At 37.4% G+C, this 72,089-nt stretch overlaps 4 protein-coding genes, 3 long non-coding RNA genes and 1 pseudogene across 8 annotated transcripts in view; 1 reads left to right on the top strand and 7 right to left on the bottom strand.

Annotated features, from left to right (window-relative positions):
- LOC147510186 (uncharacterized) overlaps positions 1-1,728 on the bottom strand; it is an 8,335-nt gene extending 6,607 nt beyond the window's left edge. Inside the window, exons 1-5 of one of the 2 annotated variants that reach the window (XR_015218763.1) lie at positions 1,620-1,728; positions 1,210-1,345; positions 709-754; positions 245-459; positions 45-137 (exon numbers count right to left, since the gene is read on the bottom strand). This is a non-coding gene — a long non-coding RNA (uncharacterized LOC147510186). Of the gene's footprint in view, positions 1-44; positions 138-244; positions 460-708; positions 755-1,209; positions 1,346-1,466 lie in introns of both variants that reach the window. The other variant, XR_015218762.1, reaches the window with a different exon arrangement.
- A 2,094-nt stretch (positions 1,729-3,822) lies between these two features.
- Positions 3,823-4,260, bottom strand: LOC147510185 (ATP-dependent DNA helicase RRM3-like). The gene has a single exon (XM_086598044.1). The coding sequence runs from the start codon at positions 4,258-4,260 to the stop codon at positions 3,823-3,825; it is 438 nt and encodes a 145-aa protein (XP_086454170.1).
- Positions 4,261-4,545: 285 nt separating this feature from the next.
- On the bottom strand, positions 4,546-7,635 carry LOC147510184 (uncharacterized). Its single transcript, XM_086598042.1, has 5 exons — positions 7,300-7,635; positions 6,844-7,147; positions 6,021-6,754; positions 5,157-5,903; positions 4,546-4,929 (listed from the first exon to the last, which is right to left on the bottom strand). Exons 1-5 carry the CDS (start codon positions 7,633-7,635, stop codon positions 4,546-4,548), a joined length of 2,505 nt encoding a protein of 834 aa, XP_086454168.1.
- Positions 7,636-8,990: 1,355 nt separating this feature from the next.
- On the bottom strand, positions 8,991-12,056 carry LOC147510183 (uncharacterized). The gene is made up of 3 exons (XR_015216742.1): positions 11,443-12,056; positions 9,431-9,490; positions 8,991-9,307 (listed from the first exon to the last, which is right to left on the bottom strand). It is a non-coding gene; the product is annotated as an uncharacterized LOC147510183 (long non-coding RNA).
- A 6,273-nt stretch (positions 12,057-18,329) lies between these two features.
- On the bottom strand, positions 18,330-26,092 carry LOC147510182 (uncharacterized). The gene is made up of 4 exons (XR_015216741.1): positions 25,830-26,092; positions 24,691-24,717; positions 19,457-19,510; positions 18,330-18,562 (listed from the first exon to the last, which is right to left on the bottom strand). It is a non-coding gene; the product is annotated as an uncharacterized LOC147510182 (long non-coding RNA).
- Positions 26,093-28,031: 1,939 nt separating this feature from the next.
- Positions 28,032-30,617, bottom strand: LOC147510181 (uncharacterized). The gene is given in 5 exon segments (XM_086598041.1): positions 28,032-28,430; positions 29,140-29,242; positions 29,343-29,514; positions 29,517-29,653; positions 29,744-30,617. Coding segments are annotated over 5 exon segments (1,626 nt in total). The 5' UTR covers positions 30,559-30,617.
- Positions 30,618-30,748: 131 nt separating this feature from the next.
- LOC147510180 (uncharacterized) lies at positions 30,749-32,060 on the bottom strand. The gene is made up of 3 exons (XM_086598040.1): positions 31,595-32,060; positions 30,809-31,475; positions 30,749-30,767 (listed from the first exon to the last, which is right to left on the bottom strand). Exons 1-3 carry the CDS (start codon positions 32,058-32,060, stop codon positions 30,749-30,751), a joined length of 1,152 nt encoding a protein of 383 aa, XP_086454166.1.
- Positions 32,061-42,599: 10,539 nt separating this feature from the next.
- On the top strand, positions 42,600-65,025 carry LOC147510179 (histone acetyltransferase TAP1-like; annotated as a pseudogene).
- The last annotated feature ends 7,064 nt before the right edge of the window (positions 65,026-72,089 follow it).

Below are 72,089 nucleotides of genomic sequence, written 5' to 3'. Positions count from 1 at the left end.
AGAAAACAGGAAACTTCTTGGTTTATTTTACAACTAAGACTAACCTATAAACAAAGGTCATATCTGTTGGTAACTTGGTATGCCTTCAAACTCCACCAATCTCGCGACCTCTATTCCCTTAAGTAAAAGACCAAAACCTAGTATGTAAAAAACAAGAAATTCAGAAACACCAACATACGCGATAAATGAAGAATCCTTTCACAAATCCCCAAGTAGAAAATCAAACTAGTAGTAGGAGCCATACATAATGTCATGTGTCATAAGCTCTCCTTTATACACCGAAGAAAGAGAATCAGTCGAACCTATTATCATTCAAACACTGATCTGGAACTGCATGGGAACTGTGGATACTGTAAGACGATTATAACTCGGTGCCAGCCACTGATCAACAAGCTGTGAATGGAAAAGGATCTTCAAGTGCAGATGCAGTCATTTCTTTATCATTTAACTTCTTATTGACTGCAAGTTATAAACAAAAAAAAAAAAGTTAAATATAACTGAAAGACTCACTTTGGAACGATTTTTAGTGTAGCAAACATCAAATCAGGACGCTAGTTGTATCACAGGTAGCATGCATCAACGACAACAAATTTGTTGGATTTAGAGTTCTAGGTCAGAATTTATAGCAATAAACTAATAAGAAGTTAGAACCCCTATTCACATTGTAGTGTTTATATACATAACGTATGTATAAAGAAGACATAATACCTTCAGCTTCATTTTCATGCGTTCCAGGGGCTACAACAATTTCCACCTAAACAAAGATATAGAGAGGTCATCAGTGTGTTTTTCGAAAAGCTAGAGAAGTTACCAATGGATGCTAATATGATGGCAGCCAATTCAAGCAGCATGATTGTACACATAGAAGCAAATTCAAACCAACAAGTATGAAAGCAAAACTCTAGAATCCCATAAAAAAAATATACACAGGAGCGCTTGCTTCACTTGTTGGCTTGCCGGCTTAGCCAATTAATGAAATGCGAATATATAGTGCTACCCATACCCAGACAAAGAAAAGGCACTCTTCCATATTAAGCACGGTTTCACCATCATAGAGGGAAAGAAAAGAGTCATCACCTAGTGTCCTAGCCGATCCAGAATAGCCCCACAGTTATTTTCTTTTTTAAGCAAGTTGGTAGGGATGCTGGGATAGGAAGAAATGCTATTCGTGCCGGTTAATCGAGAGGTTGAGTTAGCTTTCAGCCTTACCTTTCAGGTAAGTGAAGTGGAAGGTGCCTCTTTTCTCAATATCCCACCATTTCATGGTTTGTTTGGCAGCCTTGTCCCGGAATAGAACATATGATTGAATGAAGGAAAAATAACAGCAGGCAGAGCAAAAGAAGACCTAACCAAAAGCAATCCATTTCATAAAAAAAATAATAATAAATAAATAAATAAAACCAAGATCAATTTTCAATTCACAATTTAAAGAACCCTAGAAAGCAAAATCATCTAAGGTAACTTACCATCAAACCCCTTCACGAAAATTGAAGGATGCTGCTGCTTTAATTCGGGATTAGAAAACGAAAGACTTATTAACGAATTGAGGCATACAAAGAATGAGAGAGAGAATGATCGAACATCCACTACGCTGTTGAATTAAAGTTTGAGATATATACCTGTTTCTTTCGGAGAGAGTGGTGAACTGGTGATCGTGGGAAAGCAACTTCACTAATTTTCATGGGCCTTGGTCGTGAGCCCGTGAAGACCAATTGTTACTAGTATACTGCAATGCGTAGTATATTATTTATTTGGCTCTCTTTTTTAATATATAACAATAATTATATTTATTTATTTATTTCTAGGACTTGCCCCTCGATTTCTATCTATCTCGCACTAATAAGAGGAGTTGTATTCTTATATATATTCCCACATCAGCCTCACTAACAATTTCTTGACATTTTAATCCCAAGATAAAAAAATTGTTTTTTTCCCAAACAAGTTAATATGTGAAACAGCACTGTGGGTTGTGTGTGATTTCATTTTTACTTGTGCAAGATTAATATAGTTTCCTACGACTTCCAGAAAATGGTAATAAAATGTTACAACTGAAGATGCTCTTATGAAATAACAAGTTTTAAAACCATAGAATGACTAATGCACAATTCCAGCTAAGCAATAGGGTCTGCAGTCTATGCCCACAAAGACATATCAAGCACCTCTAGCTAGTACATAGTTGCAAAGGAAAAAAAACATGTTGCAAGTACAACCATTTCTACAAATTGAAGAAGAAAGTTCAATCAAAGGTTTACTTCAGAGTGCACATACGCATGAATGTTTATGGATCATAATCAATATCAAGGCCGAAAACCAAACACAATATTGAGACAATTTTATTGATAGATAAAGCTTTGTCAAAGAAATCCATGATCAACAACTTCTGAAGATCCAATAATACATCAAAGACAATTAAAACACTCAACATTGAACTACAAATATAAATGTCATACAAAATTGAGCATCAAAGAGGCCAAACGATCTTGCCGACGCTAACTAAGTTTGACATTACAACTTAAGGAAAACAAACTCTTCAATGAAAATTTCGACATAACCTCCTTTGTATTTTCAATATTAAATCATAAAAACTCATCATGTCTAGAAATCATTAAACTGTCATATTACCGGAAGAACCAAAATAACAATATCCCAAAGGTTCTAAACTACTACACATATAACAAGTTGCACAGTTATTTACTTTACAAACTGCTCAACTCAACTCAAAAGACACAGAGAGGGGGGCTAGCAAAAGTCCAAACAACTATAATATAAAAGGCAGTAGTTGAAGTGACAAAATCCATCTGCAACAACCATCAAAAAATGTCCTCCTATACATTACTTGTGGAAGAACCTGCATATATCCAAACAACAAAATTAAGCATGATAACGATAGTAGATATTCATTTATGAGAAATATATAATATATTGATGAAGTGAATTTGCAAACAATATAAATAGAAATAAAGGTAGAAAGGTGAATACTACATACCGAGATAAAAACAAGAAAATAACATTTAAACTATAAGATTTTCCTAGAACATCAAATGGTTGAAGCGCATAAGTCTGACAAACGATTCTCCTCTTGCAATCGGCCTCTAAGACCAACACATTTTCCAATCTTTTGAAGTCTTTCCAAAGAGAACATAGGGCAAAATGTCAGATCACACAACTTTCTTGTGCGAGACAAAGCAACAAAAGTCAAACCAAGGCTTTCCCTTTCACCAATATCTACCACTGCCCGATCAAGAGTGAGGCCTTGACTTTTGTGAATTGTTATCGCCTAACATAGTACTAGGGGAACCTGAATCTTGGCATGAAGCATTACGACTTCCAATTTGATGTCCGTGGAGTAATAGGTATTGTATTAGAATCGATCTTAACCTAGCACCCACGATAGTGGTCGAAGTCAACCATAACGATAAAGAGGTATATCTTACGGTGATTTGCGCCTTTTCGGTAAACAATATCTACAACGATTGCCTATTGCACCATTAACCGACCCATTTGTGGTGGCAATGTTTGAACGAAGCATAACACGTGCACCAAGTGATAGACACGAAACTTTCTCCAAGCCTTTTGCATCATCGGCGAAGCCTTGGTAGCGGTCTCACAATTATTTAGTGATACAATTCGAGCAACCGGTTTACCAAGCTCAATAAGTCGGGTGAGATTATAATCATGTGCGGTGTTTTGGTAGGAAAAAGACGCAAAAGCATCTTTGAAGGTGTTAACCTCATCCATATTGAGCGAGAAAATATCCCGAGTTAGAAATAATTGCCAATCACTGACAGTTGAAGTTCCATTACTTAGTCTGAACGGTGTTTCTCAAAATGATGCTTGGTCATCCCCGCAGCATCGAAATATATGTGATAACCGAACACATTTATCGAAACTAGAATACACAATTCCACCATGTTGTTTTTGAATAGGCCCACCTTGGACATATAATGCACTGTCACATACAGGAGGTAATTGACGCATATCACCAACGAGGATAATAGATGCACCACCAAATGGCTCGTTCTTTGCGAAAATATCTTGACAACGTCGGTCAATATTTGCAAGCATACTTTTTCCAACCATGCTGTACTCATCGATAATGATAAGTTTGGTGTCTTTAAAGTTTTCTTGCATACGTCGACATTGATCACCTTTAATATTTTTGGAAGTTTGTTTCACACCTTTCTGTTCTACAGTGAAAGATAGTTCATGATGGATGGTTGCACCTCCAATATTAAAAGCGGCAACTCCAGTAGGAGCCATGACACGCACTGCTTTGTTTGTTCTGAAGATTGCAGTAACTTAATACACAATTGCATTTATGAGTGTGGACTTGCCTGTGCCTGCTCCCCCATAAACAATTAACCGAATACATGCTCCAGCTTGTAGGGCTCTAACTACCATATCATGAGCCAGTCTTTGTTCATTAGATAAATCATGATCTGGTACAATTGTTTAAGGTTCATGATTTAGTTCATTGCCACCACGAAGAGCATGGATAAATTTTCTATCAATTTCTATATTTGGATATCGATGTAAACCTTCAGCCTAATTGTGTGAAATGTCGAAGTCTCTTCTTCCTAATTCCACAGTTTCCCCAGGGACAAACATGGGCCCCATTGCTGCAGCCATCATCCACTCATCCCGAAGTAAGTCTTCAGTACCAAGCTCTACCTCAATACCATTTTCAAGCTCTTCATCTATCGGTTCTGGAAGAATAATCCTATAAGTGATTTCGAAACCCAAGTCATAGTATCTTTCATACCACAACGAAAATTCTCCCCGAGCTTCTTCAAGAGTTCGATAATGGTGATAAATTAAGACTTGTTGACGACAAAATGATTTCCATTTTTCAGTGTTTGGTAGGATGTCACCGTCTAGCTCCGGAACCAAACTCACAACTGCATCAACTCGAGAAGTGTGCCAAACATGCTGCTTGAAATAATGTTTTTTGCCATATTCAGGAGGGAAATATTTTCATAACAAAAAGGTCGTTGCAGATATCTTCCTACAAAGGTTGGATCTGTTCCAACAATTTCATCCTCGTCGCCCTTTGTTATGCATACAATTGATGCTAGCATGCTCTTTTCGCTAACATTTAAGAGTACAAATTTTCTGGATGATCGGGTCAATGGGTACCCCATTAGCAAGTGACATACTTCCTGGGCAGAAATATCTCTTTCAGAGACACTTTTCATAAGTAGGCGCTTGAAAGCAGATCTTGCATTTTGACAGGGCCGATGAAAATCTTCAACAATATCTTGAAGAGTATCTATGAAACTTTTTGAAGCTGGTTTAGATTTAGCGGCATATTTAGCAATGTAATTGACAACAGATTGCACTGAAAGGACTGGCGACCAATCAATGTTTGCACGCCAGGTCTGCAAAATCTTACGATTGTGGGAACAAACTAGTTCATCATTTCGGCGGCCGAGGAAACGATACATGTTATTGTTGGGAGGCTCTTCTACAATCTTTGACTGACCAATTACATCAAATGGGTATCTAAAGCGACATACCATTTGTTTGGTTGCTTTGTGTAAGCGCAAACAATGACTCCCACATATAGAGTGTCGCATGACCCAATTGACCAACGAAACATAGTCATCTTCGTTTGTATCAAGTTGTAAATCGAGTGGCAAAATGCGTGCACAAGGATGTTCTTGGAGATTTCTAGACATGCTTGGGTCTGGGTTAATAGTGCAAACAAGTCTATCAAAATAATCAATAACATTAGATCTATCGATAGCACTTGTAGCAATCTTAGTAACATCTGGAGCATCTGCTAGCCAAAGAAATCCATGAACATGACCACTACCATGATTTTGCCACTCAAACCGGTACCAATGATCAACCACAGAGAACTCATATCGTAAGTAATCCCGAAAGAAGAATTCCACTCTTGCCTGAAATAACCAAGCGACAACATTTGGGTTATCATTAATTAACTTTTATGTCCCCTTCTTTTTTATCTAAAGGAGACATCCTTTCAAGATCATTAGAAGGATCTAAAATCTGAAAACAGTTAAGCCATTGCATGTCGCCAATGAGTGTGAAAGAAGATGGTTGGTGCACCTAAGCTGTTTAACCATGGCGGTCGACTCTTTCAATCTTGTATACCAATAAGACCGGGTACCACGAATGTTGTTAGCAAAGTAAGAGACACGATTAGCTAATTGCTTGTCACCGGACGAAATCATATTTTGAATTTCCTCAATTGACAACTCAGCATCCCCTGGATTCTTCCTCACAAAAACATCACCTAAAGAAAGTGCATGCCTCCTTGAAAGAGAGTTCCAAGCAAAGTAGCGGAATCTCGTATCTCTAGCAAATCGGCCATCATGATATTTCATCAAAAACTGGAAGTACGGCAATGGATTGACTTTCCGCTGGCGAGCTTGTCGTAGATCAGCATCACCATAAGGAAACAAAGTTGGAAATGCCATAACAATATATCCTGGGGTTGAAAACTCATCAATGATGTGAGTTGTTAAAGGCATATGAACATTTGTTTGATCTACATTTGGTACCATAAATGCCCTCCGGAGACGTGCTTGTTGATTGGGTTGTGCCGCAATAGAAATAGTTCCAACAGCATGAAACTCATCAATGTGCAAATCCTGGTTATACAAGTCAAGTGGCCCGTCATCGTCATCGTCATCGGCTTCCCTAGGTATGGCAGAAACTTCGTTGTCGATATCTTCCACAGGTCGGGACATATGTGGTAGGTCATCAGGTTGTCCATCTAGAGGTAGTCCTTCGATAGTTCCATCATCAATAATTATATCATTATAGTACCAATGATAAGTTTTCAACCAAACCAAGGCTGTGTGTACAAATTCTCACCAAACACGAATTCCTTGCTTGCATGTGGCCGCCCTCTATTAACGACAAGAATTGTAGACAAATCAGCGGGCTTGAATGGAAGAACAGTGGCAATCAGATTGACATCTTGGGAGAAATTTATCACATTACCACTGTACTTGTATTGTTGACCCCTAACACGATACACAGACATCATGGGGTGCACCCTGGCAATGAGAATTCTTTCTAGATTGGACAAACGAGACAGTTCTAGAGGTACAATGCCCGGATCCATTGAATTGTTAACACTGAACATGCCAGCATTAGTGTTGTCCCATTTTTCCAACTTGCAAGAGGTACAAATACCTCCATCAATTCTTGTTATAAGCGAGGTTTTTACTTAGTACAAACATATTCCCAGAAAATATACAAAGAAAAGCAATTACCTGCAGAAATCTTTAGATCGGGAAATTTTCTTTTGCATAGAGGACAACTGACCCATGAAATATCATTGCAGGATTTTCTAAATACTTTTGCGTTGGAGAGTGGTATGTAGTCGTCTGTAGTAGGTGGCAGATCAGTGTTTTCATGGATATTATCTTCACACACCATAAGTTGAACACTAGGAAGTCTTTGATGAAGAACGTTCTGTGAAATAACTCTTTGACGAGCAATAACAACTCTTTGACGGGCAATTGTTTGACGTGCAAGTCTTTGCCCAACAACTCTGCTACGAAACGCGTTAAGGGCGTTTTGAACAACCCTTTCAACAGGGTTTTGCCTTACAAATGCTAATCTTCTACGAGCTTGTCTGGAATTTTGTACTCCATCCATGTGCAATCCACGAGCCAAACCTTTACGAGCAATGTCTAGGCGACGATTAGCATCTCGGTGCTTGGAGGTTGTGAACTTGTCTGTTTTGCACGAGTTCTCTTCTTTTTTGCAGTATTTGTAGACCTACCATGCTCTACACTTTGCCTTATGAGGGAATGTCGTACTACATCCATTTGCAATCCATGAGCCAAACCTCTATGAGCAGTGTCTAGGCGACGATGAGCTTCTCTTTGCTCGGAGGTTTGGCAAATGCGTGCAGCTTTTCTTCTAGCACTATTAATTGACTGCGTCGATGCATGATGCTCACTTGTCTGTTTTGCACGGGCTCTCTTCTTTTTTGTAGTATTTTTTGCCCTTTTCTACTCCACCCGTTGCATTTTGTGGGAAATGTTGTTATTATCAACTGGGCATGCAACCTTCAGATTACGTAGCCACTGAATAAGCGGGCAATTGTCTGCTAAATCAAAATCAGATACACTATCTAGTTGCAAAGATTTATCTCCTTGACTTCCAACCCTGTCATAACCTCTTGAAGTCTCTGTTGGATATGGTAGATTGTCAACCTTTTGAATACGGGGTACATTTTCTGGTAAATCAGATATAGTCTCCCTTACCAAAGAATTTGGTGCAGGAATTCCCATTGTACGAACCCAATCAATGAGCGGGCAATTTTCATCTAGATCATCGACCCTCTCCCTTGCTGAAAATATTTCTGCATAATTTCTAACCATGTGATTACTAATAGAGGATTCTGGGTGATCAAGTCTCCTATGAATATGCATTGAACTCTCAGGTTGAGATGCCACCGCCGTCATAATCCAAGAAGAAGTATGTCTGGAAATAATTGTACGTCTTCGAGTAGTTGGATATGCAATTTTTGGTAGGTAGTCTAATCTCCTGATGTATGATGAAATTTGGGCGAAAGAGTTACGGGGCCGACGATTATGAAGACGCGGCCGAGTAGTAGTTGGTAGGGTAGTATGTTGATTCCGACGACTATAAAATCTACCAAAGAACCTATCAATTTGGTGTAGTGCTACTGGTAAACCTTCCACAGCTGCATCCATTGTGCATTAAAACACTGAGAATGGAAAAGTAGGGACGAGAGAGAAGTCTTCTTATGTCGTGTCAATTGAAATTCCTACATGGTTGGCAAACTGGAGCATTAAATAGTTGAAAGTTTTGCTTAGGAAAGTTGTTTCTTTTCTCTAACGGGAAGTTAAGCCAAGAAAAGTTTAATAAACGGATAAAACTATAAAGTCCAACTACTTCAAACTTATTATTTCAACCGTGGTTGTCATAAATGTGAAAAACTTGCAATATATATGAAACATAAATATGACCACTTACTTTGTTATATATATGAAATAATGAAATTTGGGCCATTATTACTCAATACTCACCTATTAAATGCACCCAAAATAACTAATGTATTAGGAGATATTAAGAATATTAAGCGCAAGAGAAATGCATGAATATTAACGAGGATTGCACGACTTATATGAGACCGTCTCCACCAATTGCATTACTATGTAAATCGTAGTTTCAAGGTGAAAACAAATTAAAACAAAGAGTAAAGCAAATGCGAATGAATACATACCAATTTGTTTGACAAAAATATCTCCAAGAAACATAAATACTCGGAACGAAAACAAAACCAAAAGAACTGGACCTGCAGGGACAAAACAAATAGTGGTTAGCTTTCGAAATATATTGTAATGAAAACGGGTAGTTAGAGGCCAAGAAAATATTAGTTATAGGATTAGGAATACCACAAATCTGAATGAAAACATACCGCTTCCTTTTTTCAATATTTTCCACAATAACAGAAATACCTAGAACCAAAAATGTGTAGCTGTAAAAACAGAAGAAAATGGTTAGCTACATGGGAATATAGATATTCAATAAAGTAAATCTACATAACGATTTGGTTGCTTTTATATGTTGAATTGTTTGAAAATGCTAATGTAAAGTTGTATCTTATTTCTTGTTATTCCTTTTGGATAATATTTCTAACAAAATTAAAGCATAAATACACTTTCAAATTTAAAATTGAACTTACATGCAGTTGACATAAACAAACAAAAATTCTCAATCATGATTTAAACATATAGATAATTGGTTTATTCATCTAATAAGGCTTGGTTCCACATCTTCAAACCTCCCCAAAAGTGTAAACGCTAATGGATCTTAAGTTGGTGATGTGGTTGGGGCTTTCGACACCAACACCAGTGGTTTAACCCACTAGTCGTAAGCCTACTTGCATCCCTTCTATTGGGTTATTGGGACATGACATGGTAGAATATGCATGAATGATATATATAAAGAAATACACATGGAAAATAGCGCAAAGGAAGTACCATTAATAAATGTGTTGTTCTAGGATAGAAGCATACAACTAATCATATTTGGCAAGAGTAAAGGGTAACACCGAATACGTCAAATATTGCACAGTGAGTAAAGGGTAATAAATCTTGTTTTTTTTTCTTGGAATTGTTTGAAAATGATAGAGTAAAGTTGTATCTAATTTATTGTTATTTGTTTTGGATAAATTTGTTCACTAATTTAAAGTTAAAATACATTTCCAAATAAATAAAATACATTGCCAAATAAATAAAACAATATAATTTAAAATATTGGACTTACATGCATTGGTGGAGGTTGGTGTATAATGCGATCATGACAAAGATTAAATCCCCTCTCTTCTTGCATTATTACACGTGGACATCTTGTTATTTGGGTTTTCTTGATCTCCATCAAATTCTCTGCTACGCTTTGGAGCAAGGTGATTTACTTCACTTATGGTAGAGGTATTGTTTTGAAGAAATGAAAAAACAGATTGACGACTATGGTCCCATGTCTTGACATATATAATTTCTTTTTTCATGGAGTAAGAAGTAAAATCAACATGGTCATTTTCAAGATAAGGGGTGGTTGGATTGAATGGAACACAACCAAACTGGCATAGTACTCGAAGTGGCACATACAGAGTGGAACCATGAAGGCCGACAAGTACAATACTTTGTCGACCTGGAATATGTAGATAAATATCTCTATGACACAAGAGCCAATCACATTTCCACTTGTTGTCCTCCGTCTTCAAAGAATTTAAGCTGGTGTACCATGCGTTAGCATCCTTAGGAATTGTACAAGGACGCTTGCTAATGCTTGTTTTGACAAGATTATATCTGCTATCTCCAACACTTTTCATTTTCACCAAGGAATTTGATAAGTGCTCATATGCCCAAACTTGAAGAAGTGGAATGCATCCTAAAAGCTTGGTATGTCTATTTATGACACAATTGGTCAAACCTATAAGAAGTTCTGCTAATATCATTGGTACGATAGTAACGCTCCCAGTTCTAACTTCTTGAATAATTTTGCATAAAGAGGCATCAATTTTGTTTGTGTTATTCGGAAGAAGAACATGTCCCACAATTGCTAAGTCTATTGAATTTGCATGCCCTAACGAATTTTTTTTATCGTTTGGATCACCAACATTCAAGTGTCTAGCGATAAGAAAATCAAGAGAGCAAGTTTTCACTTGACCATTTGTTTCTTTTTCAAGAGTTTTTTTTTTTTACACAGAAATCGACAAGTTCCTTTATATAGCTATCTTTTAGGTGGGGAAAAGCAGGGCTTCCTTCAAGATACATGCCAAGAAGATGAGAACATTCTTCTAGTGTAGGACAAAGTTGATGAGGGCCAAATTTGAAAACCATGTCATTTGGCTCCCAACATCTAACAAGTGCTTCTATGAACGCCAATTGATTTTGAGTTTAGCTAAAGTTTGTGTGTTTCCCATACCACTCTTTTGCCTCCAATTGATCCAATCACCACTATTCCAATCATTGTTAATGATTTCCAATAGGCTTTTATTAGGCACTTTGGTATTCATTATCAAGTTCTCCACTCCCTCCTATAGAAATAAAATAGTTCAATTAGAATATGAGAAAAATTTATCTGTCTATGTAGATTATATTGAATGCATCTAGTAAGGCTTGGTTCCACATCTTCAAACCTCCCCGTAAGTGTAAACGCTAATGGATCTCTAGTTGGTGATGTGGTTGGGGCTTTCGACACCGATAGTAAGTCTACTTACATCCCCGTAAGTCTACTTACATCCCTTCTATTGGGTTATTGGGACATGACATGGTAGAACATGCATGAATGATATATATAAAGAAATACACTTGGAAAATAGGCAGAGGAAGTACACATAATAAATGTGATGTTCAAGTAAATTTGATTGAGAAGCTAATTAGCAACAACATTCATCAATAACCCAAACAAGAAGCTAATAGAACATATATATAGGGACTCCAAAGCTTGTACAATTGATATTTTTATTATGCCTTATTTTGTTTAACAAAACACATTTAAATCATGCCAAGTACAAGTGAATATCAAAGTTAAATTGGATCATGACAATAAATTTCTAGAAGTTAGTTAAATTGAACCCCCAAACAAAAGTAGCCCAAAATCCCAAAACAGTATAACAAAAAGAAACCTACCCAGAAATAAAATAGCTGTAATATATACAATATGGGTTGCGGATCAAACAAGGTGATGAATCCAAGTCAATGAGATAAGTAAACAAAGCATACCACCGATCTATCTATTTGGATCATGAATTGAACTAAACAAAGCAAGTTAATTTAATGTTGTGTAATCTACAATTGGCTTACAAGCAAGACTGCAAGACAATGCCATAAGTATGAGTCTGTCACATTCCCCAACTCTAAATCTTTCCCACTAAAAATAAGAAAACCTTCAATATAGTATAGTACTTGGAGGAAAATAAAATTGTGTCTCAGATGTTCATAGAAAGGCTTGAAAAGAGACCTCAGACGCTGTTTAGTACAGGCTATATGTTCTAATATGACTGGGACGCGGGATAAATGAAAGATAAGAGATTTAACTTTTTTTTTTTTTAACTGAAAACCTTAATAGACAGATACCAGTTGCGAGGCGGTTTTATGTTCGTTACCATGAGGGATGTTTTACTCTAATGTGTGGCATACTTGTATAGGGTATAAAGAAGCTTACATGTTAGGATTGACCTTTTGTTTGATACCGGTAGCTCGGTGGTTTGAAGATCGTTACCATTTAAAAGATCAGTGTACGTAGATGATCACCATTTTAAAGCGTACAAATGGTTACACTGGGGACCGGCTCAACACAATGATTTTTTGGGGCTTTGAATGTAAATAATAATTACTGGAAAATAGAGAGAACAAATATACTGAAATCTCTGACCTACTGACAATAATCTGATTTAAAAGTTGTTTAGCATTAAGGAAAACATTGAAAACAGACAATAGATTAAGGTTCGAGATGGAGCTAGGTAAGTACACAAAGGTATTAGGAACAACATGCTCTTGGTTGGTATTAACAGAACACAAGAAACATAGTACTTCCTGCATCATAATAATAATTAGGCTAGAGACCGGTCAAAGACAAATTATATCGGGAACATTTATAACTTTAAACCTTAGTGCAAATTGGAGGATTGAATACCTGCATCACACCATCTGTAAAGCCATTTCCGACTTGCAGATTTTTAACAGCAGCGGCGAAAGCACTTGCAAATTTCTCACAAATGCCTGCACATAAAGGATTTATAAGAAAGGACAATAGAGGAGGTAAAGTAGGACTTCAAGAGATCTCAAAATAAATAAATACATGAAAAATAGACAACCAGTTTGGACACAAAAAATACAAAAGCGTGGAAAATATTCATTTCATTGCCTATACCTTCTTGCACTAGTATTCTATTTGCACATACACATGAATATCAAAGCTACCTAATACTGGGATTGGATGAAAAAACTTAAACGAAAAAAGTAAAAAAGAAGTAGATATTTTATAAAAATTAAAAGGAGTATATGAATATCTTTTCAGAAAACAAACACACCCTCAGTTAGACACAGGAAATTAAACTACTTTAAGCTTTGAAATGGTTCATGTTCCCTAGATCAATGAGACTCGACCAATGTATGTGACCTTATGCTAGTGTTGCAAAGGTCTCATTGTTAAAATAAATCAATTACAAAAGCCCCCGCAAATTAAAATATCAATGACTAAAAATTGGAGGAGAGCTGAGAGTACCATTTTTTCTCAAATATATTTTCTGTGCATTGACAGTGACATCGTTCTCTTAGAAGTGAAATTGTTATTCCTTGATTTATGATGAAGTCATAAAAGATGATGTGCGTCGAACTATGTTAAAATCAGCATGATACTTTTGTAGGTTTGTCTTTCTGAAGTTTACGCCTCTCACTTTCACTTTAATACTGTATGGTTGGTTAAAGGTTGTTTTCAAGCTGCCTTCTCCTATATTGTGCCCGTATATATCTAACCGTACCAATTTCGGTGGATAAGTTCACAAACAAATTGAGGAACCGTAACATCTACATCCATAGTATTACAAATTCATATTTTTAACAGCAGAGAGAGTATTACAAATTCATATTTTTAACAGCACCGTGACCCGAATATAATCGAAATCTCTTACCTACTGACAATAATCTGATTTGAGTTCTTTAGCAGATCAGATATTTCCAACTTGCAGATTTTAAATAGCAACGGATATTCCGAGAGCGAGAATAGAGAGATGATTGGGAGAGTTAGATCCAATGAGGTAGATTGTGAGAATAGGTTTGATGGAGGAGAGATTGGAGGTGAAGATAGAGGAAGATGAGAAAAGAGGGGGGGGGGGGGTACGGTCAGACAAAAAAGAAGTGTTATTTGGGGGTACGGTCAGACACAGGAGAGGGTGACACGAAGCAAGTTGTTTTTTGGGTGACTTTAGAAAAGCGACCTCAAGAATTCGCTATGCTCACGGACTAATTTGGTTAGGCAGTGACAAATAATGGCCCGGGTATACAATTGTGCTTAAGCAGAAAACAAAAACTACTTGCCACGTTTTTTACTATGCGGTTAACAAAACACCTTCTAGAAACAGTCACAAAAACCCTTTTATGTCATTAGTGACCGTTTCAAACACGACAGTCACAAATAACCTTTTAAAATAGTCACAAAACCCCCTTTTTGTACTAGTAGTAGGCCTTCTCGTGGAGTGATGCATCTTAAGTGAGGTCCCCCAGCTGATTTTCAGAACAACCTTCCATTGATGATTGTGTATCTGCGAGCTCAAAATTGTATAACACGAGCTGTTTTTATGTCTATTGGAAGGTCGCCATGCAGAATGAATTTAAGGAATGGACCTTTCCAAGAGTGTATCATCTCTTCTTTTGGTGCAGGTTGAAGATCTGTAAGGTTGTTGATGCTTTCATGTTGGTAGGCGGGCTGCTCCATTACATCGATGTAGATTGTTTTAGGGCATGCACCTTAGGTTTTGGAGGCTAAAAAGGCTAGACTGTCTGCGTGTCTGTTGTCATCCCTTGGGATTTGTTCCAATGAGAATGTCTCGAATGATCTAACCAGATTGTCGACGACCTAAAGATATTTGAATAGGTTTGCACCATATGTGACATAGTCTTTGGCTACCTATTTGACGATCAATTGAGAGTCGCTATGAGCCTTGAGCTTGTGTACTTGTAACTATTTTTCCATGTGGAGCCCTGTGATCAATGCTTTGTATTCCGCTTCATTGTTGGACGTTGCGAAATCGATTTTTATGAATTTTTGTAACTGGGCTCCTTCAGGTGAGGTTAATGCAGCCCCAGTCCGCTGCCATTGTTATTGAAAGACCCATAGACGTGTAGTCTCCAAGTGTCTGGTGTGGTAGGTTGGTGGAATGTAGTGGCTGGCTCAGGTTCCCAGTTTACATCTTCAACAGGGAAGTCGACTAGAAAGTCGGCTACGACCTGACCTTTCCTAGACGTTATGGAAACAAATTCGATGTGATGTTCACCGAGTTCTTCAGCCCACTTAGCTGTGTGAGATGTTTTATTGTTGGAGCTGAGAACTTGTTTGATGGGCACCTTAGTGAGAACTTTAATTGCGTGTGCTTGGAAGTATGGACGAAATTTACTGGCAGAGTATAACAAAGCTAGCATCGTTTTCTTAATTGTGGAGTAGTGTTTCTTTGAATCTGACAACGTCTTGCTTTCGAAGTATACGGGATTTTCAACCCCTTCGCTTTCACGAAAAAGAACTGAGTTGATGGTGAAGTCGGAGGCTGCTAGGTAAAGCCCTAGTGTTTCTCCTTCATTTGGTTTAGACAGAACGAGTGGTGTTGACAAGTAGGTCTTTAGGTCGTGAAAAACTTTGTGGAATTCTTCTGTCCATGTGAATGGGCGCCCTTCTTTAGGATTTGGAGGAACGGCCTGCATTTGTCAGATGCTCGTGAGATGAATCTATTGATGCCTGAGACCATGCCAGATAATTTGTGGATTTGTTATTTGGATGTTAGCTCTGACATGTCAAGGAGAGCTCGTATTTGCTCTGGATTCGCTTCAATGCGGCGTTGTGAGACGAGGTATCCTAAGAATTTTCTTGAGGCTACTCCAAATATGCACTTTTCTGGATTGAGCTTCATCTTGTTTTGTAGTAATCGTGCAAATGCGTCCTGTAGGTAAGAAATGTGGTCGCTTGTTTTGGTTCTTTTGACTACCATGTCGTCTATGTACACTTTTATAGTGTCTCCTAGCATGTCTTTGAACATCTTTGTGATAAGTCTTTGATAGGTTGCGCCAACGTTCTTCAATCCGAATGGCAGAAAGTTGTAGCAGAACGTTCCTTGCTCGGTGATGAAAGCGGTCTTTTCTTGGTCTTCTTCTGCTAGCAGTATTTGGTTGTATCCACTGTACGCGTCCATGAAGGATAGAAGCTTGTGACCGCATGTCTGGTCTACAAGTCGGTGGATTCGGGATAGTGGGAAACTATCATTTGGGCAGTGCTTGTTGACGTTAATGAAGTCGTTGCAAAATCGTACTTGCCCATTTTTCTTAGGGATAACAACAATGTTAGCCAACCAGGTCGGGTATTCGACCTCTCTAATGAAACCAACCATTTTAAGATTTTTGATTTCTTCGTTGATTGCTTTTTAAAATTTGAGTGTTAGTTTCCTAGGTCGTTGTTGATTGGTTTGACTGTTGGATCTACTTTTAGTTTGTGACAAGCAACCTGAGGGTTGATTCTAGGCATACCAATATACAACCAAGCAAAAACATCTTTATTGAGAGATAAAAAATTGACAAGCTACTCCTTGAGCTTGGGGTCTAAGTCTACCCCTACATAGACAAATTTTGGATCGTCAGTTGTGCCTAAATTGATTTTTCTCCAGGTTCTACTTTCCTTGGCGCAGCTTCTGGTTTGGCTAGTTCTGTTGTTATTTTACTGATAGCTTTGGAGTCCTGGGGTTCTGGGTATCCTTTGACTTTGCGACCTGAGAGGTGATGTTGGTGGTTGTGCCGACGTGGTTGCATCTATGAGCTTCCAGTTGGTTGCTTTTGAGTTCCATTATGCCTCATGGTCCTAGAAAATAGACGACTTGGTGAAGAGTTGATGGAACTCCTTGAATTTTATGGATCCATCTGCGTCCTAAAATGGCAGTGTAGGACAACTTGACATCAATGATACTGGAACGAGTTGAGACCTTCACCATATCCTCATTTTCTCCAATGGAAACAGATAGAACCACGTCTCCTACTGCGTCCGTATGGTTTCCACTGAATCCATAAAGTGGTGCATGTGAATCTATCATTACTAAGTCTGGTACCTCATGTCTTTGTATGTCTGATAGAAAAGGATGTCGCATGAGCTTCCAGGATCGATCAAAATGCGCTTGACTGTTCATCCATTGATTTTCAAATGGACCACCAATGCATCGTTGTGTGGCAGGCATACTTTTTTGAGGTCGTCCTTAGTGAATGATACTGTTGTATCGGATCAAGAGGTCGCCGGGGCTATCATCTCTGCCTTGTGGGAAAGGTGATAGATTTCTTGTAGTGCTCCTACGCGTCTGCACTTCTCATGACTGGAGATGTCGTTAATAATATATAATTGAAATATATAGATTTACATTTGTTTAGAAATGCGTGAACAATATATATATGATGGAAAAACAGTAAATATACACTCAATATCGTAGAAATAAAGAAGAGTAGTCATGTTCGCACCACTCTAGTTGTACACTACTTGGATGCAAGTCTAGATTAGAAATATGCTTTACTAGTGAAAGTCAAAATAATATATTTGATGGTGAAAGCAGTGAATTTAAATGACAAGCACTACTAAAAATATGATTTTTCGCCGCGGCCAGATCTTGTGGCAAAATGTCTAAAATTCGTGGCAAAATGTCTTTTGCCGCGGGAAAACTTTTTGCAACGGTGGTGGCAGTATTTTAGTGGAAAGAAGTTTTTGGCCACCAGTTTTGCCACCGCGGCAAAAGATGATACATTTAGCCGCGGCCATGCCGTGGCAAGAAGTTGTTTTATATTTGAATTGATTTTGTTTTTAAAATAAAGTAATTTCTTTTTGTCGCGGGTTGGGCCGCTGCAAGATGTATTTTATTGACACAACAGAAATGATTGTTGGGCCTGGCTTTTGGTTATTCTTCTTGCCACAAATGGCCGCGGCAAAAAGTGTGTGCGTTTTTTTTTTTTTTTTTTTTTTTTTTTTTTTTTGTTTTTTTTCTAAAACTATCATGAAACTATGAAAAAGAATCTAAACATGAAGCTATAAAGAAGAATCTAAATTGAAATTTCATTTCAAATGGTAGATAACCCAATTACAATCAGTACCAAGAGAAACATTCCATTTTTTTGGAGTATTTCAATCTCACAAAACAAAGTCTCAAAATATCCACACTAAAAATCCTTATGATGGAAATTCAAAATCAACCAGCACGCATGCATAGCACACTACTATTTTTTTTATCCAATCTACACCAAAATCTCAAAAACCATGAAGTTCGGAATCGACCATGTACAAGAAGTCATCAATGCGTACTCATTTTCTGCAAAAACAAACAACATTATTTGACACAAATTTAGAATATGCAAGAACTCATGTCATTTGAGTATAATAAAGTGACTTTTAAAAGTTCATAACACATTTGATTAAAAGTTAAAACACATGCATATGATTGCTATTTAAAGCCAAGCAAATGGTTAGGTTCAGTATGGCTTGTGAAAGAGAGCAACATAGAACAAAAACAGTGTGTACAAAACTAGAAATTTACTTAGCTGATAAGAATATCAGACAATGAGAAGAAATGTTGTTAGGACAACCTTTCAACTTGTATCGAGCCAAGATGACCATGAGAAATAAACTATGCCATCCTTATACGGTAAGTGGTGGAAATAGAAGATCAAATAGTATTCTTTCTTTATAGGTCGCTTCAGTGAATAATTCTAAAGGAAGAAGTTGAAAAGAAGGCACTCCCACATAACACTAGTTAAGCTTCAAACAACAAATTCCGCTCATCGTAAAACATACAATTAAGGGTGGGGAATAAGAGGGACAAGTGTTCATGACTTCACATTCACTACCATATGTAAGTTTGAGTACGTAGTTTTTTAACAACAAGATGAAGAGTGCAACACATTGTCTTAATTAAGCTTTTACGAGGCGATTGTCATAAGCAGCACCTAAAAGATAAATTTCATATTACTGCAACACACCTAGCTACCACCAAATAATGCCTAACCAAGTTGTCTTGAGAGAAAAGTTCACATTCTATATATTTCACAAGCGCCACCTATTGCAAAGTCCTTAAGACATCTTGAAGTTCCAGAAAAATAAAATCAACATACCCCATTAAATACTACGTACCAAGATAAAGTGCTGCCCAACATATGGAAAGTGAATCATCATATGAATATATATCATATACTGCATGTTTACATACCTGCCTGTACCACCTTTGCAAAATTAGCCATCTGTTATCATATATCTTCCAAGCCTACACATATGAATCAATGATTAGACTGCATCCATATATGTTTAGTGTTTTAATAGAATGCTGATTTTACTAGTGCGCACACACAGACATAAAAATAGCTTTAAACTACAAGAAGATAGTTAAAGGATCCATTAAAATAAGGGTTACATGCGTATCTATTTTTTTAATACAACTTATCTACTCTCTTGGGGGGTATCTTTCTTTTGGCTTTCTTGCATTTCCTTTGGACGGTTCCGGCACAACCAAATAGATGTAAGTGAGTGCCCAACATCTGGTACCTTCTTGTGTAGCATATCATATCTTGTTGGAAATTTCTGAAGATAGAGTTTTGTTATGCAAAAGGTCAGAGTCCTAATGCATTAAGCCCAAGAAATCTTGAACTCCCTTGGCCTAGCAGCAGCCCATCTAATACATTCTAACCTGTCTTTATCTTCTAGAGCTATCACTTGAGAGAGATTATTTGATAGAATACATCCTAGCTTGCTCTAAACCGAAAAGAGAGACTATCCAGAGAGGGATTGAGCTAATGGCTTATAATGCATTATGTATTCCTATAACCCTCTATAAACATAAAGGGAAGAAAGATACAAACTCATCTATTATAATCTATCTTAGCTTGATCTAACCTTCAAGTAAGAATAAGGAAATAACAATCAATCTAATCCATACCAACCATATATAGGATATCGCTACTGCCATGCTTTAATCCCGTTTGATACGGTAGAATGTTCTCTTCCAACAAATGAAAGGAAATGCATTGCGGATCTCATATCATAAATAAAATGGTAGAAGCCCTAGGTAATTAAGCAGTCCTTTTTCATATTCCTCTTTGAATTTTCTACTATGCCTATGCCTACAATGCCTACATTTACTCCTATGCCGGAAATTCCAACTCTGCCTACAATGACATTGCCACCATTGCCAACAAGCCAAATGCATTCTCTCCCAAGCATTCCGTCACCCTTTCCGATTCACTTGAGCGATTGCCTACAACTCCTGGTTATTACCGCCCTCACCCTTTCCAGCGATCCCTAATGTACCCAACTTTCGTTCAGAAATAGAATTCAATATCAAATAAAGATGCAAGCCGAGGAAGGAACTATAGATATATACCTTACCTCCTTGTGCCCATATCATAGCTTGACCTCCGCCTTTGAACTACCTGCACTCAAGAAGAACACTAATCCAGAACCCGACGGTATGGAATAAGACTAAGCCCAACAACCCGACTTGGCCAACCCATGAATAGGAATGGCATGTTTAAGCTTCTCGTAGTTTACTTTCATAAGGCTGTTCCCACTCTCCCCTGAAATGAGATCTCCCCTACGAAATTGGTGCCCCACCGGCCGACCGATGAAAAGAGGCACTGCGAGCCAGCCCTTTATAAGAGTCGGTGTCGGCAACTCTCATTCCGAGTAGGGTAGGCGGAGACCAAACCACCATTCCACTGCCGGGCCCCTCATTCATACCTTCCTTTTCTTTTCAGCCTTTGCTTGCTTCATTCTCATTATCCGAATATTCTTTCTAGATAGAAAGCTTTCGCTGTGCTTGCTTGCTTCATTGGTATTATGCTATTGTCACACATAATCTTACAGATTAAGAAAGCTAATTAAGCTGGTTATGCAAAGTTTGTTAATTTGTTCACATAGGCAGCGTGATTGGGGGGCATATTTGTTGCTTCCCAAGGTAGTTAGTTCACCACACAGGCATGTTAGTACTCAACTGCAGAAAACTAGTAAGAATTATGCCTGTCATCAAATTCATGCCGCATTGCGAGATTACTTGACACTATCTCTATAAAAAGGCTCATAAGAGCCTTTGTGCTCTACAAGACAAAAAGAAAATAAAAGCAATTTTTTTGTGTAGTGCGGGTGATATGGCTATTCCAGAAAGACTTTTTCAAGTCGGAGAAGAGATAGAACGCGTGGAAAACGAATTGCGCCAACGCCGGGGAGTCTTAGAAGCTTTTGGGGAACCTTCACCCAAGATGTCAACCGAAGTTCTTGCCTTTGGATTCAATCCTTGGTAAAGTGTTCGATCTTGTGGAGAGGTACACCTCTAAAAGAAAAGAGAGTAGATATAGGCTCGAGAATAGGCTTGATGAACAAACCGCCGATCTGAATCGAGCCTTCAAGCCAATCCCTTGAACTTCACTCCTAGGCCATTCAACAAATCGGCACCGAAAAGTAAATCCGATTTCGGTCAAATGCTAGCTGAAGTGCTAGCTTCGGAGCTTCCTCTTTGTTAGGTTAGTTAGGCCTGGCGAAGGTTGAAAGAATGATTCGGGTCGAGGAAGGGGGTAGCATCAACCTTTCCTCTATCTATGATTGGGAATTCCTCCAGTTAGTAGAAGTCCCCAGTGAGGGTAGGGTTGGCCTTTTGGGAGTAAGTCTTCCCCGGAGCTTCGCTTGTGGGTGGGAATAAGCGGGATCCCCTAACTGTGCTCCTATCTCAATAAGTGAGTTTGCTTCCCCGCCCGCATTCCAAAGTCATGGGAGGACACCGCCCGGCAGATCGGGAAAAAGGGGTCACTCTGCAAAGATTTCCCTCGGCTTTCTTCTTAATTAATGGAAAAGTCTCCGGTCTTCCCTCTCCTCGTCTTTGAGGAATTCCACGTGCAAGAGGGTCTACTCTCATTGAGGTACCCCCCGAGGCCATTCCACGAGGTAAGCCCGCTTAACCCCAAAAGGCATTGTCTCCCCGGGTTCGTTCTTCCCGTGGATTCCCTACCCATCTAAGTAAATAAGGGTTATCGAACCCCGTCTCTCCCGCCATTGAGGTAAGCACGGCTATCCCGATCTGGCTTTTTGGGCTAACCATTCAAAGATTTCCCTCGGGTTTCCGCTTCATTCAAGTCTTAATTCAAGTAAGGACAAGTCCTTATCATACCGATTGAGATTTCGCCCGCCTCATTCACTGGTGGTCAAGCACCTCGGGCTCTCTTTGCAGCTTGAGGTCTCCTATTTCACTTTCACCAGCCATTGGGAACTCTAATCCACTTTCATTTAACAGCAGGCGAGAAAGGATAGCAAGAAAGGTAGAAGCGGGGTTTGCTCCTGCTTCGGGTTATCTTGTGGATCGGCCGTTGACCGCCTTTGCCTTGTCGTTGGAGTTAAGCGGGATTAGAGGTTGGAGAAAACCGGTGCTTTTAGCTTAAACGGATTTTAACAGTGAGTGAGATCGAGCAATCCAACTTTAGGAATTCCTCCGTTTTTGGCTTCACTTGAGCGATTGACGAATCCAAGAGGAAGTAAAATTGTGATTGGTGACAAGCCGCTTCATAACATAGATTGCCCGATGGAGGTGATGAAAGCTTCAAGGAAGAGTTGAGCAAGCAAAGCCATAGCTATCGGAGGTCCAGCCCTCAAGGAAGAAAAAGCACTCAAAAAGAAGGTCTCGACTTGATAGCCAGCCTTACCATTCATCGAATATTTAAATAACGGAGCGACCGGCAGACACCTTTCATCCCTTGAAGACGACTCCTCTCGATGTGCTCGCAAATCGCACTATAAACACCTACCTAACTCCCAACCTTCCTAGTGAAAAACCCTCATGTAGGTAGGATTTGAACACCTTCTTTATGCTCTTTCACTAGACTTGCTCGCGACTCGCCTATATAAAGAAGACTTCGTAAAGAATTCGATTTCGACGTGTCAACTCCAAGCTCACTTAGTAAGGTTTTCAGCCAAATAAGCTCACAAGCGGTGTGAGCCATTGCTCTATACTCTGCTTCTTCGCACTTTCGACCGTCGCGACAACCGCTTGCTTCTTACTCTTCCACGCCACAAGATTTCCACCTAAAATTAGCAAGATTCGATCGTAGACCTCCTATCTGTCGGTCTGCATTTTGCTCGGGCGCATGTGTATGAAATCAGATAGGTGTTTGTTGCATTGGTCTTCAATTAGTCAATGGCTTAGTTGTTCGCGTATCCCTAGCCTTCGTAGCGAGGGGGGTTGTTGTCGTTGCCCCCGAACTACATAATGAATTCCATCTGCCTCCTTCGATCTTTCAGATTCTAAGGGTTGTTACCCGGCCGTTCTTCCCCAGAGGTCGAAAGCAACTAAAGTTCCTAGATATGGGTTCTTTCCCGGTAAGCTCGATATCTAGTCAATCATCGCGGGGAAGCTATTGCACTCACCAACCATATGAGGCGCCCCATAGCACGAGAAATTCAGCCAATAAGTGAATGACTTTCAGCCCTTCCTTCGCCCGGTAGTGAGCCGCTAGATCTGAATCAACTTCATATGGGACTGGATATGCTCCTGTTCTCGGCGATATATCTTTGGCGATATAGCGAAAAAGGGAAACTTCGATAAGATACACTACTACTACGTCTTTGGTTCTTCATCCGGATATGATGGATCTACCACCCCGGCTTCTATTGCCTATGCTAGTTGAGGGTATGAACCCCCGGATCTAGGCGGGGTGATGGCTTTTCATCTATAGGCTATGGAACTCCCACAGGGACTTTTGGCTTTAGACCTCCCCCGAAAGAGAGTCTCCTGCACAAGAGAGGGGGTATCTTTCTTTTGGCTTTCTTGCATTTCCTTTGGACGGTTCAGGCACAACCAAATAGATGCAAGTGAGTGCCCAACATCTGGTACCTTCTTGTGTAGCATATCATATCTTGTTGGAAATTTCTGAAGATAGAGTTTTGTTATGCAAAAAGGCTGCAGTCCTAATGCATTCGCCCCAAGAAATCTTCGGAACTCCCTTGGCCTAGCAGCAGCCCATCTAATACATTCTAACCTGTCTTTACCTTCTAGAACTATCACTTGAGAGAGATTATTTGATAGAATACATCCTAGCTTGCTCTAAACCGAAAGGAGAGACTATCCAGATCTCATATCATAAATAAAATGGTAGAAGCCCTAGGTAATTAAGCAGTCCTTTTTCATATTCCTCTTTGAATTTTCTACTATGCCTATGCCTACAATGCCTACATTTACTCCTATGCCGGAAATTCCAACTTTGCCTACAATGACATTGCCACCATTGCCAACAAGCCAAATGCATTCTCTCCCAAGCATTCCGTCTCTACCGAAGCTTACAATGCCACCATTGCCTAGTACTAACTTTTTTATATATAAATTTATCCATTTATATAAATTTCTCATTATTCAAAGGTTCTGACAAAAGAAAAATATAAATATGCTAGAAGTGGAAGGAAGTAACTCACAAAGGATATACAAGAGTTATAATAGGCCTGCAATCAAATACATATAGAAGCAGAAGAGAGCAGATTCAAGACAAATACTTAAAGTCGTAAATAACCAAAACAAAAGCTACTGCTACATACCCAAGAAGAAGATGAATTGTTGTACTTTCAATCATCATGTCTACTAAAGATGTTTTAGTCACATTCCCATATTTGAGTTTTAGTTGTTATTTCAAGAAAAGTTTCTGCCTTTTTCATTATGCAGTAAATAGAACGGTCCTAAATAGAACAAGAACCTAAACAAGAGTTAAAAAAAAAGTCAGAGGATATGAGTTCCTAGATTTTTTTAGTATGACTGTATGACTGTTGTCTGTTTGTTTCACTGTTTGTTTTTGTTTTTTTTTTATTTTTTATTTTATTTTATTTTATTTCCTTGCTTACTAATTAAGGAAGGTCAGAGGAGGTCAACAAGCAACAAGTAATACTAGAGTTGTATGGGTGCAACTCAAGTAAGACAATTTTGTGAAGAAAATGTTACTAAATATACTAGTGTAATCGGCATGCACGATGCACTTGCACAGCTCGAAGAAGAAGTCTTGAGGAGGAGGAGGGTGGTAGTCTTCTTGAATTGGATTAGGAGAAGTGACGGTGAATAATTGATGGTGTTGAAATGGGGATAAAAAGAGAGAAATTTTGGGTAGAAACTGCGTGGAAATGTCACCATTGCCTTCTCTCCCAAGCATTTCGTCTCTATCGAAGCTTACAATGCCACCATTGCCTAGTACTAACTTGCCTACACTGCCTTCAATCCCTACAATCCCTACGATGCCCACTATTCCAAAGGTCGCATTGCCACCATTGTCTATGGTACTATTGCCCACTATCCCAACAACAATCCCCTCAATCCTTAATCTGCCCACAACAATTCCCTCGTTCCCATTTTTATCCCAGGTTCCATTTAATTCCTATTACAGAATATGTCACTCAAAACAACCATGAGTGATGAAATATCTAAATTAGGAACTAAGGCAGAACAAACGTCGTCTAATCCTAGGTTCCATTTAGACAAGGACGGAGAAAAGGAGGGGTGCAAACATATAAACAACAAAACAAGCAAGGGACAGAAGATAGGATAGATGACAAGGTAAGGACTGACTTACTTAATCAGAAAAAGGATGTGAACAAGTTGCAGTCATCTCCAAGAGCTTTTGCATAAGTCGCGCTTCCATGTCCGCATCTCGTGCATTTAACTGTCTCTTCATCTCATCCATTTCACGTTGCCTTTGCTCATCTTTTTCTTGTGCTTGCCTCCTAATCTCTTCAATCTCACGCTGTCTTTCCTCTTCCTTCTCTTGCGCTAGTCTTTGCATTTCAGCCACCAGGTTTTCCAAGTCATTCACGCGATTGTCTGAAGATAACCGGGAGCCAAAATAGCTGGTTGGTGTTACACCTCGTCCCTTCAACCTCACACGTCCATGCCGCTCTGGAGGCATCACTTGCCTATAAATCTCATTTGTGAGAGGTTGTTGTGTCCTTGCTTCATCTCTACCTGCTAGTTCTTTCATTTTGTCCTTCATATTCCAAAAAAAAAAAAAAAAAAAATACATGATATTACATACAACCGAGTAAGATATTCAAACTGAAGCTATTACCAAGATCAAACTCATACATACAATGTAATCTCTTGATTGATCATCAAGAGCGTCATGCATTTTTATACTTGTGTGAGTCCTCACAAAAAGATCTCCTAGGGAAGGGGGTGCTCCAAAAATCTTCACTCTAACCAAACATAAAGAAATTTGCTAATTGTTACTAGTCAAATTCAATACCGCAGAGAAAATAAAAATAATAAGCATATGTACCATTATCTCTTCAAACCGGGGAAAGCTTATTCTTCCAAAGCGATTATTGCTTTCGCTATTTGCTTAGCACGGTTAGCCTTGTTACGATTAGAAATTGCCTACACATACATAATACATACAAATTGATCTTGGTCAATATAGTACCATGTAAAAATATTTAAGTTAAATGTTACACTACTTTTTCTTACTTGATGCTCTGGAGTATCCCAAAACTCCACAAGCTGAACCCACTCTTCTGGCGATAGTTGTGGTGGCCTATGGCTTAGACGCTCTTCATATGTGGTATAGCGGGTATAAAAGTTCCTTTTCCATTTACTCTTTTTGTTTCTGAATTCGTCCCCGGAAATTGGACCCAAAGTTGGATCCTTCCAGGTCTCCTCAAGTTCCCATGACTCCTAAAACGAGAGATTAAAAGCTTAAACAATGCTATGCATATATGTTAATGATGAATCATAGTTCTACTAAGAAACGAAACAAACAATGTTTTTCTATTAGCAAGTGTGTGCAGCTCCAAATGTCCATACCTTAATGGTATCCCATAACCATTGTTTGTGGCCTCCATCTTGGAGATCCCAATTTTTTGTCCAGTCAAATCGACGTGTTGTTGCTATTAATACTCCAATAGATTCAGAGAACAAACTTGGATGTTTCCGAGGTCCCACCGGTTGTTTATCTTTCCATATCAATTCCAACTTTGAGCCTTTTGGCTGGTCAAATACCTTAGGAAGGGTAGAAGTGCCTCTAACCCACTTTCCAAATTTGTACACATACCCAAAGCTACATTAATTAAACATCGACAATAATGAAATTTAATGCTTAGTTAAACGTGCAGCTCTCATCACCATTAGGATCCTCTCTCGGGCGTTTTTTACCATTGCACCCGCCTAAATCGTCGAAAAAAATAATTCATTGAAGTAAAACAATTGAATACACTAGAAACAAATATATTACAATCTTGTTAAGTGATACTACCTTAAATCATTAGTAAACTGTTATAAAAAAAGTCATTAGTGAAAAATATATGTTTATATATAACATTAAAGGATGCATGAAATAAAGCAAACTAAAATCAGATAATAACCACTCCCAAAACAAAAAACAGCACAAAAAAAGTCAAACTACATCTAATATTCATCACTGAAATCAATGTCGTCTTCATCTTCATCACTGAAATCAATGATGTCTTCCTCACAATCACTATCACTGATGAAGTCTTCATCACATTCGACAACGTCAACCATATCTTCATCAACAATATCTGCATCAACTTCTACTCCATCAATCTCACTCCTAGTCCAACCATCAATGCCGTGTGTGTTGTTAGCTATGTCGTTATCCACATCTTGGTGCATGCAAGACGTGTTATCTTCAATCGACTCAACTACTGAACCCATATCGTACAAGTCCCTTGGAAGCGTCTTCAACACAACTCGCCAATTATCGTCCAAATTATCCTGGACATAAAAACACGTTTCAGCTTGAGATGCTAGAATGAATGGTTCATTTGTAGCTAAGGATCGTGTAATGTTCACGAGAGAACCCATATTCATCTATTTTCATTCCCTTGCGAGTCATAACATCCCACCAATCACATTTGAATAGAAACACTCTATTCTCCTTACAATAACGCAACTCAACTATGTCATTTAGCACACCATAATAACCAACACTACCAATCACTGGGTTCATGTCTTTTGCGCTTGCAAAGCTCGATGTTTCTGCCGATACAAAAACTCCATCGTTTCGGGTTTTCCTTCGTGACTCCACGCGAACTTTTGTGTGAAATCTAAATCCATTTGCAACACAGCCCATGAAACAAGAAGCAAATCGACTTGGACCATATGCTAAACTCTGAAGTTGCTCGTTGACCAACTCCCCATCCTTTTTCATTTGCTGGACCTATTAAGATAAGAAGAAAAAAAAAATTAATATATACATGGATACATCTTAGTTTAATATCCATGCAGACAAGAACACGACTTAGATGCCTGCAAAGGCAAGGGAGATGTCTAGCACTGAAGAATCTTAGTTTAATCACATTTCAGAAGCACTAATCTTTGTGACCTGAGTTTTTATGGATGATGATGCTGCTAGAATTAAGATGGATATCCCTTCTTCAGTCAACCAACTAAAATACATACAGATTATCAACCTTAACTTGCCTGAAGCGAGGCATATGATTGCTTCACATCTAGTTGATCACCCTTGGATTTGATCTAGATTCTAGAGAGATATATATAAAGAGGTGCCAAATGGTAACAACAAACCTAGGCATTCAACTAGGGATGACATAACAATAATCTTTCTTTTTCTACTAGTTAGGGAGTTTTCTTTTAATCTAAACTAAAATTGTAGTCTAGGAATAGGTAAGAAAGTCTACATAGGCCTACATTAACAAAAGGAAGAAACAAATAATATACATCTTAGCTTCATGCATCCTACACAAATAATGTGTCAGGGGAGAGTAAAGGTAGTTTTTCCTTGTTCTTTGTGTTAGACAGACTAATTACCAGTCCTCTAAATCCTATAGATACGCACAAATTGTAATTTACAGATATATTCACAAATTGATAAAAACATTATCTAACTGCATCCATGTAACACTTACATGGTTTTCAAACCATTTACCAAAACGTTCATTATGAATACGGTCCACAGTCCTAGCACTTGCCCGCCGCCCGAGCTCATCCCTAATCACTTGTTTGTGCCTCCTGTATGAAAAATTGTTTAAATTATAATGAGTATATATGACACGTGTTTATAAATAATATCTCTGTTAACAAAGGCACAATTTCAATAAGGTGTACTTACTCAACAAACGGTACCACTTCCTCACAATTGATTAGCACATACAAATGAGCTAGTTCCCACTCATCGTCTGTTAGAGTCCGAAACGTCCCCTTCCCTAAAGCACGTCTGTTTCCACAAAAAATAGAAAACTTTCCATCTGATCCAACGACTTGGAACTCTTCATTCCTCCCGGCCGGTTGAACTTAGTCTCAATCCCATCATTTAAGTATCTTGAGCAGAAATTCAAACATTCATCGGCAAGATACCCTTCGGCAATAGATCCCTCTGGTCTACTCTTATTACGAACATACTTCTTCAAGGTGTTCAAGTACCTGAATAAATATAAAATAAGACAAAATTTAAGTTCAAATTTTAACAACAAAACATACAAGTAACCATTACTATTATCTTTACATACTGACCTTTCGATTGGGTACATCCATCGATAGTACACGGGTCCAGCAAGCTTAGCTTGACCAGCTAAATGAATAGGCAAGTGCACCATAACATCAAAAAAGGATGGAGGAAAGATCATTTCCATTTTACATAGTGTGACAGCAATCTGGTACTCAAGACGCTCCAACTCTGCAACCCATAATACTTTCGAACATAACTGCTTGTAGAAATTAGAGAGCTCAACGAGAACTAACGTAACTTCCTTAGGTAAGATTCCACGTATTGCAACTGGAAGTAGCTGCTGAACTAGAACATGCCAATCATGGCTTTTCAGGCCAGGTATTTTGCATTCTTTCACCTGAACACGACGCGATATATTAGATGAAAAATTATCGGGAACTTTAATACCTTTCAAGAATTGACAAAGCTTCCTCTTCTCAGTCAAGGACAAGGTATAGGGGGCGCGGGGGAGATAGTATTTGTTACCCTCTTTAGCTATCTGATGAAGTGACTTTCGCATACCCATTAACACCAAATCTTGCCTTGCCTTTAAGTTATCCTTTGATTTCTTCTCTAAATTCAGCAATGTCCCAAGCCAACTCTCACCGTTGTTCTTTTCAATGTGCATGACATCTAGATTATGGAGTACACGAAGGTATTTCCAATACGGGAGATCAAAAAATACACTGATCTTCTTCCAATTGTGTGGCAGATAATTATCATCTCTTTTTCTCTTCTGTCCAACCTTATCACACTCCGCCTTACCAAATGTGATTTGGTCGTACCCATGTAATTGAGCAAGTACATCACTTCCGCTAAAGGGACTTGGGGCAACTCCCATTTCAGTATTGTTATCAAAAGAACTCTTATTCTTTCGATATCTATGATTAAGTGGCGTGAATTTACTTCCCATATAACAGAACTTTTTCCCATTTTGCAACCATTTTGAGCATGTCTTCTCATGGCAAGAGGGACATGCAAGTTGACCTTTAGTGCTCCATCCAGACAAATTAGCAAATGCTGGGAAGTTGTTAATAGTCCACAAAACAGCTGCATGCATTTTAAAATTCTGTTTTGAAGATGCATCGTACGTCTCAACTCCCTTTTCCCATAACTCCTGTAACTCATCAATCAATGGCTGCAAGTACACGTCAATGTTATTTCCAGGACTGCTAGGGCCAGGAATTAACAATGACATGATGAGAAAAGGTTGCTTCATACACATCCATGGCGGCAGATTATACGGAACTAGAACAACAGGCCAAGTGCTATGAATAGAACTATGACTACCAAAAGGATTGAAGCCATCACTAGCCATACCGAGTCTGACATTGCGAGATTCTAAACCAAATGAAGGATATCTTTGGTAAAAAATTTTCCATTCCTCGGAGTCAGCTGGATGCCTCAAAGCACCATCTTTCGTACGATCTTCAGCATGCCATCTCATATCTTTAGAAGTTTTTGAGCACATAAATAATCTTTTGAGTCTTGGCTTTACGGGAAAGTATCGCAAAACCTTAGCAGCCTTTTTCTTAGGTTTTGCAGATGAACTAACTCCGTTCTCTGTACACTCCAATGAAGTCGTAATCCATCTTGACTCACCACATATATCACAATTATCCTTGTCCATGACCGGTTTATTATACTTCCAATGCAGCATACAATCATTTGGACATGCATCTATCTTAATGCACTCCATCCCAAGATCCCGCAGTTGTTTTTTTGATTCATAGTGATTCTTGGGCATATTGATGTCATCTGGAAGTGAATCATTCAATACCTCAAGCAACATGTCAAACGAATGATTACTCCAAAATAGTTAAGACACTTTACATGAAGCAAGCGTATTAGGAAAGACAATTTTGAAGTCTTAGTACAGCTTGGGTACAAGGGTGTTTCTGCTTCCTTCAACAACTTGTAAAACTTCTGTGCTTCCTCGTTTGGCTCATCCGTACGCGGGTCGCTAGAACTAGACTCATTTGAGTTCTGATCAGCTGGTATGTCATTGTCTATACCAACTATGTTCTGAAATCCTAAAGCATCTTGCAACATTCTATGCATATCATCACCCTCATTGGACTCGTGACTAGTATTCACCTCCCCACTCTCTCCATGCTTTGTCCAACGGACATAACTCCGTAATATACCACGATTTCGTATATGATGTTCCACTACATTTTTAGGCCATCGCATTATATTAATGCATCTAACACATGGGCAGTACATCTCGTCACCGAGTTCCACATTTCGATTATTCCAAGCAAACTCTATAAATTGTTGACAACCTAGTATATACTTGCGACTACATTTCCCCACAAATGGATCCATCCAACTTTTATCCATTAAGATATTGAACTACAAATGCTACTACACAAGAAAAAAACAATAAATATGACAATCTTGTTTAGTAAAAATATCATATCCTATAACAAGTTTAAAAATTAAATATTTAGTATAACAAAGACAAGAAAATGATCATTACACTAATAAGATTAACATCGTCAAACACATCGTTAATCCGACAACATTACACTTCGTGGCATGGTCCACACTATTTGTTGATCCTTTTAAGATTTTATTTTTTGTGTTTTTTGCTTTCTTTCTTCACTACAAGACCAGCTACTACACTAGAAATATTTCCTTCATGGCGATTGAGATTTCAAGAGACTCCCATAGTACTTGATTATCTCCTCTTGTATTTTAAATAAGTTTAAACTGTCAACTATCTACTCTACACGCCTTGGTTCTGGACTTGGAGTAGAGTTGTAGACGATGCAAGAAAATATTATGCTTTTATTTTATTTTTGTCATTCATTAATCGTTGGTTTAGGTGCTGTGAGTTGATTCTTATATTCCCACTTGAATTTCTAACTTCAACCACAAAAAACTTTGAGCGTACAAGAAAATAAGTTTTCTTTTCTTTTGTTCAGGGAAGTTCAAAATCAGGAGAGTACAGATTCGGGATCTGCCCAGAATATTATTTCCTATAAAGCTGATGCTCAGTTAGAACCAGACTCTCCTAGCAGCAAGAAGACATCAAAGGAGCATCTTGACCAGAAGCAGCAGTAACAACAACTGATAAAGACGGCATGTGATGTGTCTAGAATAGGACCACTACAACAAGCTAGTATAATAATATAAATGCACAAGTTATGAACTTTACCTCTTAATAAGAAAATAAAAGGCTAAAGCTTTAAACTTAAAAAAGCATATTTTTTAACTACAAATAATATATAAAGGATTAGAAACTCATACATCAGTTATGAATTGTTAACAAGCTAGTTAGAAGGAAGAAATAGTGAAGAATGAATTATTATACCTGAGAAGCGCGATGAATGAAGAGAGGAGCCTGAAGGTGAAGGACCTCAGGAGAAGGTGAAGGACCTCCGGAAGCAGTGAAGAAGGTGAAGGAGGAGCCAGTGAAGTGAAGAAGGTGAAGGAGGAGCTGGAAGCAGTGAAGAAAGTGGCTGAAATGGTGGAAGTTTGGGGGTTCAATTATGATTTCTATTTTGTTATATTTCCATTTGTTCTTTAAAAAGTTTCGGGTTCGATTGTTTCACCAAAATAAACGGAGGGAAAGAATAAAACAGACCGCGGGAATGGGTTTTCTTCACCTTTATTTTTTTGGGCCAACTTAAGAACCTTCTTGCCACCATCGATGCAAAATACCCACTTGTAGCCACGGCCAGAAACCAAGCGTGGCAAACGGTATGACTTAACGCCACGGCCAAGTCGAACTGGTTGCAAGAAATAAGCCTTTTGTCACGGAAAGCCACAGGCGAGGCAACATGAAACGTCTTGCCACCAATTCTATGTGTCGTCGCAAAAAGTGGGAACTAGCCACCAATTACAGTGGCCGCGGCAAAATGTTCGACGCTAGAAGTCACTTTTTTAGTAGTGAAGAGAAGATATTAGAAAGGGTGTAATCCACCACGCGATTCGATTGACTATTAGTTAGTATCGAATTGCTTGTGTTAATCCCTAGTGAAGACCAAGTCCTCTCGGATCGAGGTTTTAGTAGCATGAGATTTTAGCTCCACCACAAATCTCTTTGGTGGTGGCTCTATACTCTAGTTCTCCGTTATGAGCTATATCTCTAGACACTCATAACGAAGAACTTGATGTTCTTGATGCAAAACAATAATACTAATAGCTACTAATCCTCACATGGCTTTATAAACCTCCTCTAATGGAGGTTTAGCCTTGTGTCATAGGAATCATTACACAAAAGAAATAATAAGAAGACTTAATTGAAAAGACAATTGAATTGAAATTAACTAAAGCTTTTATTTATGGGAATTAATGGCAGCTACAAACTAAATTATGTTAACCCTAAACTAAAGAAAAGTAAACCTAATTAAAACTAAACTAAACTAATTATTAACTAAGGAGGGGAAAGAGAATCTTGAGTGTTTAGCCTTAACCCTCTTTATATAGGAGAATGTTAGGGTTAGATTTTCGTGCATGGGTCAAAAAGGGGGAATTTGGGCCTCTAAAGTGAGCTCAAAATCCATTAGGTTAAGTTTAAAAAGGCCTCAATTGCTGGATTTTACTTCTGTGCCCTTTTTATCTACTTTTCCAGCTCTGATTGGGGCAAGGCAGGGTCCATTGGAAATCTGGTTCCGAGCCAGTCGTTATGACATAAAGTAAGCCCAATTCTGAGGCCCAAGTCCAAAGATACGGCCTATTGAAGTTCTGTTGATTTTTCTGTTCTCTTTCTACCCAGATTGACTTTGACTTCCTAGCTTTGACTGGGCTTGAAAAAGGTTTTTCTTCATGAATCTTGGGCTTTAAACGTAGAACTTCATCAGCAATCATCTTGACTCGTTTTCCATGCAAAAGTGGTGTCTTTAGTCACCTAATCAGCTTCAAGTCCTAAAATGCACAAAAACACGTAAACAGTATTAACTCTTATTTATTATAAACATAATTGGCCTAAGTAGAATACTATTAAGGGGTTTAAAATATACTTTTGGGTGCTTATCACACCACCCCAAACAACATTTTGCTTGTCCTCAAGCAAAGATGAGAAATAAAAACAAATAAGTAACAAAAAATGTGGTCTTAACTAATCTTGTTTCGTAGAGTGCGATTGCATTGACCATATGCAATAAGGCGTTAAACCATTAGAAATTTTCTAGTAGATGAGTTATAACGTCGTGAGAGTTTTCCAGAGAAAGTACTCATAAACTTCATTCATACTACAACGACTAAGAGATAAAAATAAAATTTCCTAATTAATTTCAGATATCTATACATCTCAATAACAATATAATAAGAACAATGCTTTTGAAATCTAAGCTAATACACGCATAATAATCAAATCATCTAAAGATACACATGCATGTTATGAACTATGTTATGAAATACAATGGCAGATCCATTTCTGAAACTTTTGGAATATCGTCCTTAAATAGGTCCTCACAATTTGTCTAGAAAAAAATACTCTGATTTTCTACTCAAGTTTCGCTCACTCCAGTGTGCAGTGGGCACACATTTCCTCACAATCTCAATGACATCCAAAGGAGCCGAGGTCGATCAATCATATCTACCACTTATTATCACACCAAATTAATCCAAATTGAGCTAGAGGTCTTTATTAGGTGATACGGGGCTGAGGTGATGGTTTAAGAAGAAACGGAATGGATATTCAAATAAACAAGTTTGAGATAATAGGGTCTTCAATTACATGTAACTAAAGAAAACCTTGGTCTTACTTTGCTTCAACACTTAGTTTCCATCCTTAGCCATTTTATTTTGGCTTTTTCACTCCTTTTATTCTATTTTTAGAGTTTTTGTTTGATTTTGATTTTGATTTTGATTTTCTTTTCTTTGGATGGAAACTTCTTTTCTTTTCCTTTTCTGAAGCAACTAACTAAATTTTTGGTTTTCCACAAGTCTTTCTCTTTATTCTCTTTACTCATCCTATTCTCCGATTCATTCAAGATGGGTAGGCTTTATTTTATTTTCATTTTTATTGGTTTAAAAGATGGGTAAAGAATTTGTGGTTGTGAAAAGGCTAATTGAAAGGCTCATAGGGGAGACTAGAGGATGATTACTTATAGGTATAAATTTTTAGTTATATTGATCCAAAAAGGGCCTAAATTCTCGCTTAGGATATGGTATGTTGATAAAGCAAGTGGATGTGTGATTTCTTTACTCATATTATATGTCTCCTTTGTGTCATCAATCAGATACTCATTCATATGAGGCTTTTAGGCTAGAATCTCATAGGATATGTAAAATTAAGTAGTCTAACCTAGGTCTCAGAAAAATACTGCCAAGTACACTTATACATGCTCATGCAAGATGTTAATGAAAATACACAATGACTATTACCTACGTATTAACCTAAGTTTCTAAGAACTACACTTAATTATATTGCTACTTGAGATTTTTAGACTAATATCATCATGGAAAAGAAAATAATATCATTATCCTAAGTGCTTAGTATAAGCTATTTTTATACGACAAATAATACATAATATACAACCTAATATGTGCTTAAACATTTACAGCGTGTTTCTATACCACCCCCAAACAGAATCATGTTTTGTCCACAAAGTATGAAATGAAAATAAAGGATATATAGTACCATAGAAACTTTCTTAGAAATATGAGCACCTGTAAAAGAAAGTTAAACAATACAAATGTAAAGAAATAAAATGCAGACGCAACTCGTATATGAGTTCCATCAATTATGGAGATAATAGGAAATAAAAAGTCGTTTGGGACTTAAGCGGACACTAACAAGAAATTATAAATATTACCATATATAGTTGGGGTAATCATGCGTTATCCTCCGTTTGCTCCTCACTTGTGGAATGAGGCTCCTTTAAGTCTTGACTATCTATGACAACTTTCCATGCCTTCATTCTATTTTCATCTACCCTAGCCAACCTATTTAGTGCAATTTGCTCGGACGGGGTATAAGGGGCTACTAGGTGAGGTTGTAGGCGCCAGCCAGGCCAAACCATAGCACGTAAATAACGGACTATGATATTGGTTGTGCGCTGATAAGAGCCCAAAACTGTAGTTTAAACCCTTTAATAGTATTTGTATTTAGCCAATTATATTATTAATAATATAAGTTTATTACTAATTAGGTGCTTTTGAATTTGCAGGCTTCGGAGTTAAATAAATGTAAATTCGTTACTAATTAAGCGCTAAAAGGAGCTAAAATGATTGCTATGAAAGTTCTATGAAGAAAGCCCAAGTTTCATGGAGAAAAAGCCCTTAAAAAGCCCAAGTTTAATGGAGAAAAAACCCTTAAAAAGCCCAAGTCAACACTGTTAAGTGAAAGTTTAATCAGATTAGAGAGTTGAAGAAAAGTCAACAGAATTTCAAAAGGCTATATCTTTGGACTAAAACCTCGGAATTGGGGCCATTTTATATCAAAAGGACCGGCTCAGAAAGCTCTTTCCAATGGTCCTAACTCCTAACCTTGTCTCCATCAATGCAGTATAAGTTGGTGAAAATTCACGCCACAGTAACACGACCAGAATTGGAAGTCTTGGATTCAACAAATTGGGTTTTGGACTTGATTTATGGGTCCATAACCTAGCCTAAAAGCCCATGCACGAAAGTGTAAACCTAACCCTCTCCTATATAAAGAGGGTTAAGGAAAAACAAAACTTGGCTACCCCCTTCCATTAGTTTAGTTTTAAATTAGGGTTCTCTCTCTCTCCCTTGTTAGTTTTAGTTTATGAGTTTAGTTTGTAGCTTCCATTAGAATCTTTTAATAAAAAACTTAGTATTCAATTCAATAATTACTTCTTCTTTACATTATGTCATCCTTTCATTATTTTAGTTTAATTAATCCAATGATATTAGGCTAATCCTCCCATTAGAGGGAGTGATTATGAAACCTAATGAGAAATAGATTGCTTAGTAGAATTATTTCATTATGTATATATTTCAATGAGTTTAGTTTATTGTATGACTTCCAAAATAAGTATATAATAAATTAAACTAGGGATTGTTGTAATTAAGTCGAGAGACTTGGTTGTAATAATTCTACATGCTAGTAATAATGACTATAGAGATGTAGGTTGTTGCTAGGGATGATAAAAGTTGAGGCTTTATGTTGAATCGTTGCATGAAAACCTAAATATGATTTTTTTTTCAATGAATAATTCGATTCTTGCATTAAACTAGTTATTAGGTGGATTGATTACTCTTCTCTATAACTTTCTCTTCCATCAAAACCCTATTTTTATTAGTTTAGTTAATTTATATTTATTTGAATCCATAGTATAATCGTAGAATAGAAATCTCTCGACATAACATTACTCTCACCAATGTTTCTTTGTGTTTGATTAGTTGAATTTCTTTATGTCTTTGTAGTTTAGGAGTGGAACGATTCTGTACTCTATATACTTCATGATTATTTGAGAGTAGGAATATTGATCTAAGCACTTGTTTATGTGATTGGTTATTTGTGTTTACGCATAAATAGTTAGTCTCAATAAATTGTCTTTATCATGCGCATTGTATCAACCTTGACCCAATCGGTGAAACGTGTACAGAATTCCAGGAAAAAGAAGGTCATTATACGTGTGACTATGACTGGCATAAGAAGGTACTGATGCCTTACAGTCTGTGCTCTGGCAAGACCAACCACTATGGTTTTGGATATATCATAATACCGACGCCCCTCTGCTAAAGCAATGAAGGCGTTGCATGCGTGGGAATCCACAGATTTGAAGTGCCAATCCCCTAGGACATTAAGCTTAAGGAAAAGCATAGCAAGGCCCATATTAAGGGCCATGCTTCCTAAAGATACGTTATGTTGGCCTTGGTGTACTACTTGAAATATACCCGCACCATAGGTCTCGTGGAAGTTTACCCAATCATAAGTGTTGTCATTATCAGCTATATAATCAATATGGGTGTCTTGCGCAGCTGTTGGAATTCCTAATGAAAAAGCAATTAAGTACTTAGTCAATTCAAAGGGTTCATTATCTAACATGACTCTGAGGGTTTGTTCTCCATGGGAGCGTGTAAAGAATTCAACATGCTCATAAAAATATTTAGTAAGGGTAGGAGAATAGGTTTGATCAGATCTTACCAGTAGGGTTTCCCATTCGTGCTCCATTACCATATCCTCAAAGTATGCACCGTACTTCTCATTAAGAAATAGATCCTCAAAAGACTGTTCTGGTATAATTTTTGGAGTAGACATAGTAAACAAGTAATGAATTGAAGTATTGGAACTGTTAGAAGAAGAACCTGAAAATCCGAGCCTGGAAGCTTGCGATGGGGGGGGGGGGGGGTGCGTGCTTGGAATAACCCTTCGAAAAGCGGTGCACGAGTAAGAATGTTGATACCAAATTTATACAAGCGCGGGGCGCGATAAGTTTGTTCGTGTCTAAGGCGTGTGTGTGCTCTGAGATGCAGCGATATGTTTAGGGTTTTCAGTTATGAAACTACATGCTTAGATATTGTTTTTATAGTGTTTGGTTGCTAAGTCTAAGGGCAGATGGTTGCTAAATAAAAAGATGTGAAAAAAATATATCTTTAGAATAGTTTCCTATGCATGAATTCTATTTCACTTTTTGGAATTTCTATATATGATTAGCTTCCGAAATTCCCTGAAATTTTGACATTCCACAAAATTTTAGGTTCCTAATTACATTATGGATCCCAATTGATGTAAACAAGGCCCATGGGTTGCATATAATGGGTTTTTTCTATTAGATTAGTTTCTGAAATTCTGCAAAACTTTGAAATTATTCGAAATATCAGGTACCTAACATTGTGGATCCCAATTAAATTAAACAAGGCCCAATGGTTGTTATATTTTGACCCAAAACTTATAAAAATTTGATTTAAGGCATGCAATTTCATACGTGCACATATATTAAAATATACCACCCCAAACAATTTGAGAGGGGGGTTCATGACATTGATCAATTAAATTACCTAAACATGCGGAATATCAACATAAAAACTATATGGTAAAGAATATGTGCTTAATCATGCATTAAATTTAACAATACATGCATAGATAAATAATCACATAAACAAAATATATTAACTACTTAACTACAGAAGCAATAAACAAATAATAAAACTAAAGTTACTGAAATTAAAACAAATACAAAAATTAAATAGTTATTACAAAACAAAAATCAATTTAAATCAATTTCATCACAACAAATCAAATAGAAAGAAGCTATCCCTGAGAAGAAGATGGTCCAGAACCATCATAAGGATGACGATGATGACGCTCACTTCTAGAGTCAGAAGAAGAAGGTGAACCGCTTGATTGGGCCAAACATCTCAAGACTTCGCCCTGAAAAGCTGCCTGCGCCTCTTCCATATTCTCTATAGAATTAAGCATGTTAGCATGGTTATCAGCTATGGTTCGAATGTTCTGCTCTAAGCTGCGGTGATCACGTTGAATTGAACATTGGCGCCTCTGTATCAATTCACAGAGCGTAGATAGGGTTCGCTGATGATCAAAAAGCGTACACATCCTGCTATGGAATAGTGAAAAACATGCAAAATTAGAAGTAGCATGATCCATAGCATTCTCAGCAAAACAAATAGGATATTCATTCTCATCCTGATCTATACCATCAACTCTCTCTTCAGGCAATGTCCAATGCCTTTGAACATAGTCACTATACACCTTTGCGTTTGAGTGAAGCTTAATATGAGTCCTAGATGACTCAGGCATGCAACCGCAAGATAACATAATCTTAGTAACTAAAACAGGTAGGGGTGTAGTGCTCAGGCCTACAGCCATAAGCTTTTCACGCAGAAAGTCAATGAGGCAAAAACCATAACTGCTATTTTGCAAAACCCAAAGGACGTGCAAGAATGACAAGCTGATGTCACTTGGCTTTGAAGTGCTACACAGAGGTTCTTTCCTAGCCACTGTGTCACAGCCAGCTGCTTAATCCTAAGCGACTGCTGCCTGGCCTAGTGAGAACAATCGTTGTAACGACCCTCAAGCAGCGTCTCTAGTATCAACTGATGCACACCGTGGTGACCTGTTTAGCGGGTATCCCAGTGATGGATGTGAGCGAATCGTGTGTCACATCCCGCTGAACTCCGTCTAAATCCACAAACATCCTCCCTGAAAGGAGTATCCTCTTATTCTGATAAAATCGCAACACCAAATCCTCATGGTAGTACTCATCAGTAGAGTGTCACATTCTATCCCACCCTTTAGCATGCATCTCTGTACTGTAGAATGGCTGGAAAATCTCCACGATGAATGCAAATTTCGGCATGATTTTTGCTGGTCTGCCATTGGTAGGTTAAAATTTGAATATGGGTAGGGGTTTAAGTAGGGGATGATAGGGGAAAGGTGCTGTAAAAAGTTGGAGGAGGTCTGTTTCAAACGAGGCGCATGGCGAGCTTGTATTTAGGTTTTGGTAGGCGCGATGCGCGCTGGGATCGATTTAGGTTAGGTATAATTTTGTTTGGGAAGATGAAGTGAATAGGTCGGTGTGTGTGGTTAAATGGGATGGTCATTAGGGTGTAAATATCTTGGGTTTGGTGGAAAAATGAATTTTGGCCCAAACCCAAATCTTTTTTGAAATACCCATCATGTTTTGCTTGCTGCTTCCTAAAACTTAAAACTAAGATACCCGATTCGTTAACGATCCAATTTTTGCGAATAAGCTATGGAAATTATCAGCATGAAGAATTCTATCTAATGATCTAGGAAAAACTCAAATCTAACCATAGGTGACATATAAAATGGTAGAATAACACCTCAAAATGCGTAAATGCATAAGTTATGAGTACGAAGGAAAATCTAGAAGACTAGATTGCATCACACGAATCTATACGACTAAAAGGCAGCATAAACAAAGATATGAAATTAAGAGAACAAGGTGGGGTAATTGCCCACCCCCAAATAAAATTTTGGAATAGGATGAAAAAAATTTGCTGTGGTGAAAAAGAAGGTCTTTTAAAATCAGATACCCTAGACTTTCTAATCTATATAATATTTATGGGTTTTATATTTTCTAATTTTTATGAAAAGGATTTTTGAAAAGTAGAAAACAAAGCAAATAAAAATATAAATCACTCCATAGAGAAACACTACTCAAAAGAAACGAGAAAAAAAGTGCAAGAAAGAAATGTGTGAATTACATGAACGTGGACTAAGGATCCGGCACTTACAACCACACACTCCAAATGGAGGGTCCGGTTATCTTAATGGAGTACTCCCAAAATATAGAATTAATATAGGACGTACACCAAACATAGAGGGTCAGTCCTAAAAAACAGGGTCTTGTAAAAGGTTTCTTCCACAGCGGGCAAACGTAATTCATGCAAATGTTTTAAGTGTTGGCCATTTACTTGAAAGGTACTGTTGTCCTTTGGTTTTACCAAGGTAATTACCCCTTGAGGGGTGACATCAGTAACCAGAAAAGGTCCAGACCAACGTGTTTTTAATTTACTAAATTTTTTTTGCAAACATGAGTTATATAGCAAAACTTTTTGACCAAGATCAAACTCTTTACACAAAATATGTTATCATGAATATATTTCATGTTAGCTTTATAATGGCGTATTTAGGTTTTAGTCCTACTTATAATACCGATATTAGGCTTTGATACATTTATACGTGAAAATTAGACTTTAGTTCAACTTTTGCCTTGTATTTGGCTTAATACCTTACACATACCTCTCACATGTTTGATTAATTTTAGGACCAAAGCCTAATATCGCTACTATAAATAGGACCAAAGCCTAAATACCCCTAATTTTAGGCAGAAAACACGTGTTGTGAGAGGATTAGTTGAATTAGTTAAAGAAGGACCAACTAGTTCAAAAAGAGATGCAATTGTGGCAATTTTAAATTTGGCGGGAGATAGAGAATCAGTTGGGAGGCTAATTGAATGGGGAGTTATGGAAATGGTTGTAGGGGCAGCCAAGGAATTTCCAGAGGAAGTAATGACAATTCTTGCCGGGGTGGCAAAGCGCGGTGGAGTCATGAAGGTGGCAATGGCATTTCGTGCCATTCGAACAATAGTTGTAGTATTGAGAGATGGGCTGGAGAATGCTCGAGAGAATTTTTGCGTCCGGTTTGTCGAAGAGGCGTTAATGGCCGTGGGTAGAATTGGCTTCATTGGCGAGGATTGAAAGGGATATTTGGGAATTAATGGCAACCGGGACAAAGAAGAGCGAGAAAGGAAGTCAAAATTCTTAGAAGGGCTGCTGGAATGGAAGATCACCCGGTGGGTTTTGTTACACATACATCAAGAACATTTTTTTTTTTTTTTTTTTTTTTTTTTTAAAAGTTGAAAGTGAAATTGTAATTGTACATAGGCTAAGCGAACCTAGAAAGCAAGATTCTTTTATTTGGCTTTTTTTTTTTTTTTTTTCTAAGATGATTCTAGGCCATTTGCCAACAAGCTGACAACACAATGGGAAAACAATGATTTTAAGCATGGAAACTAATAACCATGCAACCACAACACCATGGAGTTTGAAGTTGAGAATGGCTGTGAAACGCATGGTATAGGGAAGACAATAATTTCTGAATTTGTGGGAGATTGAATTTAGATTGCCCCAAATCCAAACATGTAGAAATGTAATCTAGACTTGCCTTTATAAATGGGTCGAACTAGCATTTAATTTCGGGTTTGATGTGCTCACTTTATCCTTATTCCTCACTTTAACAATGTTTTACAGATATAGATAAGGGAAGAATCAGAATTAATCCCTTTTGTGTTAATCGCTTTTGTCTGTTTGAAATTATGGGTATTTAGGCTTTGGTCATATTTATAGTAGCGATATTAAGCTTTGGTCCTAAAATTAATCAAACATGTGAGACGCACGTGTAAGGGTATTCTAGGTATTAAGCAAAGTACAAGGCAAAAGTTGGACTAATGTCTAATTTTCAAGTATAAATGTATCAAAGCCTAATATCGCTATTATAAGTAGGACTAAAACCTAAATACCCCCTTTATAATCCTTCACTAAATCGTAAGAATCACTATTGATTTCTTCAAGCTCATTTAATTATAATTTGTGTTTAACACTAGCGGCGTTAATGTTGAAATTAAGACTTTTAATAGCCCACAGGGTGCGGTATTCCAACTCAACAGGCAAATGACAAGGTTTAACAAAAACTAAGCGGTAAGGTGACATACCAGTAGGTGTTTTAAAAGTCGTTCTATATGCCCATAAAGCATCTGTTAGGCATTTAGACCAGTCTTTCCTATCAGGATTAACTGTCGTTTCTAAAATCTTTTTTATTTCTCTATTGGACACCTATACTTGACCACTAGTTTGAGGATGATACGGAGTCGCCACTTTATAGGTAACTCCATATTTCTTGACTAATGCTTCAATAACTCTATTACAAAAATGTTTTTCTCCATCACTAATGATGGCCTTAGGTACGCCGAAATGTGAGAAGATATACTTCTTCATAAACAAAACTACAGTTTTATGGTCATTACTACGACAAGCCATGACTTCAATCCATTTAGAAACGTAGTCCCCAGCTACAAGAATATAAATGAAACCATGCAAAATAGCAAACAGGCTCATGAAATCAATACCCCAGACATAAAAAATATCCACTATAAGAATAGGATTTAAGGGCATCATATTACGTTGAGTAATACGGCCAAGTTGTTGACATCTAATACACGCTTTGCAGTGTGCATAGGCATCTAGAAACAGGGTAGGCCAATAAAAACTGCATTGAGGAACTTTGGCAGCAGTTTTCTTTTCACTAAAATGACTGATAAGAGCCAAAAACTGTAGTTTTAACCCCTTAATAATCATACTTTTAGACCAATTATGTGAGTAATAATTAAGAGTTAACACTGATTACGTGTTTTTATGCATTTCAGGCTTCAAAGTCCATTATGTGCAGAAATGTGCCACTTTAGCGAGATAAAGGAGCAAAGGTCGGTTACTAAGGAGTTCCGTGATTAAAGGCCAAGATTCAAGAAGATAAAGCCTTTCTAAAAGCCCGGTCAAAAGCTGAAAAGTCGACGCGGGCAGAAACAGCACACAAGTCAGCAGAACTTCCGAAGGCTGTATCTTTGGACTCAGACCTCGGAATAGGGCCTACCTTATGTCAAAACGACCGGATCGGAAAGAGCTTTCCAATGGTCCAAGCCTTGACCCAATCAGAGGAGCAGAAGTGGACGAAAAGTCTGTTGAAACCAACTGCAGCTGAAGAGGCCTTTTTGGACTGAAAGAATTGGGTTTTGGGCCTGATTCTCTGGCCCAAAACATGGCTCCAAGCCCATGCACGATTTTTGGAACTGAATGTATAAAAACCAAAGCTTCACTCTTTGTTAATGGTAGATAGTTAGACCTAGATTAGAAATTAGATTAGTAGCCTCCATTAATTAGTTTTAGATCTTAGTTTTTAGAATTTCATTCCCTGTTTTAGATTAAAACTTTAAATCATTGTTCTTTATTGATTAGATAAATAAAATAGTTATTCTTGTCAATTTCAATTTTTGTCATTTACAATTTATTAGATCTAATTTCAATTCTTGTTATCATTCAATTCTTAGTTATTAATTAGATTTCGATTATTGTTTAGTTAAATTTCATAAAGTTAGAATCTTTGTAATATGTTGTATTCAATTTCAATGGGAAATGATGGTTTGATTAATCAAGGCTAAAACCTCCATTAGAGGGGTTGATGAAGCCTTGATGAAAACTTAGTTGTATAGTGTAGAAGTGTTGTAGAGTCTATTCCATTCTAGAAGGCCGTGTTTCGCCATGAGAATGGGTGGATGACCTCACATGCTAGTTATAATTGGTAGAAATGCCATGTTAATTAGGGATTAGAACGAGCAATTCTTACCGTAATAACGTAAGAATTGGATTACAACAGTCTATTCTAGGTGATTAAGTTGGATTCGAGGTGGATTCAATTCCCCTCTAATTCTTTATCTAGATTCAAGAACATTAGTATTTCCATATATTTCGTAGTGACATTCAACATATTGCTTTTCATATTGCATCGTAGTATAATTCCCCTTCGTAAAGCTCTTATTAGACTTAACCCCGATTAATTAGACTAGAAAACATTCCATGCTAGAGAACTAGGAGTGGAACGAATTTGTTACTCCACTCTATTTCGATAGAATTGAGAGTAGAAACTTTGATAAATATAGACACGGTTCAAGTTTTAGTTTACTTACGTTTTGAGTTCATCGCTCATTTCGTAGGTAGACTATTCAATCAATTTTATGTTTATCAAATGGCGCCGCTGCCATCTTAGTTGCACTTTAGTATTGTTTTCATAGTAGAATTAGTCATTTTTAAAGTCCCATTAAACCCACCCACCCTTGTTTGATTCATACTGTGGTTATCCGTTTCAGCGAAAAAAGTTTTCGACAAATTTACACTGAGCGACGACCAAGCTGTAAGTGAGCGCACTCCGCGCTCTATAGTCGGAACACGAAGCGACCATACCATCAGACCGAAGCCCGACCGCCCTATTTTACTAAACCACGAAGCGCGACCAGCCCCACACCGAAAGCGACCGCTAAGTCATCAACAAGGAGGCGACCACCGCCTATCCGAAAGCACTTTGTTCTAAGCCAAAAATCCCGGATTTCAACAGGTTTGTTTCAAACTTCGATTTTTAAGTTTTTCAGTGTTCTAACTTGTTATTTACACTGAACACGCGTAAACAAGACGCTATTCATAAGCGAAGCAAGGACGCTATCAGGTATTCCTTTCTTCCATACCTCGCATCTCCAGTTAGAGGCTCATACTAATATATCAAGATTGTTTGGATTGTTTTCGTGTTTAGACTTAGACTTGCATGAGATTAAGGTCTGGTCGGAGAAAAACACCGAACGTAATTAACCGTCAACAAACAAACATATCGAGTATACCAATCACTACACCTCTAACTACTATCCCACCAACCATACCTGACATAATGGCTGAAGAAAGAGAGACTCCTCTCTCCGACTTCTACAAAGCTTTAAGCGATAGCCCTAAATCTTGCATCGTTCTAGCGGACCGATGGGGATTTTCGAATCCCCAAACATATTTAATTTGTTACCCGTTTTCCATGGTTTAGGCCATGAAAAACCCGTACCAACACACGCGTAGGATTGAACAAGTTCTTACAACATTCCATCATCCTACGGTTGGTGCGGAACAAATTAAACCGAGGGTATTTCCCTTCACCTTAGCCGATAAAGGCGTCTTTGTTAACTACCCAAAGCGCTAACTCTCATGGACTCGTGGGCTAAACTTGTTCACTATTTATGGAACACTTTTACCCACCCCTAAAGACGGATGAGATGCTTTCCAAGATTCATTTTTTCCGGCTGAATCCTCACTTAATCATTTTCTCGAGGCTTGGAATCGCTTCACCGATCTGCTTATAGAGTGTCCACACCATAACCTAGCAAAAGACACGTTAGTTCGTTGCCTTTTTCAAAGGACTTCAACATCACCATAAAGAAGTCCTTGACATAATGAATGGGGTAGTTTCCTAAGTAAAGGAGCCTCGGAGGCTTACAAATTTTTAGAAGAACAAAAACTAAAAGCAATAACAATTGGGGGAGTGATGATATCCCCGCCTCGCTAGTTCCTCTTCAACAGCTTAAGGCACCGGTATGTTTGAGATGAAACCCGATCCGAACTTAAAAATTTAATCGAATCTCTAACTAAAATGGTATAGGCTATTTCTATTCAACAAAAGCCTATCCCCGTCATGAATGTTAACTCCAACCCATGTAATTTCTGTTTGAGTCCTGAGCACCCTGACTCCTATTGTCCTCTCGCCTATGAACAACAACAATTAGAGCAAGATAATATTTGCTCCATTAATAACTATCCTATTCCTAATGCCCCATGGAGACAACATCCCAACTTTAGTTGGCGAAACAATCAACAAGTTACACCTCCAGGGTTTAATAACCAAAATGTTAGGCAAGCAAACAACTATAATCAAGCTCCACCTAGGCAAGGACGGGGGACAAGGTCAAGGAAATTATAATAATTATAACAACCAAAGCGCAACCACGACAAGGTGTAGCACAAGGTCGAGTAATTATAATAGTTATAATACCAATAGAGGTATCGTTCCAGTTAACAATAGTAACTATCAAAACCCACCCATAAATAATCAACGTGAGATAGTTCGGTCGCACCACACTGACTACTACACCTACACAATCGGATCGTGATCGACGCTTTATACAGGTTACCCAACAACTTTTCCAATCAATGACTCAATCAAATCAACGGATCTTACAATCCATAAATCGGGGCATACAACAATTAGCCCAAGAGAAAGCCCAACCAAAAAGGCGTGTTTCGGGACAAGCTATACCAAACCCTAAAACAACAAACACATCCTTTGAGGTAAACGGTAATACTAGTACGGAAACGACAATAGTAGGTGACTGAATGCCATCACCACTCTCCCGAAGAAGAGTGGTTGATAACAAAGTAACTATGCCTATAGTTACCCCATCAAGATTCTCTACACCGGATATCGAACTAGATACCGAAATAGAAACCCAAGAGCCTACCATAGTAGAGGTACCCGGTTAAACCACAACCTAAGAAACAGAAAGTCAAGGTAACAAATCAAGTCGAGCCATACGCTAAATATAGAGCAAAACCACCATTCCCTCGGTTAGCCATGCTAACCGGGATACAAACTTTGAGGAGATTAGGAACGTTTTCAAAATCTAACGATAAACCTTCCTTTTCTCGAAGCTATTAAAAAGCTACCTAATCATGCTAAGTTTCTTAAAGAGTTGTGCACTACTAGGCGTAAGACCAACATACCTAAAGACGCCTTTCTAACTGAACAATTCCCAACTTTATCCGAAAATAATGGAATTGTTAAGTACAAGGACCCCGGTCAGTCCTATCAAAATGCACCCTAGGAGATTCCCACACGACGACCGCGTTATTAGACCTCGGGGCGAGTGTTAACTTACTCCCATATTATTTGTATAAACAAATAGGTCTACAAGAAATGCAACCTACAAAAATAACGTTGCAATTAGCGGACATGTCAATTAAGTATCCTAAGGGTGTAGTGGAAAATGTGCTTGTTAAGGTTCAAGATTTTTACTATCCTGCTGATTTTGTTATCCTCGATACAGAAGTCGCCAACGACTTTGTACCGATCATCTTAGGGTGTCCCTTCTTGGCTACTGCCAACGCCCTCATAAACTGCCGCGATGGTTCGATGTCCTTGTCCTTTAGCCATCTTTCTGTTGAGGTAAATGTTTTGAAAACGAGGACACAATATCCCGATTCATCTACAAATGGAGAGCTTAGCATGATCGAGAGCTTAGCTCAAGATTACTTCAAAAACATGTTTCCGGAGAAACAAATTAACAAATTCCTTTCGCCGAAAATTCGACTTTAACAATGACTCCTTGGTAGTAGACGAAATCGAACAAGAATTCCTGCAACTCTTTTGCACCGCTTCTTTACCATTTCTCGAGTCCCCCTTTGCCAACAACCATTCATCCCTTGATGCTATGACGGAAGATGAATTTTTCAATCTCTATCCCAGTGATCCTTTTGATCCACCTATTGAGGAATGTCTTGCATATATCAAGATTTCTAATGATATGGACTTGAGAGCTTTAGCTGAGAATCATTCACCTTCCATCACCAATATTCCCCACCCTCCACCTTTTTAAAGGAACCTCGAGTTTGCACTCGATCCTTTAGTTTCTCCTTTGCTTCATGATTTTTTAAATCCACCTAATAAACAAATACTTTCCAAGGATAAACCACTTGACACCTTCATTTTCAGACTTGAGACAGTCCCTAACTACACCATGAATGAGTTTTGTGCTAAACCCACATCCTCATTTTTTCCATGCTTTCCCTCTAAAACTTATCCCAATCCACCATATTTTCCACAACCATTCACTTTTCCACACTTATTCACTAGGACACCCTCTCGCTCAAAGATGAAACATAAGGTGCTTGCTTTCGGTTATGTTATAGGTCTATCCGACTTCGCTTTCATTCCACTAGGTCAGGCGTGTGTAGGGAAATCTTGGTGCTTGATTGTGTTTGGATATGTTTTCTATGATATTTATTTATGGAACGATCCACAACTATTTCGGTTGTTGATATATGATAAACCTGCATATTCATACATATGTTTAGATAAGTCTAGGGAATCGACTTTAAAAGACCCAAGTTTTAAATTACAATACCAACTTTACGAGAGTATAGGCCAAACAAAATTTTCAAACTTAAAAAGAGTTTTCCAATTTTGTTTGGGGTGGCGATTTTTGGTATCCATTTCAAATCATGTTGCCACCCTAAGCCTGTCATGTTTACTCCAAGAGAGTTTGTGTTAGTTAGTACGCACTGTTTAATTGTGCTTCATATTATCATATCATCTTTACAATATTTCTATTATTGTCACTGCGCAATTTTGGACACGTTTCTATGGTAAATTCTTTTCTTATCTCTTTACACTTTGAGGACAAAATTTCTATTGTTTGGGGTGGGATAGAAACATTTGCAAAAATTAGACACTTTTAGGATGTAAATTACGACTTTTATTTATAAAATTTTAAAAATTATAAAAATTAGTTAGTTACATAATTTAATTGTGCTATTGAATTATTTCATGAACCCCTTCTCCCAAATTGTTTGGGGGTGGTATAGAAACATGATGTAAATGTTAAGCACATATTAGGTTGTATATTACGTATTATTTGTCTTAAAAAAATAAAAAAAAAAAAAAAAAAAGTTTATGCTATACACTTAGGAATATTGGTATTGTTTCTTTCTCTATGCTCTTAATAATTTAGAAGTCTCAATGAGCTTTTGCATTAGAATAGTTTTTAGAAACTTAGGTTAATATATAGGTAATAATCTTTGCATCTATCTATAAATATATTACATGAGTATCTATAATTGTTTGGCAAGATAAGTTTATGAAATCTAGGCTAGAGTACTTATTCTACAAATCCTGTGAGAATATAGCCTAAAAGCCTTATATGAGTGAAAACATTTGAGAAATGACACAAGGGAGAAGTATATTCGAATAGATAAATCACACGTCCACTTGCTTGACCACTATACCATGTCCTAAGAGAGAATTTAGGCCCTTTTGGATCGATATAGCTAGAAATTCCGACCTAAGTATATTTTCCGCTAATTAGCCCCTAATCGAGCCTTTTATTAGCCCTTTCATAAACCACAAATCCTTTACCCTCATTAAACAAACAAAACAAAAAAAAAAAAAAAAAACCTACCTAATTTAGATAAGTCCGAGAATAGAATAAGGAAGAAAGAATAAGAGAAAAACACATGTAAACAAAAAAAGTTAGTTAATTGCTTGGAAAATAAAGAAAAGAAGTTTCTATCCAAAGAAAAGAAAAATAAAAATAGAAATAAAATAAAAACTCAAAAAAAAATAGAATAAAAGGAGTCAAAAGCCAAAGAAAAAGGAAAAAAAATATGGCTAAGGATGGAAACAAATTGTAGAAGCAAAAGTAAATAACAAGGTTTTCTCTAGTTACATAATATGAAGACTCTATTATCTCAGACTTGTCCCTTTTGAATATCCATTTTCCTTCCTTCTTAAACCATCTCCTAATCCCCCATGAACACCTAATAAAGACCTCTAGCTCAATTAGGAATAGGTTAGTGGGATAGTAAGTGGCAGATGTGTTTGATCAACTTCGGCTTCCTTGTGTGTCATTGAGATTGTAAGGTAAAGTATGCCCACATGCAATGGGAGTAGCAAAACTTGAGTGGAAAAATCGAGTGATTTTTGTCTTGACTTTTATGTGAGAACCTACTTAAGAACGCTTATTCCAAAGTTTCATAAACGGACCTATTACTGCATTTCATAGCATTACTCATTGTATATATGTTTATTAAGTAGATGATTGATTATTATGCATATATTAGCTTAGGTTTCTCGACTTGATTACTCTATATGCATTGCTGCTAGTGAGAGGTATAGTTAATTTAGAGCATGAATAAGGAAACAATAGTTTTATTTCTTAGTCGTTGTAGTATAGATGAAGTTTGTGAGTACCTTCACTGGAAAACTCTCACGAGAGACTATAACTTCGTCCCACTAGGGAATTCCTAGTGGTTTAAGGCCTTGTTGCATATGGTCAATGCAATCGCACTCAAAGAAACGAGAGTAGATAGAACTCCATTTTTGGTCACTTATTCTAATTTCTCATCTTTGCTTGAGGACAAGAAAAATACTGTTTGGGGGTGGTTTGATAAGAGCCCAAAACTGTAGTTTTAACCCTTTAATAATCATACTTTTAGACCAATTATGTGAGTAATAATTAAGAGTTAACACTGATTACGTGTTTTTATGCATTTCAGGCTTCAAAGTCCATTATGTGCAGAAATGTGCCACTTTAGAGAGATAAAGGAGCAAAGGTCGGTTACTAAGGAGTTCCGCGATTAAAGGCCAAGATTCAAGAAGATAAAGTCTTTCTAAAGCCCGGTCAAAAGCTGAAAAGTCGACACGGGCAGAAACAGCACACAAGTCAGCAGAACTTCCGAAGGTCGTATCTTTGGACTCAGACCTCGGAATAGGGCCTACCTTATGTCAAAACGACCGGCTCGGAAAGAGCTTTCCAATGGTCCAAGCCTTGACCCAATTAGAGAAGCAAAAGTGGACGAAAAGTCTGTTGAAGCCAATTGCAGCTGAAGAGGCCTTTTTGGACTGAAAGAATTGGGTTTTGGGCCTGATTCTCTGGCCCAAAACATGGCTCCAAGCCCATGCACGATTTTTGGATCTGAATGTATAAAAACCAAAGCTTCACTCTTTGTTAATGGTAGATAGTTAGACCTAGATTAGAAATTAGATTAGTAGCCTCCATTAATTAGTTTTAGATCTTAGTTTTTAGAATTTCATTCCCTGTTTTAGATTAAAACTTTAAATCATTGTTCTTTATTGATTAGATAAATAAAATAGTTATTCTTGTCAATTTTGATTTTTGTCATTTACAATTTATTAGATCTAATTTCAATTCTTGTTATCATTTAATTCTTAGTTATTAATTAGATTTCGATTATTGTTTAGTTAAATTTCATAAAGTTAGAATCTTTGTAATATGTTGTATTTAATTTCAATGGGAAATGATGGTTTGATGAATCAAGGCTAAAACCTCCATTAGAGGGGTTGATGAAGCCTTGATGAAAACTTAGTTGTATAGTGTAGAAGCGTTGTAGAGTCTATTCCATTCTAGAAGGTCGTGTTTCACTATGAGAATGGGTGGACGACCTCACATGCTAGTTATAATTGGTAGAAATGCCATGTTAATTAGGGATTAGAACGAGCAATTCTTACCGTAAGAACATAAGAATTGGATTACAACAGTCTATTCTAGGTGATTAAGTTGGATTCGAGGTGGATTCAATTCCCCTCTAATTCTTTATCTAGATTCAAGAACATTAGTATTTCCATATATTTCGTAGTGACATTCAACATATTGCTTTTCATATTGCATCGTAGTATAATTCCCCTTCGTAAAGCTCTCATTAGACTTAACCCCGATTAATTAGACTAGAAAACATTCCATGCTAGAGAACTAGGAGTGGAACGAATTTGTTACTCCAATCTATTTCGATAGAATTGAGAGTAGAAACTTTGATAAATATAGACACGGTTCAAGTTTTAGTTTACTTACGTTTTGAGTTCATCGCTCATTTCGTAGGTAGACTATTCATTTTTATGTTTATCAATGACCCCCGCATGATTGTTCATGGCAAAAGGATAAGACTTCATTGTGCTCCCACTGGGGAATGAAACATCGAATTATATGATCCGCACAATACTTAAAAAGGTAGGGTTCATCCCAATAGTAAAACTTAACTTTGGCAAAAAGTCTCTTGCATTCATTCCTAGTCCATATATCATGAATGATCTCAGACACTAAAAAATTAACAATGTCTGCATACCAAGGTGCAAAAAAAATTAAATAAAGATGCTCATCCGGAAAAGAGTCAGATATCGATTCGGAATCACTATCATCCTCATTAGTTAACCTAGATAAGTGATCTGCAACTACATTTTTAACTCCTTTTTTATCCTTAATTTCTAAGGTAAATTCAGTTAGGAGAAGAATCCAACAGATCAATCTCTGCTTAGTATCCTTCTTCGCGAGAAGGTACCTAAGAGCGGCATGGTCTGTATAGATGATGGTCGTGGAACCAACTAAGTAGGGATGGAACTTATCTAAGGCATAGATAACGGCTAGAAATTCTTTTTCAGTAGTAGTGTAATTATGTTGAGCATCATTTAAGGTTTTATTAGTATAAAAAATAACGATAGACTTATTATCTAACTTCTGTCCTAACATAGCACCAACGACATACTCACTAGTATCACACATAAGTTCAAAAGGTTTAGACCAGTCTGGTGGTTGTATGATAGGTGTAGAGGTTAAAGCGGCTTTTAAAGTTTCAAAAGCCTGTTTGCAGTCATGATTAAAATAAAAAATGACATATTTTAAAAGCAATTGTGTTAAAAGCTAAGCTATTTTTGAAAAATCTTTTATGAAACGTCTGTAGAAACCTACATGGCCTAGAAAGGCTCTAATGTCATGGACATTCGGTGGTATAGGTAGAGACGCTATCTTATTTATTTAAGCTTTATCTATTTCTATTCCATTTTTAGAAACAATATGACCTAAAATTATATGGCCGGCTAGACGTTCAAGCATTTGGTCGACAAAGGGTAAAGGAAAGTAATCCTTATGTGTCATAGCATTAAGCTTTCTATAATCAATACAAATCCGCCACATTATAGGAACTCGAGTGGAAACTAACAATGACTATAACACCTGATTTCTTAGGGACTACATGAATTGGGCTTACCCATTCACTATCTAAAATGGGGTATATAATGCCAGCATCGAGTAATCTCAAAACTTCTGCTCTAACTACCTATTTCATGGCAGGGTTCAAACAGCGTTGTGGCTCACGGGAGGTTTTCACATTATCCTCCAAATGTATGTGATGTTTGCATATTCTAGGGTCAATACCTTTGATGTCGTCTAAAGACCAACCAATCGCAGAACGATGTTCACGAATAACCCTAATCAAATTTGCCACTTCAGTAGCAGATAACTAAGATGATATAATAATCGGATGAGTGCCATTCAGATCTAGATGAATATACTTTAACTCAGCTGGAAGATGTTTAAGCTCAGGGGTGGAAGGAGTGGGAATGAGGGATTCAGGAGGGTCTTCCTCCTCTACAACCTAGATTTGTTTAGAAATGAGTTCTTTAAACTCAGGAGCTAGATCATGGATAGGAGTAGATTTTAAGAGAGCATGTACTTCTTGGATGTAAGAATCCTCAGTACTACCAAAGAAAAGAAATTGGTGCATCTGATTATCTGGAAAAGTTTTGTTAAAATAATCTTGAGCGAGACTTTCTATCATGCTAATTTCGCCATCTATAGTCGTGTCTGGTGTCTGTTGTATCATCTTAAACACATTTACCTCAACAGCAAGGTTTCCAAAGGAAATAGAGATCGAACCATCACAGCAATTAATGAGGGCATTGGCAGTTGCCAAGAAAGGACGCCCTAAGATAATAGGAACAGAGTCATGAGCGACTTTTGTGTCTAGAATGACAAAATCGGTTGGATAATAGAAGTCTTGTACTTTAACAAGAATATTTTCAACGACACCCTTAATATACTTAATCGAACAATCGGCTAATTGCAAAGTCATTTTTGTCGGTTTTAGATCATGTATACCTAGGTATTTATAAAGGTAAAACGGGAGTAAGTTAACACTCGCCCCCTAGATCTATAAGAGCAGTTGTGGTGAAAGTATCGCCTAAGGTGCATTGTACAGTGGGACGACTGGGGTCCTTGTACTTAACGATTCTGTTGTGTTCAGATAAAGAGGAAAACAATTCTGTTAAAAAGGCTTCTTTAGGTATGTTTGTTTTCCTCTTAGTGGTGTACAAATCTTTAATAAACTTAGCGTATTTTGGAAGACATTTTATAGTTTCGAGGAAAGATAGGTTTATAGTTAAATTTTTGAAAACTTCCCTAATCTCGTCAAAATTATCGTCCTTCTTGAACATTGCTAGTCTCTGGGGAAATGGGGGTTTTCCCTATATTTAGCATAAGGGTCAATAAGAGTATTGCCTTTTCTTTAACTATTGTCGGTTTCCCCTTAGGTTGAGATTTAACTGGTACTTTTACAGTGGTAGGGTGTTTCAACTATGGCATCTAGTAAGGTTATTTTATCTTTATTAGTTTGTGGGGAATCCTCAGGCATTATTACTTTGTTGTCAACCAATTTCTCTGAATGGAGAGTAGTTAGGGCCTTTAATTCTCCTTGTATTAAATTTTCATTACCAGGATTACCTGTTAATTCGAAAGCTGTGTTTGTTGATTTTGGATTAGGTACGAGTTGACCTGGAAACACGCCTTTTTGTTGGGTCTTTTCTTGGGATAATTGTTGGATGGCTAGTAAAATCTATTGTTGAGTTTGCATGTGTGCATTGAATCTATCGGGTTAGGTAGGTTGAGTGGCTACAGGTTATGTAACAGGAACTATCTCGCTTTGATTATTAACGGGTGGATTTTGATAGTTGTTATTAACTGGGACAAAACTTCTATTATTATTATAACTACCTTACCTTTGTCCTTGCCTTGGTTGATATTGATTATATTTGTTGGTGGGCCTAACATTTTGATTATTAAAACCTGGAGGTGCTGCTTGTTGGTGATTATTACGCCAACTAAAATTAGGATTTTGTCTCCAAGATGCGTTAGGTATATTAAAAGCGCAGACATCTTCTGGCTGTGGTGGTGGTTCTGGTTGTTCATAGGCAAGAGGACAATAATTATCGGAATGCTCAAGACTAAAATAGAAATTACAGCGAGGAGAGTTTATATTCATGACAAGTTCTAAGTTCATGATGAATAAGGGATTCTAATAAAGTTCTAAGTTCAGGATCAGGTTTAACCTCAAACATACTGGCTGCCTTAGCTGTAGAAGAAGAAGGAATGGAGCGGGAGTAATCGTTACCTCCCCAGTTGTTACTTTTCTTGGATTGATTATCTAGAAAGTTATAAGCATCTGTGGCTCCTTTACCTAGGAAATTACCTCCGTCATGATATCTAAAGTCTCTTTATGATGTTGGGATATGCCTTTGAAGAAGGCACGAACTAGTCTGTCTTTACCAAGATTATGATGGGGACATTCTCCTAGAAGATCAGTGAAACGATTCCAAGCCTTAGAAAAGGATTCTTGAGGCTTTTGGTGAAAGAAATGAATATGTGATAGCATTTCATCAGTCTTCTGTGGCGGGGTAAAATTGTTCTATAAATAATTCTACTAGTTTTCCCCATGTGTCGACAGAGTTCGGCTTTTGTGATGTTAGGTAAGCAGTCCCTTTGTCAGCTAGGGTGAAAGGAAACACCCTGAGCTTTATTTATTCAGGTCTTACGTTAGGATGATGAAATGTAGTAAGAACTTGTTGTATCCTACGTAAGTGTTGATAAGGCTTCTCATGGTCTAACCCATGGAAAACAGGTAGCAGATTAAATTTATTGGGGGGGGGGGGATTCTAAAATCTCTCGTAGTATCTACAAGAATAATGCAGGACTCAAGTTCATTGTTTAAAGCCTTGAAATCAAATAGGGGTCTCTCTGCTATTTCTTCACCTATTGCTACAAATATAGTGTTGGTGTGTGTTGGTGTGTGTAGGTGGTGTGTGTGTGGTGATTGGTGAAATTCTAGATAGGCAATTATTTCTGCATCTACGTTAAACTAATATGGCAGGTTTATGCGTACCAGATCTTAATCTCATGCAAGTTTTAAGTATAATAGGCAAGTCCTAATGAGCATGCAAAAATAGCCTAATTATTACTAGAAATAGAATCCTCTGACAGTAGATTCGAGGATGTATAGAGGTGTTACCTGGAGCGTCCTTGCTACACGTATAAATAACGTTTTCAACAGCCTTGAAGCACATCTACGTTACTTGAACAATTATACGAGTACTGGTTCAGGTACACGGTGTGGATTGTGAAGTCCTGTAAAAATATTAACGTTATTAGTTTAAAAGTTTTAAGAATTAGGAAAAGGCTTTTTACTATGGGTTTCGTGTTGGGCCTGGATGTTAGGCCTGTGAAACGGGTAGTGGGTGGGCTTACTAACTTAACTTAATATTAATTATTTTTTGTATTTTTGAATGAAACCAACGGCCAGGCTACTTAAGAATTGAGGGAGGTTGTCCGTGCGTGCACATTCCTTAATTAGAGAACCCCAAATATTTTTTGAGTTTTCTAGACACCGTTTAGAATGGGATTTTTTTTTTAAATTTTGTAGTTGATAGCATACGAGTAATGTACTATACTCGTGAGAGAATATGGAAAATAATATTAAAACAATAATTTACTGTATTTAACCTAGGGCGCGTCCGAGGTTAGAAATAGGGCAAATTGGGCGTGGTGCGTGAGTTAAAGAAAGGTGTGGGTCGCGCTCAGAGAAGGTAAAACTGTGGCGCGCGAGTGCTCGTTAATTAAAACTATGGTTTGAAATTTTCAGGGTCAGGTCACGAGAGGACATGGAGTTGGTTGAACAACTCGTATGCTCTCGAACAGTAGCAGAAAAATTCGAAGAAAATGCGAACAATGTTTTCAGTGTGTGTTTTGTGAATAGTAAAAAATTGAGTTTCTAATCTAAATACGCGTAATGTAAACTAACTAGATGGCAAGCGGCACCATTGATAATATATAATTTAAATATATAGATTGACATTTGTTTAAAGATGCGTAAACAGTAGATATATGATTGAAAAATAGTAAATATAATACTCTTAATAATATAGAAATAATGAGGAGTAGTCGTGTTCATACCACTCTAGTCGTACACTACTCGGATGCAAGTCTAGATTAGAAATATGATTTACTAGTGAGAGTCAAAATAGTAGATTTGAGGGTGAAAACAATGAATTTAAATGACAAGAGAAGATATTAGAAGGGGTTTAATCTGCCACGCGATTCGATTGACTATTAGTTAGTATAGAATCGCTTGTGTTAATCCCTAGTGAAGACCAAGTCCTCTCAGATCGAGGTTTTACTAGCATGAGAGTGTAGCTCCACCACAAATCTCTTTGGTGGTGGCTCTATACTCTAGTTCTCCGTTATGAGCTTTATCTCTAGACACTCATAACGAAGAACTTGATGTTCTTGATGCAAAACAATAATACTAATAGCTACTCATGGAGGTTTAGCCTTGTGTCATAGGAATCATTACACTAAAGCAATAATAAGAAGACATAATTAAAAAGACAATTGAATTGAAATTAACTAAAGCTTTTATTGATGGGAATTAATGGAGGCTACAAACTAAAGTATGCTAACCTTAAACTAAAGAAAAGTAAATCTAATTAAAACTAAACTAAACTAATTATTAACTAATGAGGGGAAATAGAATCTTGAGTGTTTAGCCTTAACCCTCTTTATATAGGAGAGGGTTAGGGTTATATTTTCGTGCATGGGTAAAAAAGGGCGACTTTGGGCCTCTAAAGTGAGCCCAAAGTCCATTAGGTTAAGTTTAAAAAGGCCTTAACTGCTAAAAATTACTTTTGTACACTTTTGTCCACTTTTACAGCTTTGATTGGGGTAAGGCTAGGTCCATTGGAAAACTAGTTCCAAGACGGTCGTTTTGACATAATGTAGGCCCAATTCCGAGGCTTGGGTCCAAAGATATAGCCTTTTGAAGTTATATTAACTTTTTGTTCTCTTTCTACCCGGATTGACTTAGACTTCCCAGCTTTGACTGGGCTTGGAAAAGGTTTTTCTTCATGAATCTTGGGCATTAAATGTAGAACTTCCTCAGCAATCATCTTGACTCATTTTTCATGCAAAAGTGGTGTCTTTAGTCACCTAATCAGCTTCAAGTCCTAAAATGCACAAAAACACGTAAACAATACTAACTCTTATTTATTATAAACATAATTGGCCTAGGTAGAATACTATTAAGGAGTTTAAAATACACTTTTGGGTGCTTATTAATCATTATGGGAGCTGTCGATAATCATGTGGATTACTCTTTCTACCTTGTGATCTGAGGAATGGTGACGTCTGTGGTGCCTTGAACGCTTTACAGACTTAGATCGTCTTGCTGCTCGACTTCTACTTCTTCTTCTAGCAGGTCGCTTATGGCTACAACTTCTGTTGTGGTTCTGCCTCACATTCAATTTGTGCCTTAGGTCTTTGTCTAGTAAGAAATCTTTTAGCTTGCCCTCCTCAGCTAGATCTTGGAGGAAATGTTTGAGACTCCAGCATTCGTCTATCTTATGGTGATGTAGTTTGTGAAATTGGCAGTATGGTAGTCCTGGGATTTCTAACACTTTGTTGATGTTAGGCTTGAAGAAAGGTGCAGTCTTGATCTTCTTCAGGATGTAACTTGGTGACCTGGAGAAGTTGGAGAATTCCTTCTTGGTGTAGGATGGGTTTTGGAGATTTGTGGTTGGGAGGCTGCCCTTATTGTTGTTCGACTGCCGCTTCTTTGACTTGAAGTCACCACTGTCGCTGACTGCAAGTACTTTTTTACCTTTGCGCTGCTCAAGTCACTCCTCATATTTTATGTACTTGTCCACCCACAGGTACAACTCATCCAGTTGATCTGGTCTATTCTTCATGAGGGATCCTTCTAGTTCGGAGTTATCTTGGATGGAGTTGGAGAATGCCAAGGTTGCAAAACTTTCTTTGAGTCCTAGCTCCATCGACAACAACTCTTTCTTGAAGAATCCTAAGAATGCTTGAATGGACTCATCGTGTGACTATTTCAACTGAAAGAGTGAGTCTAGGTCAGCCTGCTTCTTCCTGTTGTGGATAAATTCTGCATTGAACTTATATGCAAGCATGTCAAAGTTATTGATTGAGTCTAGTTTTAACATGTAGAACCAATCCAATGCTCTGTCCTTCAGGTTTGTAGGAAAAGTCTACACATGAGGTAGTCGAAGTTAGGGGCATTGTAGAGAGCTAGTATTTGGCTGAAACGAGCTACGTGTTGACCTGGGCATGTGCTTCCGTCGTACATTAGAAACTTTGGCTGAATGAAATCAAGGGGAGGCTGCTTGTCTCTAATTTCGGTAGTGAAAGGTGATGCCCTGTAAGATTGGAGCATTTTCTAGACGATCTGGGCAGTGCTTGCTTTTTCTCCAGATCGTTCCATACAATGAGTGAGCTCGTTTAGACATTAGTTTGTGTTTTTGGGGAGTGCAGTGACATCATTGTTGTCTACTATGTCTGGAGCTCCATTGTTTGTATTTAAGGTCGCCTGATCTTGAAGTGCTTGGTTCTCTTGTTGAAGGGTTGAAATGGAGTTCTGTAGATTTTGCACTTGATCCGTAAGAAGTTTGAGCTTATCTTCCATTTTTTACTAGGCTTCATGGGCTTGAGAAATATGCGGATTTTAGTGATGTTTTTCAAGAAAATGAAACGGCAGACATCGCCAATGTTAAGGCATAAAAGTCTTACCTATAATTGAAATCGGGTTTGATGGAGAAAATGGTTGCACTCTTCCTTTGGAGAAGAGTTGCCTACGTATCAAGTCTCTTAGCTAGACCTGAATCAAGCATTTCATAGTTTTTCTTCCCTTTTATAGGCGTAGAGCTGTCCTTTCCTTTTCTGTCTTGAGCCGTTATCATGTGTAGATCTCATGCGCTACCATCTTTGATGATTGCTTTTAATCCACTTGTTACAAAGTAAAGATCTCCTTTAATGTTGTGTTAACTGAGCTTTGGGAACTGATAAGCACCCAAAACTGTAGTTTAAAACCCTTAATAGTATTACATTTAGGTTAATTATGTTTATAATAAATAAGAGTTACTAATGTTTACGTGTTTTTGTGTATTCCAGGTGTTGAAGTTGTTTATGTGCTTAAAAATGTCATTTTGCATGGAAAACGAGTCAAGATGATTGCTAAGAAAGTTCTACATTTAAAGCCCAAGAATCATGAAGAAAAGCCTTTTTCAAGCCCAGTAAAAGTCAATTCGGGTAGAAAAATAACAGAACTTCAAAAGAGTATATCTTGGACTTGGGCCTCGAAATTGGGCCTACTTTATGTCAAAACGACCAACTCGGAATAAGCTTTCCAATTGACCTGGCCTTGTCCCAATCAGAGCTATAAAAGTGGACAAAAAAGGTGCTAAAGTAATTTCCAGCAAAATTGGCCCGTTTAGACTTAACCTAATAGACTTTGGACTCACTTTAGAGGCCCAAAGTCTCCCTTTTTGGCCCATGCACGAAAATGTAACCCTAACCCTCTCCTGTATAAATAGGGTTAAGGTTAAACCTACTTCTTCCTTCCTCCCCTTAGTTAATAATTAGTTTAGTGTTGTTGTAGTTTAGTTTAGGGTTAGAATTAGTTTAGTTGTAGCCACCATTAATTTCCCTCTAATAAAAACCCTTAGTTTAATATTCAATTCTTGTCTTTTTATTTTAATGTGTTTATCTTATTGTTTTGATATTGTTCATCCAATGAACCAGGACTAATCCTCCATTAGAGGAGGTTTATGAAGCCACGTGAAGATGATTTAGCTATTAGTATTATTGTTTTGCATCAAGAAAGTCAAGTTCTTCGTTATGAGTAACTAGAGATAGAGCTCATAATGGAGAACTAGAGTTTAGAGCCACCACCAAAGATATTTGTGGTGGAGCTAAAGTCTCATGCTAGTGAAGCCTTAATCCGAGAGAACTTGGTATTCACAAAGGATCAACAAGCGATTCAATGACTAACTAATAGTCAATCGAATCATGTGGTAGATTAACCTTATCTATATCCTTTTCTCTCAATTAAATCTACTATTTCGTACCTTATATTTACTATTTTCTTAGCCTCATATTACTCCTCTTTATTCTATGATGTTTAGAGAGTATTATTTTGATTGATATGCATGTTTTAGTATTGTTTAAACACTGTTTTTACATTATTAAATCTATGTTATCAAATGGCGCCGCTTGCCATCTTGTTTGCCTATGTATTGCGTGTTTAGGTAGAAACACTGTTTTACTATTCACGATTTTTCGAAAAATTTCTGCTACTGTTCGAGAGTATACGAGTTGTTCAGCCAACTCCCGGCCGTCCCAAGACCTGACCCTAAAAAGTTCACCCTACTGTTTCTACTTGAGAACGCGCCCGCACCCTCATTTTGCCTTCACCAAGTGCGCCCTGCGCACTACACTCTAGGAGCGACCCGTGCCCAATTTAGCCTATTTTTTAGCGTGCCCTAGCGTAATTAGCTTAGATTACATTTTTAATATTATTTGCATTATTATCTCAAGAGTACAATACAGTACTCATAGGCTAAAAATTACAAAATTTTAAAAATTATTTTTCTTTATTCTAAACGGTGTCTAGCAAACTGAAAGAATTTGGGGTTATCTAATTAAGGAACGTGCACATACGGAACAATCTCCCTCAAATTCCTAAATGATCTGGCCATTGGTTTGATTAAAAATACAAAAAAATTAATTAATTAAATATTAATTAGAAAGCCCACCCACTACCAAAAGCCCATTTCATAGGCCTGGCATCAAAGCCTAACACGAAACCCATAGTAAAAAGCCTTTTCCTAGTTCTTAAAAAAATTTAAGGTTAATCTTTTTACATGACTTCACAATCCACATCGTGTACCAGGACCAATACTCGTATAATTGTTCAAGTAACATAGACGTGTGTCAAGGCTGTTGAAGACGCTATTTATACGCGTAGCAAGGATGCTCCAGGTAACACCTCTATACATATCCTTGAATCTATTGTCAGAGGATTATATTTCTAGTAATAATCAGGCTATTTTTGCATGCTCATTAGAAATTGCCTATTAGTCTTAAAATTTGCATGAGATTAAGATCTGGTACGCATAAACCTGCCATATTAGTTTATCCTAGACGCAGAAATAATCGCCTATCTAGAAATTCACCAATCACCACACACACACCACCTACACCCACCAACACTGCATCTGTAGCAATGGGTGAAGAAATAGCAGAGCGACCCCTCTCTGACTTTTATAAGGCTTTAAATAATGGAACTAACTCCTGCGTAATTCTTGCAGATACTACGGGAGATTTTAGAATCCCCCCTACTATATTTAATCTGCTACCTATTTTCCATGGCTTAGACCATGAGAAGCCTTATCAACACTTATGTAGATTTTGTGCACGGAATGTAAATCAACTTGCTTGTTGGTGTAGATTTTTGAAGAATAATATAACACAAGTTATTGAACCACTGTCATCACCACCTAAAGAGGAAGAATCATTACCTCAAGAGATTGTTCTTTCTGAAAAAGCGTAACCAGATGGCATAATCGAACAGATTCTATTTGCTTCAGGTGGAGATGTGCTCGTATATGGTCTTCAAGCCTTATCCGATAAGGTTTAATTCTATTCTTGAGACTTTAAATTGATAAAATGCTTTCCTGCCAATTGTTATATATGCATCTATACTTGTGTCACTATGTGAAATGGTAATGTATCATGTATGTAAAGTGCAGCTATAAAGTTCACATATTCAATTTTCTTAGATAAGTTCTATTGTGATCTTTTTATTTAAAACAACGAGATGTCTGTTGACAAATTTCATTCCATGGTTATTAGGTGGGTTGGCCTCTGACGCCACCCTCAAAAATAGCGGTGGCTCTAAAAAATAGTTATATGGTGGCAACTTTGCATTCCATAAGAGAAGATCTTCAGATGCAGGTATACATACATAAGGAGCACATCAGTGGCCCATCTAATATCATGTTCTCTAGTGTACCATTTATTTTGAGCTGATTTTTATGCTTGATATATTCAATACCATTTGCAGCTGAGATCTATTTAAATAATGATGAACATCTTAGTGTACTTGGAGAAGTTATATGACAGAGAGAATTGATTAAAAGGAGCTTATTGGCTTGGCTCGCGCTACATCAGATCATGCATTCAATGCCACAATATGGGATGTACTCGTTGATCCTACCTACCTACTTGTTGATAATTGAATTGAAACTTAATATATTATAAGCTTTTGACTTGGAATTGCTTTTCAGAGCAAAGGTCTTGGGAAGGCACTTGTCGAACAGATGATAAGAGCTCTTCTGCGGAAGGATATTGGCAACATAACCTTGTTTGTTGATAGTCAAGGTATGCCATTTAATTTTGTTTGTGGCATGCTAAAGTGAGCTTTTTTTTTTACTCTAGCTTTCCCAACATATGAGTTCCTAGGGAAATTTAAGTTTAGGCTGGTTGCTAGGTCCTATACCTTTGAGGATGGTGTCTTAGTATTTCAAGTTGAGTTGACTAGAGTTCTAGATCTAGGATTCCCAGGTGCAAACTAGTGATCATTCTAGCTAGACCAACTATTCCTCTTTCTGTGAAAGCCATCCACCAAGAACTCTAATAGTTGCAATGCAATATTTTGCTCAACAAGTAGTCACTTGTTGGATCCTCTCTGGCAGTTTTCAGACATTCTCACCATTGACAAGATATACTAGAAATATTAAAAATATTCTAAGGTGAACCGTCGTTAAGACCAAAAGGCATAAACTTACTAATTAACGTACCAAATCTTAGGGTCATAAGTCGTAACTTGCCTAGTAGAACGGGGAGTACAACTAGTAAAGACAATGTAATACAACCTTGAAAGTTTATTAGTTGTTGGTAGCTAAGAAGAAGAAAATTTGATAAGTTGGTGTGGCATGTGTACTGTTTTCGTTTGTAATGTCAAAACTGATTGTACAATTATTTTATTACAGTAGGAAACACGGATAGAGTCTTCATTTGACCCACAATCCAGGAAAGAGTCTAGTGACTTTCGCATCATGTTGAAACACTTATCACCCTGTATGCCAGAAAGTACTTGCTATGAATATAATTGGTAGTAGAAGGATAATGAAAAATCTAATATTAGGTTTAAATCTTTGATACGGTTACCTTCTTCTTCTTCAGAGAATCCTCTGCAGTAGAAACTTTCTCTGCACATGCTTTCTCTAATTCGATTAGTAAGGTTTTCTCTTTCTTCCCTAAAGAGCAAACAAGTTCCCACATTAAAATTCTGGTTTAAGAACAAGTAGTTTAAGACATAATGGAAGAAAGGGCTTTGTTTTGCTCCACATATTGTTGTTCATGGTGGCTGAACAGCCTTTTCTCTTCTTCTTCATATTTCCCATTAAAAATATACATGTCTTACACATGTCTTACACATGTCTTACCTTTTTTGATTAAATTTGGCTTTAGATATAAACTAGATTAATCCTAGCCCCCAATAACACACATATATTGTGATACATATTTCACTTGTTGCCTTTTGTGCTAAGGCTGCCTGAACCTTATAGCGAGATTTTTTTTTTGTTGTGAAAAACAACTATTTCATTAAGCATCAGGAGGAAGTTTCTTGAATGTGAATCTCTAGTCTCAAGAGAAATCTATTTCACTTTATGTTATATACTTGAAAATGTTGAAAGCTAGCCTACATACTGGATTGTGAGTCACATAGTTGTGGATACTATAAACTATGTATGTATAACACGATTTGGTGTGAAATTGGTATACCGAGTATCCTCTAATAAGGTGCTAAAGAGTGAAAACGAGTCAAGATCTTCAGCTAAGAAAACTTGTGATAGTTATTATGGTCTTAAGCTTTATTTTTTTTAAGTATTCTTTGCGTGAGGTATATCTATGTCGTTGATGGGACCATAATTTGACTTCTTAAAATATTCACATGCATTGCTTACTTGCATTTTCCTTTAGCCTTCTTTTGGATAAGTATACTTATGTCTCTTTTCATTTTTAATTTGTTGTTTGTACCAGATTGACCGATTGGTTGGTGGTAGATTGATAAAGAAAACTTGGGTGGATGTTGTTCGAATCGGCGGACTATAGGAATTTGGGGCTAAAATATTATTTTGAAGAACTAATCTTATTTAGTTGATGGCTTAGCTTTGAAGATTATGTAATAGTGTATTGGCAAATTGTGGATGCACAAATAATTTTATGGATGATCTTAATTAATGAAATAAATTTTGCATTGATCTATTGTGAATATCTTTGATTGGGTTTTTGAGTTTTATCATAAATTGTATTGGGCAGGTTTATATAAATTGAAATGATTCAAAATAATATGTAATACCTAATATATATATCTGAATAAAACTATTTGCAATGCCAAGATCGTTGTAAACGAATCAGGATGCTACAAATGTGTTTACACCATCAGCAACACATTTGGTGTGACTAAAACTACTCTTTTGTGAAGCCAACAGTGGGGTAGCTAAAAGCACGCTTTTTGCAATTCCCTTGGTGTGGCTAATGGTTTAAACATTTTGTGACAAAGACGCTGCAGCTAATGATTTTCTTTATTTGTGTCGCCAGAGGTGCAGCTAAAAGAAACCCTTTTGCAATGCTAAGACGTGTGGTTACAATAACCTTTTGCAACGCCCACCGCTGCAAACAATTTAAAATATTTTCAAAATCATTTCAGTTTGGGAAAATACTTTCGCAACGCTAATCCAGTAATGGCAACAGTAAAGGCGTTGCAATAGCCTTCAAGCTTTTGCGACGCTAATTGCATCGTCTCCATTTAGTTTTTGTGACCCAATTTTTTGCAGCGCCTTTGTGACGCCTACATTAGCGTCACCATTATTCATTTGCAGCACTTTTTCACCCTTATAGCAACGCCTGATGGCGTTGCAACTGAGCCTTTCTGTTGTAGTGAATGTTGCTTCCCTCCTTAGAGCTCAACCATGAGTCCATGTTCTTCCAATCCATGCGGCGACGCCATTTGATGTAAGAGTATAGTGGTAAGGGAGTTGAGGTTCACCATAGATTGTAGAAATGGATTGATGGGAGTTTATGAAGGTGAGAAGGTAGTAAACTTAAAAGTCATGACTTGTTTTTGAATTAAACAAACTTGTATTGAAACTTCACTAGACTTGAATGAAAAACTTTGTATTGATGAACAAACTTATATTGAAGATTAAATGACAACTTGAATATGAACTTGTATTAAAACAACTTGGATTGAAGATTGAAGAACAAAAAGGAAATGAAAAAGACTTGAGTTGAAAAAACTTTAATGTAAATGACTTGAAAATAAAGATTACATTACTCCTACATGACACTAGATTAAGTCTAGGTGCCTTCTCTCCTCCTACTTTTTGGCTTTTATATTACACCTTTTGCCAAAGACTGATTTGCCCTCTCCCTTTACAATCAAGACACCTCATTATGTTGTTTTATACTTTTCCTTTATGCTTTTGCTTTTGCTTTTTCATATCTTCTTGAGCAAGCTAGGTTTTGAGCAAGTCTTCTTTTGTGACAAGGTCATCCATATCCAGTATTCTGAGTTAAGGACACGACTTTCAGTACTTTGGTTTTGAGTCCTTGACCTTTGACTTTGACTTTTTCAGCACTTTTCCATAGCAGCTTGAGTCTTCATAATAAGCGTTAATAAGGCTCCTTTTGGCGTTAAAATACAGCTTTTATGGTAAGTGGTCTGAAATGGCCTTTAACCTAAAAATGCATTAAAAGCCACGAGTTATCTTTTCATTATGCATAAGAAGAGTTGTAATGCAATAATGTAATGGTTAATAAAACACATATTTGGGAGCTGATTAGTTACGAGTATGGTTATGGCTGTATTAACATCTTTTGGTGTAACTGGCTAAGCAGTTAATATCAGAATAATATCACTGATTAATCAACAATTAATTGTTTCTCGGGGTTAGAGCAATTTAGTTTTTCCAATAATTTAGGCTAGTTTCGGTAACTGATTAATTCGGTAATTTCGGCCGAGATGACCGATTTCTTGCCCTATCCGTTCAAAATTAATCGGTGAAGTTATTAGTGCCCAAAGAAATAGGAAGAAGACTTCTGGGCGGTTTTCTTTTTGTAGCTCCCACTTGCTTGATCTTAATCCCAAGAAGCTTTTCAAAGTGAGCAAACATAGAAAGTCGAAGAGAAGTGAGAAGTTAGGAAAGAGAGATGACAGGTGTCTCATAGTGTTAAATTCTAGAAGAGAGAGAGAGAGACATGTGTAGGGGTGGCAGTTTTGTACACGACCCACTAACCCGACACAAATCTGACATGAAATTAGCAGGTTTGGGTTAGGAAAAAAGGCTTTTGGGTCATTTAAGGGTTGACCCGCTGAACCCATCAAATAAATGGGTTGGGTTAGGGTCACATATGTTAAACCCGAGTAACCCGATTAGTTCTCAAGACTAATGGGTGGAGTCATCAACCTATGACCTGTATAACCTATTTTAAGATAAGTTTCATTATCCCAATAACCTAAAATAAATGACTAAAATGAGAAGGATTAACCGTCATATTGATTCATTTGATAAATGCATATGTTTGTTTTGTTATTCAATTTTCATTGACATGTAATTGAATTATGGATGATTTTTGAGAATTAAGACATTTTTTTTTTTAATATGCTTTTTTGATAAATAAAATCGTGTAGTACTAAATATTTTGCATACAGGTTGTCTGTGAATCCGATCTAAAATTGATCTAAAATCTCATCTATCATCTCAACTACCTAAAATAAACGACTAAAATGAGAAAGATTAGCTGTCATATTGATTCATTCGATAAATATATGTTTCATTATTCAATTTTCATTAATATGTAATTAAATTATGGATGGTTTTTGAGAACTAATGCATATTTTTGATAAATAAAATCATGAAATAGTAAATATTTTGCATACAAGTTGTCTGTGAATCCGATCCGAAACTGATCTGAAATTTACCTGCTGGCTTAGCAGGTCACCCGTTGGGTAACCCATTATATAGGTGGGTTAGGTTTGGGTTTGACAAACTCGACACGATTAGTAATTGGGTTGGGTTTGGGTTTGCTCTCCTAACACGTGACCCGAATATGACACGACACGAACCCGACCCAACACGACCCATTACCACCCCTAGACATGTGTCTCATTGGGAACTACATGCGTCTTATTAGTGTTAAAGTCTAAAAGAGTATATGTGTGTTATCTTGGGTTTAAGTTTATGGGCTCAAGCACATATGTATTGGGCGAACACTTATTTTTTTTTGCTACCAAAGACATAATTTTTCTCATGGGCTGATAAGCCCATACCGTTAAAATAAGTAATGTATTCTATATTTTGAAGGTATAATTATATATTAGAATATAATAATATAAAACCAATTCAATTAAACCGATTAATCGTATATCGCTCCTAGACCGATTACTTCCAAAAACCGATTTTAACTGCTTAGGTAACTGGTTATTCCTTATGTCGGGACCAAATTAGTTATTGGACAATCAAAATTGTGACAGGCATACCTAATGCTATTCTTGTACCTGATGTTATTCATGTAATATGATCACCCTCAGTCGAGTTATTACGAAGAACACCACTTCCAGCACTAATTCTTCACAGCAGATAATTATGGGTGTGTTCAAGTCTTCAAGATAGCCTTTTATAAGATGAGTAGCCTGATTCTATTGTAAATTGGTGTTGTACAAAAGCTACAAGTGGGCCTGAAGTATACACGGGGCTTATCAACTCTTTCCTTCTACGACAAACAAACGAAACTTTTCAAAGTTGGCATCTTCCATGGTCTCACTACTAACATTTGATTATGTGACCTTCAACAGACACGTGATACCATTTATCACTACAAAAAGGGTGTGACTATCCCACATGACCCAACACACATTTTTTAACGAAGTCACACCAGATTGGTCGTGAGTCATGACGTTGCACTATGGAAATACTAAAATCACACGAGTTAATGAGCCCTAAACCAAGAAAAGAAAACAAACTTCACATTAAAGAGGTATCTATCTTTTCGTTCTAAACCTAGTGGAAAGATTCTTTTTCAGATTGACTTCTAGAATCTCAAACTTAGAAACCTTGTCAAGAGCAAGAAGATTATAACTTATTCAGTCAGTTCTATCCTCCTTCCAAGTTTATTGGTCTAAAACTTTTGTGCTCCCAAAAAGGTTCTTGACAAGGTTTCTAAGATATGAAATCGTTTCCTCTAGTCTGGCCCTAACATGGTAGCTAAAATGCACCATGCAAGCCATGAAACCTTGAGGTATTCTAAATAACAAGGGGGACTAGGCATGATAGATGCTAGAACTTGGAACAGGGATGCCTACTGTGGTCTGGTATATAGAATTGCTAGTAAAGAGGATTCTCTATGGGTTGATTGGACATGGAGTCAGCAAATTAAGAAGCACCACTTCTGGACTATGAAAATACCTTTGAGTTGCTCTTGGGTATGGAGGGGGATACTCAAATAGAGAAGTACAGCAAGAAGATATATCAAGTATGTCATTGCAAATGGATCAGAAACTCTTTTTTGGCACGATCCCAGGTGCTCTTCCACTCCTCTATGGGAATTGCCTGAAGCAAGAAATCTCATTAAGCTTCAAGAAGATGCAAAGGTTAGTGATATATTAGAACATGGAGAATGGTCTTAATTAGTTACCTCCCTCCCCGATGGTGACATCAAGAAACCAATCATGGAGACATAAGTGAATAGAGATAAGGTAGTTCGGTCTCCAAGTAGCTCTGGTGGGTTCTCGGTTAAGTCAGCATATGCAGTCCTCATGAGAGTTTGTGCTAGGTGGTATAGAGTTGTATGGGGTAACTTGTCCATTCCTAAACATTCCTTCACTCTATGGCAACTTCTTGCTAACTGTCTGCCCACAGAAGACAGATTGATCCAAAAGAAAGTTTTGCACCAATCTCAGTGTAGCTTTTGTAATTCTTTTGCAAAACATCCAAACATCTTTTCTTTGACTGTCAATACTCAAAAAGTTTGGGAAATGGTCAAAAGCAACATTGGTATATCTAGTATTGTCAAGAACTCTATGGAAGAATGGTACAACATCTTTAGGATATGTAGGCATAATTCTTTAGCCGTGGAGATATACAAAGCTTTTGTTGGAGCCACGATGCATGAACTCTAGTGCAAAAGAAATAGAAGAAAGAAAAAGAACCTGAAGCTCACAGAATAGCAGCTTAGTTTCAAGATCATGTCCTATATTAAGATATATCTTCACCAAAACCTGTCTGATGTGAATGACTCACCAGCGAATCGAGCCCTGGCTACTAGACTAGGACTAGACCTTAACTTTACTGTTCATGAGCAAATCAGTTGCACTTGGAAGGTCCCAGAGGAAGATCATTATATGCTCAACATAGATGGTTCAATTCAACAATTAGGTAATGGGTTTGGAGGTACTATCAGAGACTGTCAGGGGAATGTTCTTTTGGGATTTGCGGGTAGCTCATCTAAACCTTCTGTCATCTTCAAGAACTCTTTGGTATAACTGAGGGCCTTAAACAAGCCCAATTTTTAAGTATAGCAAAACTGGAAATAAATTCTGACTCTCTAGGTGCTATCAACATCATCAATGGCC

This window comes from Coptis chinensis, chromosome 3 (genome assembly GCF_015680905.1).
Source record: "Coptis chinensis isolate HL-2020 chromosome 3, ASM1568090v1, whole genome shotgun sequence".
Taxonomy (NCBI): Eukaryota; Viridiplantae; Streptophyta; class Magnoliopsida; order Ranunculales; family Ranunculaceae; genus Coptis; species Coptis chinensis.
The sequence above is the reverse complement of the archived record's forward strand: the minus strand, read 5'-3'. Positions and strand labels throughout refer to the sequence as shown.

Excerpts from the sequence above, each read along its gene's own strand:
- LOC147510185 (XM_086598044.1), bottom strand. The coding sequence starts at position 4,260 with ATGGCTCCTACTGGAGTTGCCGCTTTTAATATTGGAGGTGCAACCATC.
- LOC147510184 (XM_086598042.1), bottom strand. The coding sequence starts at position 7,635 with ATGGATGGAGTACAAAATTCCAGACAAGCTCGTAGAAGATTAGCATTT. Across the intron at positions 6,755-6,843 it reads AAGCAAGGAATTCGTGTTTG|GACTACCTCTAGATGGACAA; the intron begins GTGAGAATTTGT and ends GAACTATCGAAG. Across the intron at positions 5,904-6,020 it reads CGACATGCAATGGCTTAACT|GCAAGAGTGGAATTCTTCTT; the intron begins GTTTTCAGATTT and ends TGGTTATTTCAG.
- LOC147510180 (XM_086598040.1), bottom strand. The coding sequence starts at position 32,060 with ATGGATAAAAGTTGGATGGATCCATTTGTGGGGAAATGTAGTCGCAAG. Across the intron at positions 31,476-31,594 it reads AACACCCTTGTACCCAAGCT|ATGACATCAATATGCCCAAG; the intron begins GTACTAAGACTT and ends ATTCACTTCCAG.